The following is a 72,089-nucleotide window of genomic DNA, read 5'->3' on the forward strand; positions in this document are numbered from 1 at the left end:
ATGAAGCTTAAGTGCCTAGTGCCCCAAGTGTGACACCTCAAATGGTTCACACAACACCAAATACACTTGGAATAACTTGAGAGAATTCTACACTTCATGAAAATCGGCTAGCCCTTTCTTACTCTCACTAGTTGCCAATTTTGTCAAGAATAAGATCTTTATATAGTGTTACAATTAGGGTAAACCCTAATTGTCATGACTTTCCATTTCCTTGGATCCATGGGTTCAAATACACCATGGAGCATCCATGGACCATCCTATGGGTTTTAGCCCAACTTGATTATCCATGGAGCATTAGCCCACTATACAAGTATGGATGATTTACACAATCAACCCATATATTTAATTAGTCTTCTTTTGATCACTTAATTAATCCTAGATTAATTCTTGATCAATACTAATTAAATAATCTTATTATTCTTATTATTAATATACTAGAACTTATAATATATTAATAACCATAAGTGTCTTATTTCTCTCATTATAGTCTATCCAAGTGCATGATGCCATGCAACCCAAATGGACCATGTCGGGTCGGGTCAAGTCTTACCAATTATAGTTATGGACTTAGACATTAATCCAACATATATCACAGTTGGAGGCTGGGTAAGAAGATGATAGGAGTCCATAAGGTTTCATAAATATGAGCCAAAGTCTTAAAAATAGGGTTTTCATGCTTTCCACATACGCCTTACGTACGAAGTTTACACCGAGCATACTAAGGCACGCCTTTTTATGCTTAGTGTACACACACGTATGCACGATGTACTCATCCCATCCCAACTTTTACCAAAATTCCACTTTGGTCCCTTTTTCACTCTTTCTTAACTCACAGACTAAAAATGCAACATAAAAAATTATTGAGTCCAAAAAATTATAAAGTCCAAAATTAGAAGTATGTTAACATTTGATTGTTACAATGGTCTGACATCCAAGTGTCATGGGCTACCCTCATGGTCTATCATGTGGTTGCCATGGGCTACCTCCATGGTCTTTTGATACAAATCCCACGGTCTACCCCTGTGGTCTTCCATGCAAGTATCACGAAGAACAACTATCAAACTATACAATCCTGTGGGCCGACATTAGTTTCTATGACCCACAAGTATAATGTGAAGAATCACCTAATTTACTCCACAGAAACTCAACAGCTACCTCAGCAATGGAACAACCGTCTGAAGCTTCCTAAAGCCAAATCGAGACCAATCTTTAGTCTAATACTCAATTCTACACAAGTTTGACCAAAAGTAAAACTACTCAAAAAGTCAACTATCATCTTAGTTAAATTCAACGTCACGTCGTGACCATTCATTGGTCACATCATGAGGATGCAAGGACAAAAAATGCAATTATGGGCACCGTCACGTCGTGACACATCCTATGTCACGTCGTGACTTCTAGTCAAAAAGCCTAATCTTCATTAAGTGCTTAATCTCTACAGACCAAGGCCCATAATCCTAGATCTAGATCCTAAATAGCTTCATAATGGATAAAATTTTTGACTTTATCCATTTGGATGGTCCAAACAACCAAGATCTAGTGTTTAAATCTCAAAAGGGCCAAGAATGTATCTTTCTAAACTTAATCCATTAAATCTAAGTCTCCAACCTTGAGATCTGAATCAACATGATGTTTAGATGGATAAAGTTTCCAACTTTATCCATAATAGTGTCTCAACCTTTCAAGTTCTAAACTTTTATACACCAAAATGACCTAACCAAGATAACTTGCATGGCTAAAAGCGTAGGCGGAAGATCATAACTTTCGTAGTCCATGAGGTCCAAGAAGCATTCTAAACTGATTAAAATGTATTAGAGCCCAAATTTGAAACATACAATGTTATTGGGATGTTGGAGAGTAATAATGTTGCAAACTTTATTCTCAACTCTCACTCAAAACTCATTAAAATTAATAAAACACCAAATAAACTTCAATCCACAATGAAATGCAATAAAGCTTTGAAATTTATAACTTACAAAGGTCTAGAAAGCAGATGAAAGTTGAGATCTTCAATTGCCAAGTTCAAGCATCAACCTTCCATGAAAACATTGCTCCAAAACCACCAAACTCCAAAAATGGATAAAAGAGGAAAAGGGTGGCTCAAATCGTGAAAATGGAGGCTAGGTTTCTCCCAAAGAGTTCTAGATATGATGTAGGCTAAGAAAATACCTTAAAACATGAATCCTAACCCTTAAATACCTTGAAAGCCCTAAAAATTTGTAGGCTTGAGCTGCACAATTCTCATGTCATGAGAATATACTTCTCACCTCGTGAGAACAGGCTCCTCACATCGAAAGAATATACTTCTCACCTCGTCAGAACGAGTTTTCACCTAATTCCATTCCAACTTCAAACAATCATAACTTCTTTGTTTCTACTCAGTTTTCGGCGATCTGTATATGCACGAAAATGTACTGATGAGACCCACAATCCTATCTAATTACTTTTGACTTAGTACATGTCGAACTAAAACCATAATCCATGCAAGAAGACCATAATCTTACTTTTCCCATTTTACCCTTTTTCTTTAAAGCGCAATTGGAAGGATTTAATCACTTAACCCACATTATCAACATCAAATAAGATCTAAACCATATTCCTTTGAAGCACAAGGCCTTTACTCGGTCCATTTATTGTCCTTAATTCCGAAATAATAAACTTCTTGAAACAGGATGTTACATGTGGAGAAGATAACCAAAGATATGTCTAACATCGATCTTGAAATTGTTATTTATGAAGTTAACCTTGTGGAGTCTAATCCAAGGGAATGGTAGATTGCTACGGGAGCTACTCGTCCTGTTTTCTCAAATAGAGGATGGTTCATAAGCTTCAAGCTTGCGGAAAATTATGATAAGTTGTTTATGGGAAACTCGATAACTTCTGATATCCAAGGAGTTTGGAAGATTGTGTTGAAGATGACGTTGGGAAGAGAGGTGACTTTGAATGAAGTGTTGTATGTACCTGAAATTTGTAAGAATCTTGTGTCGGGTTGGTTGTTGAACAATCATGGTTTTCACTTGGTTTTTGAGTTGGATAAATTTGTGTTAAAAAAAATGATGTGTATGTGGGTAAGGGGTATGTTGATAGGTGTATGCTCAAAATTTATGTAATGGCTCTTAATCCAAATGATAATGAAATGAATAACTCTTCTACTTACTTGCTAGAGTTTTCAAATATTTGTTATGCTAGATTAGGACATGTTAATTTTGATACTCATCAATGTTTAATTGAACTTAAACGCATACCACACTTTCACATTGACTCAAAATACAAATGCAACGCTTGTGTTGAATCAAAATCAACAAGACAATCTTTCAAGTCCATTCAAAGGACAACTGAACCACTTATATTAATTCACAAATATGTGTGTGATATGAAACTGATTCCATCTAAGGGTGGAAATAAGTAATTTATCAATTTTATTGATGATTACACTAAATTATGCTATGCCTATTTACTTAAAAGTAAAGGTCAGGACATATAGAAGTTCAAAGTGTATAAAAGTGAAGCTGAGAATCAACTCAACAAGAAAATTAAAGAACTAAGAAGTGATTGTGGATGTGAATATATATCACCATTTGAGGAATTTTATGCAAATCATGGTATAATACATGAGCTTACTACACCTTATTCACCACAACAAAATGACATCACGGAAAGGAAAAATCATACCATAAAAGAAATGATGAATGCCATGTTGTTAAGTTCTAGGTTGACGCTCAATGTGGGGAGAAGTTGTACTTTCAACTAACTACCTTTTAAACAACGTACCACGAAATAAATCGGATAAAACATCATATAAGTTATGGTCGGGTATAAAACCATCCTAAAAATACCTTTGACTGTGGGGGTGTCTTGTAAAGGTTGTGGTACCTGTACCCAAGGTGGTTAAGATAAGACCCAAGACTACTGATTTCATATTAATTCGATATGCACAAAACAGTAGTGCCTACTAGTTTCTTGTGCATGACTGAAAAATACTAGAACACTACTAGAAAAACAGCCTTTTACGACGTGCAATGTGCGTCGTAAAACGCTCAGACGACGCACAAATGCGTGTCAAGGAATGTCGTGTCATAACGAGAGACGACACACTTTTGTCCATCGTCTACAAACGACACGCATTTACGACGCACATTTATGACATACATTTACTACGCACGTGTACGACGAGCATTGCGTATCAACGAAGGCCCTGTCATAAAGGAAGATGACACGCATTTGCGTGTCGTAACCTTACGACACGCGTGTTTATGACACGCAATACGTGTCAAGGAAGCCCATGTCATAAAGTAAGAAGACACGCATTTTTGCGTGTCATAATTTTAAATGTTTTTGAAATTATATATTTTTGATGGATTTACTAATTTTCAAACTAAATAACACATTAAAAGTCTCATAATACAAAATAAAATACCATTAAAAATAAAGATAATTCATTGCACCATTATGTCAAATACAAATAATCATTCCAATAGTAAGTAAATGTAACACATTGGTAATATTGCATAATATTTATTATAGAAAACAAAATATGTACAACCTTAAAAGAAACCCATGACTAAATTCTCCTTTAACTATTTCCTTTCTAAAGGAATAACCTGATGCAAGAACATTGAGAGGCTTCAGGGCATGGAAGGAGGTTGCTAGAGCTGTCAGAACCTACACATGGAAAATCGGTAACTTAACATGCAATACAATAAAGAAATATGTTTAAAAATTTTCTATTGTTTTGTACACCTACATGATCAGCAAGCCTTTTTATACTCGGTAACTTAACATGCAATACAATAAAGAAATGTTTAAAAAATGCGTATAAATATCAAAAAACAAGATATGAGCCAATCATTCTGACACTAGGAAAAATATCCCTAGAGAACTATGAAAAAAATATGAAACAAATGAATGAAAGTCCATTGCTATTTCTTTAATACTTAGTGCATAGAGTAAGACTTGGCCATCATCCATAGTTTTGAAGGACATTGATGTCTTGCTATGCTGCACATATTAAAAATAAAAAAGAACAAAACTGAGTAACATATGGACTTATCTAGCTTGCTGCAATAGACATACAAAAGATTTTGTTGTATTAGCTTGCTGAAATAGACATACAAAAGATATCAGGAAAAGACCAAAATGCCCTTGTGTGAAAGTAGTTGGATTACTCACGTCTTTCTTCTCTTAAGGAAAAAGAAAAGGATCCCTGACACTAAGTCCAGCAACAATTTTAAGAATATGATCAAAGCAACAAAAAAAGCACCCATTATCAGCATTTTCCCTAATTTCGGATCCAATGGAAGTATTTTGGACCTAGAACAAACTAAAGTTCTATCATTTAGAAATTTGAGTCATTCATTAAGATTCAAGTCATCAAGAACAATTAACACTTACAGCTAATGGCTCCGGAGGCTGCAAAGTAGCTAATAAAAGCTCTCCAACACTTCCAAATTCCCAACTTATTATTTGCGAACAATGGCTCTGGAGGCTACAAATTCCCAAATTCCCAGCTAATGGCTCTAGAGGCTGCAAAGTAGCTGATAAGAACAGTTAACACTTACAGCTAATGGCTTTGGTTTTATATATGCAAGTGGTTAGGGAGTTTCTAGATATATTCCTAGAAGATCTACCTGGTATGCCTACCATGAGGCAGGTAGAGTTCAGGATTGATCTGATCCCTGGTGGAGCCCTGATTGCTAAGGTGGCGTATCGCCTTGCACCGCCAGAGATGAAGGAGTTGTCTTCTCAACTTCAGAAACTGTTGGGCAAGAAATTTATGGGACTGAGGATTTCACCATGTGGAGCACTTATCTTGTTTATGAAGAAGAAAAAGGATGGGTATCATCGCATGTGCATAGACTATTGGGAGTTGAACAAGTTGACAGTTAAGAACCGTTACCCACTCCCCAAGATTGATGATATATGTGATCAGTCGTACGGTGAATCTTTATTCTCCAACATCGAATTGAGGTTAAATTACCACCTAATGAGAGTGATGGAGGAGGACATAGAGAAGACAACATTCTAGACTCTTTATGGACATTTCGAGTTCTAGTTGATACCATTTAGGCTCACCAACGTATCAACAACATTCATGGATCTAATGAACCAAGTATGCAGGTCGATGCTAGATTGGTCAGATATTGTTTTCATTGATCATATCCTGATTTACTCCAAGACTAGGGAGCAGCATGAGGAGCATCTCAAAGAGTTGCTAGGAGTATTGAGGTAGGAGAGACTTTATGCTAAATTCTCCAAGTGTGAGTTCTGGTTAAGGGAGGTTCAATTTTTGGGACATCTCGTTAATCAGAACAAAATTCTAGTCGATCTGGCCTAGATTGAGGCAATGATGCAGTGGGAGGTTTCTAAAACCCCGTCTGAGATTAGGAGTTTCATAGGGTTGGGTGGTTATTACCCAAGATTTATTCAGGATTTTCCAAGATTGTTGTTCCTCTGACCCGCCTGAAGAGGAAAGGTGTGGATTTCTATTGAGGGCCTGAGCATTAGGCTGGATTTGGGACTCTAAGGAGGAAGTTATATGAGACCTCGATATTGACCCTTCCTGAGGGTGTTGAGGATTTTGTGGTATTTTGTGATGTGTTGATCACATATTTGGGGGAATTTCTCATGCATATAGGTAGAGTCATCGCTTATGCATCCATTAAATTGAATGCTTATGATGTCAAGTATCAAACTCATGATTTGGAATTAGGGGCAATGATCTTTTGACCTCAAGATTTGGCGACATTATCTATATGGGGTCCAATGTACCATCTACATGGATCAAAGAGGTTGAGGTATCTTGTAACGCCCGGTAATGGTATGTATTTTAAATCAAATTTATTCATTTTTGTAAAGGAACTCGACAAGTTGGAGGCCCCAAACTCGTCGAGTAGGAATGGAATTTGGACGCAGAACTTAAAGTCTACTCGACGAGTTGAGGGACTCAACTCGACGAGTAGGGCTTCCAGAATGAAACCCTAATTTTTAGGGTTTAGCACCCTATTTAAACACCTTAAGCTCCAAAGGATGTCCTCATTTACAACCTCCATCATCCCAAACCCTAGCCACGAAACCCTAGTTAACTTTTGAGTGTTTTGATACATTTTTGTGCATTCTTTTTGAATTTGAAAAAGAAGATTCTTGAAGAAGGAGCAAGGACTTGAAGTAGAAGAGTAGATCTAGAGTTTAAGCTCCATTTCTGGTTCATTTGAGGTATAAAGCTCCTATCTTGTCTATTCACTATTTAGATCTAGTGTTACAATGATTTCTCCATGTTTTGGTCCAAGAATGTTGGTCTTTTGGACTTGGACGTCCAATATGGGAAAACCCTTATGATCTAGGGTCTTTAGGCGTTTCATAGCATAAAGGTGCCAACTTTATGGCCATGAAGGTCTCATGAAACTTATGGACCATCATTTTGGCTTTTTGGGCCAAGTAGTCCATGCATGCTAGTAAAGATAAGAACTTTAAGTGATATATCAGCCCTACGGGACCAGATATATGGCTTGGAAGCATTGAACTCGATTGGAAGTGACTGAATGGATTTAGACTAAGAAAACTCGACGAGCTGTTCATCCAACTCGACGAGTTGGACCATGGTCCCCCGACCTTTTGTATTTAGTGAGCAAACTCGTCGACTCTAAGAGATGACTCAGCGAGTTGGCCATGGTTTTTGGGTTTTGAAGACTGAAGAACCCGATGAGTTCAAGGAGGAACTCGAAGAGTTATGTTGTAAAGTCCCGAATCTGTTATAAGGAGGAACTCAACAAGTTCATGAAAGAACTCGACGATTTGGATCGTGATTTCAAGGTTTTATGATTCATGGAACTCGACAAGTTACTGGACCAACTCGGCGAGTTAAGTCAACCAGGATGTTGACTTTGACCAGAATGTTCACTTTGACCAGGATGTTGACTTTGAATTTGACTTTCACCAAATTTGACCCTTGAGGGGTCATGAGAACGGGAGGATAATTATAGGAAATGTTTATGTGCAGGAGTATGAAAGGAGTTGATTTCAGAGCAGGAGTCTTTGCAGCTATTCTCAGTTATCAAGGTGAGTTACCTTCCAGTAGGAGTGGGTTGAAGGCACTAATTCCGACCCACTAGTATTTGATTATAGTTGAGATGATTGTCTTTGTGATCATTGTGTGTTTTGTCACTATCTGTTATGCTTTATGTGCTAATATGTTATATATTTATGCGATAGTGGTAGGAAGAGTAAGATAGACCCTGTTACTAGTTGAATGAGGCCAAAGGGGAGGCCAACACCCAGATATGCTAGATAGTATGTGCATTATATGTATATTCTTGGGTATTATGTGCTAATGGTAGGGGTGAAATAGTCCTCGGTTACTGGTTGAAAGAGACTGAAGGGGTAGGCCAGCACCCAGATATGCTAGGCAAATATCGGTTAAAAGATACCGAAGGGGTAGGCGAACACGAAGATATGCTAGGTAGTTACCCGTTGAAAGAGACTGAAGGGGAGGCCAGCACACAGATATGCTAGGCATTATGTTATTGTATGGTATGTGGTATGATGGGGGAACTCACTAGGCTTTGTGCTTACAGTTTTTAGTTTTGGTTTCAGGTACTTGCACTTCGAAGGGAAAGGAGTAGGCATGATCGTAGAACATCACACTACATTTTCGGTACCAGGGATCTTTGGGATTTATACTCTAGTGATGTTTTATTATGACATGTCTTGAGTATCAATACATTGGCTTTGGATATGAGTAATACTACGATTGTTTTTAGACAAATGGTTTTATAATTTTTTAATTTAAAATGAAATTTTTGGTCTTAAATTTTGGGATGTTACATATCTTATGGGTCAGTCGAATCTGAACATAAGGCGTCGAGGAATTTGATTGTGATATTCTCTATCATCCGGGGAAGGCCAATGTGGTCGCCGACACTTTGAGCCACAAGACGGCTAGTATTCCATGTCGAGGGCACTGTTTGAGGGTGACCATTGACTCCCCACTTTTGGATTTGATTACAGAGGCTCATGTTGAAGGAGTCAAGAAGGAAAATTGGAAGAAGGAAAGGATCAGAGGTGAGATTGATAGATTTGATAACGATAGTTGTGGGCTTTTGACCCATTTTGGTCGAGTTTGGGTCCCACTTATTTTGTTGAGGTTCAACATATAGTATTGGAGGAGGATCATAAGCCCAAGTTCTCGATCCATCCTATAGCCACCAAGATGTATAAGGATTCGAGGCTTAGTTATTGTTGGCCCTACATGAAACAGGAGATAGCATGGTATATGGAGAGGTGTTTGACATGTCGGATGTTCAAGGCATAGCACCAGAGGCTGCATGGAAAGCTTCAGCCTTTAGAGGTGCCCATGTGGAAATGGGAGCAAATCACTATGGATTTCCTCACCAATTTTCCGAGGACAGCCAAGGGGTTTGATGCGATTTGGGTCATTGTTGACCAGTTGACCAAGAGTGCTCACTTTCTCGCCATTTGGTGGTGTTCTTTGTTTGAGAAGTTGGCCAACGTGTATGTTCACAAGATTTTTGCTTTCCACGGTATACCGGTCTCTATCATATCTATCCGGCATGTTAGATTTTTTATTGGTTTTGGCAAAAGTTTCATGAGGAGTTGGGTGCGAGACTTCATTTCAACACTATTTATCACCCTCATACCGATAAACACAATGAGTGGACCACACAAATTCCCATGGATATGATGAGCGCTTGTGTCATTGATTTTGGTGGGTGTTGGGATTCCTACCTTCCCCTAGCCAAGTTTTCTTACAACAACTATCATTCTAGTATTGGTGCACTACCTTTCGAGCTTCTCTATAGGAGGAGGTGTCGTACACCAGTTTGTTGGGGAGAGGTCGGCGCATGATTATGGGAAAAACTAAGATAGTCCGTCAGATAACAGAGCTCATCCAACAAATCAGGTAGAGATTGCAGATGGCTGAAAGCCGACAGAAGAGTTATGTTGATAGACAATGTTCCGAGTTAGAGTTTCAGGTTGAGGATATGGTTGTACTGAAGGTATCGACCTGGAAGGATATTATATGCTTTAGGAAGAGGGGCAAGTTGGGGCCTCGATTTATTGTACCATTCCGAGTTATGGCTAGGGTAGGTAAGGTATTCCATCGATTGGATATGCCTGAGGAGCTTTGTTAGATTGACAACACCTTCCATGTTTCTCAGCTTTGGAAGTATGTGGCTGATGCTACTGTTGTGGTCCCGATGGATGACATTTAGGTTGATGAGAGCCTGAATTTTGTGGAGAGGTCAGTGGCCATTTTGGATAGGAAAACGAAGGCCTTGTGCAACAAGGTTGTTCCTTTGGTCAACGTCCAACGGCAACATCAGAAGGGTTCCAAGTGGACATGGGAACCCGAGGCTGAGATGCGCGAGCACTACCTAGAGTTATTCACAGCATCCAAGTTTGAGGATGAAGTGTGATTCAAATGAGCGATAATTGTAACACCAGATCATTTCTGGTAAAATTTCATTTCTTAGTTAGTAAGTTAAATTCAAGACTTAAGTCTATGTGGGACGTAAATAGCCTCTATGTGCTGCATAGAAGGAAGATGGTGTGAGGTCTTAATGAACTATGTGGGGCATCGTTAAGAAGTATGTAGTGTGTAGCCCTAAAAAGTCTCATAAAAAACTAAGCTACCCTCCACACTGGGCGTAGAGTTGAAGTACACAGGGCGTACTCAGTCTGGTCATGACCATTTACTTTGACCGACGACCATTTACTTTGACCAAGTTTGACATTATTTCATTCAGAGCAATTTGGGTACTATTTGGGTTGGGGATTGAGGCATTGTCCTTCTTTTGGTGTATAGGTGACCTATAGAGTCGATATTCAAAGTTGCAGTATTTTTAGCTATCATCTTGGTTTTGAGGTGAGTTTTTTCACTATGCCTATGGGTCGAAGGCACCAAGGCCGACCCATTCGTTGTTTTATGTACTTGATATACTAAAATTATATGATTAATTGTTATTTGCATATTTCCGCAGATTCAGACGGATGGGTTGAGGCGGAAATCCAACAAACTTGGATAGTTGGTTTGAGGTACTGCTTCGTGTGGTGGACCAACAAACCCAGATGGTTTGGTTGAGACTCTATGTCAAGAAACCTGGGATGGTTGGGTTGAGGCCATGGGCCAACAAACTCTATATGGATGCACTATAATTGTATTTTGGATGTATTGGATATTTTAGGAAACTCACAGTTGTGGATATATTGTTTTAGGTACTTCAGATAATCGGCGAAAGGTGAAGGCTTGATCGTACAAATTTGCTATAGTTTGTGATTTCTGCCTGTTTTGGGATACTCTGATTTTGGGATGCTTGTATTGACACTTATGTTTTTTGACTTGGGTTTTATTAAAAAAATGGTTTTATCTAAATGAAAAATGAAAATTTTTATCATTTCTTTTGGGATGTTACAATGGTAAGTTGAAACTCATCAAGCTTTAGCTTTTAATGATTATCATAGAAATCACCTATATGAGAGAGAAGTGGGTTCGGTTCAAATGGAATTGAATAGGTAAATTCCTAAGAGCTCTTATAGAACCAGGAAAGTGTCCATGACTATAATGGACACATCTATGAAAACCTAACTAGGTCAGGGAGAATTGTGTGAGATATGTATTGATTATTTACATAAATGTAAGAACAATTCACGGACATCCAGTCTACCGGTCTACTAGTTAGATAAATATATATCTTAAGGGAAGGTTTAAAGGGTAGAACCTACCTATCATATGCACTATTCAATTGCTGGATTTTACCTAAGCAACTTGGAAATTTTGAAGCAATTTTCATTCATGTTGGGGATTGTTGGAAAATTGGTTTTACCAATTTCCAAAAATGGGTTTTTTTCCCATCTTTGAGCATGAATTTCGAACCTTAGAGATAATAAAAATGGAGAAATGATTAAATACTTGTGTTCTCCTCCAAAACATATTAAAGATGAATGAGAAATTACATATTAAAGTGAGGTGTTTGGAAGAGTATAAACAAGTGGTTCGTTGGGTTTAATTCATCCCAGATTGGTGGGAGTATGAAAAGGAAATGGGTTTATAACTACAAATCCTTGTTACCTGTGTAAAACTTATGGATCCAAGGCTCTCTCTTGCACAAGCACATAGGGGGTGCAAATGCGAGCCAGTTTGGCATCGGGCCAATGAACTTGTGTACGCACGCACGTCCTACAGATACGAACACACCACCAGTCGACCAAAATGTTCAAGGACCTTTTTTGCAATCATTTTCTTTTTATTTAAACACTTTTAAACCCGAAATTAAAGGCCGTTGATGACAAATTTTTGTTTTGATTTCTTGATTATTGGTGCCATTTAATTTTGACAGTTACGGTTTCATGTTAATCACATAAGTTATGTTTTTCAACCTTTATTATTTCGAGTATAAATAGAGACTTAAGGATACTGATGGGATACATCGAATGAAACAAAACACTACTCTTCCTCTCTTACGTCTTTGCTTCATCTTCCATATCTTGCTGAAACTAAGGTATATTCCGGGCCAAGTGAGGTTCAGTGACCTAGAAGAGTCACTTTCTGACTGTTGTATCCTAGGAAAAAAGCACTCTTATAGGCGAATTTGTTTTAAGGAAATTATGTTAAACACAGGTCTTAACTACTTTTTCTTTCTGTTTGTTCTTTAGTGTAGTTTCGGGTGATACCATTTTAACAAGAAATATCATGAATGTGCTTTACTTAATTTACAATAAACTAATAAAGTGGCAATAATTTATGAGACCTTTTTCAACATGCTCGATTTCTGTCAGCATCTCTCAAATGAACTGAAGGGTATTTTTGTAAATTAGCATGAATGGTAAAACTGTAATTTATGATTGAGTTTGTTAGACTTTTTGATTTCTATATATATGTAATAAGCTCTGTATAATGAAGGTTAATCAAATGAAGAGTTCGAAGTTTTTCTCTCTTATTTTCGATCATTGAAACTAACATGGTATCATATTAAGATCTGATTTCACCTTCCGCAATCATCTTTCTTATTCAATTTCAAGTGGTCTTTTATGATCCGTAGAAATGGCTAAATCAACAATCAATTTCAGCGATCCAATTGTTCTTCCTGTTTCCAGTCCATTTTATATCGGATCCTCTGATAACCCTAGCTCTATTTTGGTCACTAATATCTTTAATGGTGTTGGATTCATAGCATGGTGTCGATCTATGACCATCGCCTTATCAACCAAGAAGAAACCTAGTTTTTTCGATGGATCAAATTCACAACCTGCTCCTATTTCTTCTTCTTATTCCAACTGGTACCATGCTAATTCAATGGTAATAAACCGACTTCTTAATTCATTCCACAAGAACATTGCAGACAGTCTGCTCTTTCTTCAGACAACTTTTGAGATTTAGAAAGAAATCAATCAAAGATATGAGCAATCTAGTGGTGCAGTGACTTATGAAATTCAGCAACAACTCTGTTCAATTACACAAGGATCGGATGATTTCTCCACATACTATATGAAATTGATGAAGGTATCGGATGAGCTTCGATTTGTAGAAGATCTCCCAGCATGATCCTGTAGTACTGCAACAGCAATTCAAAAGTTTCTTGATGACCAGAAATTGATTCAACTTCTAATGGGGCTCAATGATTCATACAAGATAATTCGAGGACAAATACTCATGATGAAGCCTCTTCCTTCTATGTCAACTGCTTATGCCCTTATTGTTCAAGAAGAACATCAAAGAGAGGTTCATTATTCCACTGTTCTTAACAGTGATGCCATGGACATGCAAATTTCTTCTTCAAAATTTAATAATTCTTCCAAACGAACATTGAATTGCACTCACTATAAGAAGAATGGTCATACTAAAACTCATTGTTCTCCATTGGTTGAATTTCCCACAAAATTTTAAGTTCACCAAATGTAAAAAAGAAGATTCTTCATCTGGTGTTCATAATGTTGCTTCAATATCTACTGGGCAAGGTGTTTTAACATCTCCACACATGAACTTCACTGCTGAACAATATCATCAATTGTTGCAATTACTTAGCAAAAATAATATCAATTCTTCTCAAGTCAATTCTTCTATCTCTAAAGGGGCATGTAATTCAGATGGTAAAAAATTTCATTCAAACATTTTTGTGTTAATGTTTACAAATCATCCAATATTTGACATAAGCATAAATCATGGATTGTTGATTCGGGTGCCACTGACCATATTTGTTCTAATCAATCATTTTTTGTGTCCATGTCTAAAATTGCTCTTCCACAGCTAACTGGACTTCCTAATGGTAATGACACTTTAATCACTTGTGTTGGTGATGTTGAGATTCTCACACCCCCGAGCCAAACAGCAGAAACGTCCGGGGGCTTGTGTGACTAACAATTGAATTATCATCACAATGAATATACATGAAAGATAACACATTCATCACCAACATTCCATATAACAACTAGCATTTTTCACATCAAGTACATTGTTATAAGTTACATAGTTTCAAGTTTATAAAAGTACGATAAGTGATGTTACACAATATAAATCCATACATTCTTGCAAATACTTCCTTCTTAACGATTACCCGAGAATACAAGTTATTTTGAAAACGGTCAACATATATAATGTTGGTGAGTTCATAAGTATGGTTGAATAAAAGCCTTTGAATCTTTCGTAAAAACCCAGAAAATCCGATATTTTCTTTAAATTGTTTGAAAATGATGTGAAAATCAAGTTTAAATGCATGTGTGAATTTCATAGTTATAACTTGTACGAGTGTATTTTAGGTTAATTGCATTGTGAATAAGTGATAAATGTATATGAATAATTTCCCCATAAAATCCGATATTTTATGTTTTATAACAACGTCTAGGTTCTTGTTTCGTTAAATAAGTCATTTTGCATTGACACAATCGAAGAGTTTATCTTCGAAAGATTATATTTGGTATTGAATCCCTATATGAGCCATTATAACCATGCATGATAATGACTAGGTTGTCCGTTTTGGCATTTTTCCAAATGTTGGTATTGCTCAAGATTTTGTCGCCCTAGAATGGCCTAGTCTACTGTAGCGAACAACTAAGGCGTGGGGGGTCACCCCGTATAGATCTATACACAAACTCCTTTTTTCCCTTGAGGAAACTCTGATTATAACTACAGGCTACGATTATACACTTAGAGGTGCCAACTGACATGTCTCACTAGATTCTCAACCCCTTTTGTACTATGTTTAATGTTTACGTATATGTGGTATGTTTTCGTATTCGAAAGGTACATATATAAGTATACGAAGTATAATGATTACGTAGAGATATAGTTACGACCTACTAACTTGTGAATTTCATTCCAAGCCCAATTAGCATGTAAATGAACCACAAAGGCCCAATAACATGTAAGAGGTAATTTAGGCCCAATAGGCATGTAAATGGGCCACAAAAGCCCAATAAACATGTAACCCATAACTTAGGCCCAAATTAACATGTAAGTGGGTCATTAAGCCCAAATAAACATGTCATGGAAAACATTGGGCTCAATATACACTTTAATGGGCCATTAGGGCCCAATGACCAAGTAACGTGGATATTAGGCCCAATAAATAGTTATCAACGTATTTCATTCATTTGTTTTGTTTCGTTGTTTGTTTTAGCTCGAGGTTTACTAGATTGATGATAAAAAAAGCCTTCTTTTTGTAAAAATGACATTTTTGGTCAATAATCCTCCAGTTTTAAATTAAGGCCCAAAATCTTGTACAAATGACACTTTAATCCCTAATTTATAAAAATTTGCAATTTTGTCCCAAATGTTTAGAAATTCACAAATTTAATACAATATTTTAAATTTTGACATTGATGGCCTAGTTTTGCAGAAAATTACATTTTCAGCCTCTTGTTTGTAAAAGTTGTCACTTTCGGCCATATTTTTGATAAAAGTTACATTTTTGGTCCAATTTAGGAATAAATGTTATTTTTACCCCCAAATTTGGTTTATTTACATTTATAATTCAAAGTTTGGCCAATTTATCATTTTCCGCAATTTCGGGCCCAAAACCGTGAGACCTAAAAATTTGGCCCGTTAAGCTAAAATTTACATTTTGGCCCTTTGGAAAGTATGTTTATCATAAAAATCCCTTTTTATACAGGTAGGACCTGTTTGGTCCCTATAAAAACATAATTGCCCCTTTTTGTCCTTATCTTTTGTTTTCTTGACAATTTTTTACCTTTAAGAAGGTTTTTGTTGAAATCTTTTATATTTTAAACATGTAATCACTTTTAGCTTGATAATGTGATGTATATAATGTCATAGTTCATAGATCGTTGCTCATTATTACTTAAAATTTTGAGATTTGCTAAGATCTAACACGTTTTTACCAAACAAACTAAGAAATCACACAAGACATGCATATAACACATAGACCTACACATTTTACTTGCATTCTCCCCCAAAAATCATATGAAAACCGAAAACAAGGGGGTATGAACTCACCATTGCTTGATGTTTCGGTTTTTGAAGAAGAAGTGGAAGAGATTTTTGGTCTTACCACACCTTTGTTGTGGATCTCTAGTTTATGAAGCTTCTAAGGTGTGATCATGGAATAAAACCACGTAAGAAGGAGTTTTTCATGTTAAGATGAAAAAAGATACTTGTGTTTGACAATAACTTACCAAAGATTGGAATGACTTGATGAAGATCCTTAGAACTCTAGCAAATTTTCAAGATCTTGGCGGAAGGAGGAGAATGATGCTTGAGAGTGATTGAGGAAGTATTTGAAAGAGTGTGTGTGTGTGTGTGTGTGTGTGTGTTTGGTTCTCGGCCGAAATATCAAGAGGAGAGGGGAGAGAGTTGGTGAGGTGACTTGCATGGAAGTATGGGGGTCCTTGCATGGATATATGTTGAACATTATGGAGGTGGCACCTTCTAAGTCAACTCTTATTACATTTCCCTTTTGTTTTGTTTAATTGATGTTGGGCCGAGATTTTGGGCCAAGGAATGGGAAATCAATAGTTTGAGACCATTAACATTTATTTAGGATTTTTGGTACCATAACATAAAATTTTCGGTCCATTGGGCCGTTGGAAGCACTTGCGGCCCAAATAGAATAAAAGGATGGGTTTATTGGTCACTAAGGTTAATTGGATTAGAGATGGCCCGTTAAGGCCCATTAGGGTCAGAATGAACCGTTCTAGGCCCAAATGGTCCAAAATGTTATATATTTGTGAATTGGGACCATTTAGAATCCAAATACGGTTTCCATGTCTAAAATAATTGAATTGGATGCTTATTGGTCCATTAGGCCCAATAAGGAAATCCTAGTCCAATATGGACTCAAACCGGGATTCTTAGGGCTTTTAGATCCTTTGTCGAACATAAAAGGTGACTTTAAATGAGCATTGGGTGATATTTACTTAGAGTATAAGTGAGGGTACTTCTGCTTCATTTGGTCTTCACGTTCCCACGTGAATTCCGTTCCATGTTTTGCGCTCCATTGAACCTTCACAGTCGGAATGCGAATTTGCTTTGTATGCTTCACTTCCCTATCCATAATCTCGACTGGCTCTTCGACGAACAAGAGATTCTCGTTTATCTCAATCTCTTCGAAAGGTACGACAAGAGTTTCATCTAATAGACATTTTTCAGATTCGAGACGTGGAACACTAGGTGTACGTTGCTGAGCTCGGCAAGTAACTGCAGCTTGTAAGCCATTGGACCAATCCGGGCAAGAATCTCGAACGGTCCAATGTACTGCGGGTTCAATTTCCTCTTTTCCCAAATCGAATCATTCCCTTCCATGGAGAGACCTTTAATAGCACGCAATCCCTGACTTGAAATTCTAGTGGCTTTCACCGCTTGTCAGCATAGTTCTTTTGTTGGTCTCGCGATGCTTGAAGTCGAGCTTTGATTTGGACTATCTTTTCGGTTGTTTCATGAATGATTTTGGGTCCTGTAAGAGCACTGGCTGGCGATCTACATTTAGGACCATAGAGAGCCTCGAAGGGAGAAACCTTGATGCTCGTGTAATAACTGTTGTTGTAGTAGAATTCGATCAGAGGCAAGTGGGTATCCCATGACTTGCCTCTGAAATCGATCAGGCAAGCTTGGAGCATATCCTCTAGAGTCTGGATGGTGCGCTCACTCTGACCATCCATCTGTGGGTGGTAGGCAGTGCTCATACCCAGTTGTGTTCCCATTGCCTTCTAAAGAGATTGTCAAAATCTTGAACTAAAGCTGCTATCTTGATCTGAGATAATAGATACTGGCACTCCATGGAGTCTCACAACCTCCTTGATGTAAATTCGGGTCATCATTTCCATCTTGTAGGATTCTTTTATTGCCAGGAAATGAACGAATTTTTTTAGTCTATCTATAATTAGCTATATTGCATCCAACTCACCAGTTGTCTTCGGTAATTTTGTCACAAAGTCCATGGTAATCCTCTCCCATTTCCACTCGGGTATCACTGGTTGTTGCAGTAGTCCTGAGAGCTTTTGATATTCCATTTTCACTTTGGCGCATGTAAGACACTTGCCCAAGAAAGTGGCTATCTGCCTTCATATTAGGCCACCAATATTGTTGCTTGATATCCAAGTACATTTTATCTGACCCCGGATGAATAGAATATCGCGTCTTGTTGGCTTCATGCATGATTACTTCTTTGAATCCCCAAATTTTGGGAACCCATATTCTATTCATGAAGTAGTGAGTTCCGTCGTCTTTAACTTCGAGCTCCTTCTCCATTCCTCGTAGTGATTCACTAGTGATATTTTCTAGCTTCAAGGCGTCTGATTGGGCTTCCTTGATCTGTGAGGCTAGATGAGATTGGATGGTGATTGATAGGGTCTTCACACGACGACTTGAATACTCATTTCGGCTTAGGGCATCGGCTACCACGTTAGCCGTCCCTGGATGGTATTTGATCTCACACTCATAATCATTTAATAGTTTAACCCATCTTCGCTGCCTCATGTTTAGTTCCTTTTGATTTAGAATGTGCTGGAGGCTCTTGTGGTCTGTAAAGATGGTGCACTTGGTACCATAGATGTAGTGCCTCCAAATTTTTAAGGCGAAGACCACTGCCCCCAGTTCAAGATCATGTGTGGTACAATTTACTTCATGTGTTTTCAGTTGTCTGGATGCATAAGCAATTACCTTCCCACGTTGCATAAGGACACAACCTAAACCCTGATTCGAAGCATCACAGTAAACTATGAAGTCTTCGGTTCCCTCCGGTAAGGATAACACCGGAGCACTACAAAGGGATTGGTTCAAGGTTTGGAAAGCGATCTCTTGCTTCTTTGTCCAGTTGAAAGGTACTCCTTTCTGTGTCAATGTGGTGAGGGGTTTGGCTATCTTAGAAAAGTTCTGAATGAATCTTCGGTAATAGCCTGCTAGACCCAAGAGTTGACGAATCTCCATTGGCGTTCTCGGAATCGCCCAGCCTTCAATGGCCTTGACTTTGGAGGGATCTACATGGATTCCTTCTAGACTAACTACATGCCCCAAGAAATTTACATTGCGGAGCCAAAACTCACACTTGGAGAGCTTCGCATATAACTTTTCAGCTCGAAGGGTCTCTAAGATCTGTCGGAGATGTTAACTATGCTCTTCCTTGCTTTGAGAGTATATGAGAATATCAACGATGAAAACAATCACGAATTTGTCAAGGAATGGATGAAAAACTCGATTCATGAGGTCCATAAATGCAGCGGGGGCATTTGTTAGACCAAAGGGCATCACGACGAATTCGTAATGACCATAACGAGTTCGGAAGGCATTCTTGGGAATGTCCTCATCTCGGACTTTGAGTTGATGATAACCAGATCTCATATCTATCTTTGAAAAGTAACTAGCCCCTTGAAGTTGGTCAAATAGATCATCGATTCGCGGAAGTGGATACCGGTTTTTGATGGTGAGTTTATTTAGTTCCCTATAGTCAATGCACATCCTGAAGGATACGTCTTTCTTTTTAACGAAAATAACCGGAGCTCCCCATGGAGAGAAGCTTGGTCTAATGAATCCTTTATTCAAGAGTTCACTTAGTTGGCTTGAGAATTCTTGCATTTCCGTAGGAGCCAACCTATAGGGTAATTTGGCGATCAGAGTGGCTCCAGGTACTAGGTCGATTCGGAATTCGATTTGTCGTTCTGGGGGTATTCTAGGAAGTTCCTCTGGAAAACACATCCGGGAAGTCACATGCCACCGGGATGTTTTGAATTCTTACTTCCTCTTTGGTTTTGTCCACAACGTGAGCGAAAAATGTGTACTTCTTATTGTGCAAGCACTTTTGTGCCTTGATGCATGAGATAAGACGAAGATTTTCATCGGGTTTATCTCCATATATTATTAGGGTTTTGCGGTTTGGAAGATGAAGGCGAACAGCCTTCTCATGACACATAATATCGGCATGATGGGGGCTTAACCAATCCATGCCGATGATCACATCAAAACTCCTAATATTTACAGGCATTAAGTTTATTTGGAAGGTGTGATTGTTTAGAGTTAGTGTACACGCTACATAGATATCCTTAGTTAATTCAATCTTCCCATTAGCCATTTCCACCGTCAAGGCTTCACTAAGCTTTTGGGGTTGTTGTTTTAGTAAGTGTTTGAAATTATTACTCACAAAACTTCGCCCCGCTCCGCTATCAAATAAGATGCATGCATACGAGTTGTTAAGTAGGAACATATCGGTGACAACGGCTAGGTCCTGCACCGCTTCACCCTGACCCATTGTCAATTCTCTCCCGGCTTCTCCTGCCCCTTGATTTTTCGCGTTGGGGTAGTTTCGCTTGATATGTCCAGTTTTCCCACATATGTAACAGGTATAGCTAGCTCCAGCATTGGTGTTGTTGTTGTTGTTGTTGTTGTTGTTGTTGTTTGTCATTTGGTTTTGTTGAAGCTGAGTCCTATAATACTTCGTTGTGTGTCCCTTCCGGTTGCACCTTGTGCAACTCATCTCTCTGCACTTCCCGTGATGGTGGAAGTTGCATTTGTTGCACTTGGGGAGATTTCCCGAGTACCGCTTTGAATCATTTGGCATGGATGAGGCTGAAGCATGTGGTGTGGTGGTAGCTTGTGTTGCAGCGTGAATAGTCATAGTTTGTTGCTTCTTAGATGATTCTGAGTTCTGTTTTCTCTTTCTCTTGTTGTTTCTTACTTTCTTACTCTCTTCTTCCTTCTTACCCTCCACCTCCACTATTTTGGCACCCTTCTTATTGCCATGATCATACAGTTTCTTGGCCAGTCTCTTGGCACTATCAAATGTCTTCGGGTTTGCAACAATGACGTTCCCTTGAATAGGTGCAGTCAGTCCCCAGATAAACCTCTTAATCTATTTCCCTTCTGTGGTGATCATTCCAGGACACATAAGAGATAACTCACTAAACCTGGATATGTATGCGTCGATATTGGAGTTTCGAACCATGAGGTTCCACAACTCTTGTTCCATCTTCTGAATTTCACCTCTAGGACAATATTCCGCCAACATCATCTCATTTAGCTCTTCCCAGGGCATCGTGTTTGCCACCAAGAGTGTCATGGCCTCAATATGGCCATTCCACCAGGGGAGGGCTTGATCAATGAATGTGCAGGCTGCGAACTTGACCTTACAATCATCCCAACACCCGCATATTTCAAAAACAGATTTTGCTTTATCAATCCATCGCTTCAGGGCTATGACGCCTCCTGTCCCATTAAAGGTCTGAGGTTTGGCGTTGGTGAAGTCCTGTTAGGTGCATGGTCGTGTGGCTCCGTGATTTGTTCCTTGATTTGTACTTCCAGTTCGTTGTCCGTTGCCTTCTCTGTTGTTTCCATTGTGAATATGTGCAAGTGCTGCAGTGACCACAGCGGACACTGCTGCCTGGAATGCAACCGAGTTTATTTCTGGCGGGGTTGGTGTTGCGTTGTTTACACAGTTGGGTCTCTGCGGCATCTTTCTGTCATGGAACAAAAAGATGTTGAGTGCCTATGGTTTTTGCGATTTTGTGATCCTATAGACTAAGGGTATAGCATGTACTTAAATAATTTCACACATTGACATAAAACAAGGAAGTAAAACACATAGCAGATAACAACGTCATGATAAAACATAAAGCATTTTCCTTAATACTAACACTTTTTATACATGAAAATTTTCCAAAAGGCATACAGTACATATAAATATAAAATCCGGCAGCATGATGACCCTATGAGTAGTGTAGTCACTTAAACATAGAGTTGATTGTACATATCATAGATCACATAACAGAAACCTAATACTAATAGATATACTACTGATCCCGATCATACTGAGAAATTCCTAATGGCGGTAACGATAACATATCCCAAAATTATGTGCCAACAACTAAGCCATCTCGGTCATCTTTTCGATGACCTCATCTCGTTCCTGCTCAGCTTGCACGGCTCGTGCCTCCATAGCAAATAGTTGCTGTCGAAGTGTGGCAACCTCTGCTTCCAACGAACGATCCTCACCAACAGGATCCCTTGGTAGAGCTGGGTGGTCCTGGGGTGCCTCATCGGTAGGTGGTTCGACAGGGCCCTCATTCGCCTCCCTATCTTCCTCCATGTCTTCATCAGTCTCCTCAAACTCATAGTATGTATAAGTGTACTCTTCGGGCCCAATGTTAGGAGCTCCCCCTTTTCCATCTTCGGGATTCTCCTCTAGCATCCCATGAGCCACTAGGGCTTGATAAAAATGGACTCCTTGTTGAGCGTCGTCCATGGTGACTGCATGAGGGCGTATGAATAGGTCATGTTTTGATTATCCCTATAGTATACTTAATTATTTGTGTTTGGGTTCCCTAGAGTTATTGGAGAGTGGGGTAGGCTTTTGGATTCATTTCCCGCTATGATTACTCCCGAACACATGTTGGTTATATTCTGAATAAATATAGTTGATCAGGCTATATTTATCCCTAATATGACTACATAACTGCCCAGGTTTAATCATAGTGTTCAATTTCCTCCAGAAGCTTTTATTAAATATTGTTAGGTTATTATCCAAATATGCGCACATAAGTGTGAAATTTTTGTTTTGTTCAGAGTTATTTAGTCCCATTGTGTTTAAAGTTGCATATCATGTATGGTTAGATATGCTAGTTCACTATAAACATTGCTCTGATACCAACCTGTCACACCCCCGAACCAGACAGTGGAAACGTCCAGGGGCTCGTGTGACTAAGAATTGAATGATCATCACACTGAATATACATGAAACATAACACATTCATCACCAAAATTACATATAACAACTAGCATTGTTCACATCAAGTACATTGTTATAAGTTACATAGTTTCAAGTTTATAAAAGGACGATACGTGATGTTACACAAAACAAATTCATACATTCTTGCAAATCCTTCCTGCTTAACGATTACCTGAGAATACAAGTTAGTTTGAAAACGGTCAACATATATAATGTTGGTGAGTTCCTAAGTATGGTTGAATAAAAGCATTTGTATCTTTCGTAAGAACCCACAAAATCCGTTATTTTCTGTAAATTGTCGGAAAATGATGTGAAAATCAAGTATAAATGCATGTGTGAATTTCATAGTTATAACTTGTATGAGTGTAGTTTAGATTCATTGTATTGTGAATAAGTGATAAACGTATATGAATAATTTCCTCAGAAAATCTGATATTTTCTGTTTTATAACAACGTCTAGGTTCTTGTATCGTTAAATAAGTCGTTTTGTATTGACACAATCGAAGAGTTTATCTTCGAAAGGTTATATTTGGTATTGAATCCCTATATGAGCTATTATAACCATGCATGATAATGACTAGGTTGCCCATCTTGGCATTTTTCCAAATGTCAGTATTGCTCAAGATTTTGTCGCCCTATACTAGCCTAGTCTAGCTGTAGCGAACAGTTGAGGCGTCGGTGGTCACCCTGTATAGATCCATACACAAACTCCCGCTTTCCCTCTAGGAAACTCGGATTATAACTACAGGATACGAGTGTACACTCAGAGGTGCCAACTAACATGTCTCACTAGATTCTCAACCCCTTTTGTACTATGTTTAATGTTTACGTATATGTGGTATGTTTTTCATATTTTAAAGGTACATATATAAGTATACGAAGTTTAATGATTACGCAAAGATATAGTTACGACCTACTAGCTTGTGAATTTCATTCCAAGCCCAATTAGCATGTAAATGAACCAAAAAGGCCCAATAACATGTAAGAGGGTAATTTAGGCCCGATAGGCATGTAAACGGGCCACAAAAGCCCAATAAACACGTAACCCATAACTTAGGCCCAAATTAATATGTAAGTGGGTTGTTAAGACCAAATAAACATGTCATGGAATACATTGGGCTCAATATATACTTAAATGGGCCCTTAGGGCCCAATGGCCAAGTAACGTGAATATTAGGCCCAATAAATAGTTATCAACATATTTTGTTCATTTGTTTTGTTCTGTTTTTTGTTTTAGCACGAGGTTTACTAGATTGATGATAAAAACCCTTCTTTTTGTAAAAATGACATTTTTGGCCAATAATCCTCCAATTTTTAATTAAGGCCCAAAGTCTTGTAAAAATGCCAATTTAATTCATTATTTATAAAAAATTTCAATTTTGTCCCAAATGTTTAGAAATTCAAAAGTTTAATCCTGTTGGGTCGTGTTTTCTTATGTATTGCGTCGATTGGGCTCGCTAGTTAGTCCACTTTTGTAACTCCGGTTTGGGCCTGTCTAACCGTGAGCTTGATAGGGTTTATTATAAATATAGGTGCTTGCATGCATCTTAGGTTAACGACTGAAACAATAGTAACAAAAGAATAGATCGATCAGAGTAGTTTTCATTATCGTTCTTGTAACCCTAAATCCTCTACAGCGGAAGTTCTTAGTCAAGCTCTGCTGAGGATTGTTTGAATCAATCATTCGACATATTGTGATTCAACTTTGTCTTGTTTATTGTTTATGTTCTTCATACTACCTGTTACAAAGATCTAATCGATCTTCAAGTTTATTTTATAACTTATCAATTGGTATCAGAGCATGAGGCTGTGTAATTCATACACTTCTTTTCTGTGAAAAAGGTTGCGATTAGGGTTATTCCGCATTTACTGATATTTATTGAGCCGTCATCCCATAATTGATGTAACTCAACATTTATTTGTGTTGCCCTAATTTAATATATTACAAGTCTGATCTTTTAAACAGGTTATTCGATCAAGCATGGACGAGTCTCAATCCAATCCCATCAACATCTCAAACAGCATTGGATCTACGACAAAGATTCCCATCCTTTACACCCAAGATTACGAGGTCTGGGCACATCACTTTGAAGATTATGTCATCGGATCTGAGGACAATGGATATCTCATCTGGGAAGCAATCGTATCCGGACCATTCGCTCATTCAGCAACTTCAAGAATTATTAAAACTCAGAAGGAATATAATGATCTTTTGAAAGACGTTAAAGATATTGCTCAAGACGAAAAAGATAAATTTCAGTGCAATATTAAAGCATTGAGACTTATCAGATTCGCTCTTCAATCTGACACTTTTAGGCTAGTGAGTTCATGTAGCACTACCAAAGAAATATGGGATAGGCTGCGAGAGTTATATTCTACGGACGAAGATCTAGAGCATTCCATTCAAACCTTGTTGTTGTCCGAATTTGGTGAATTCCAGCAGAGTCCTGAAGAAACTGTGACTCAGACGTTCGATCGCTTCAATCATCTTCTTAGTAAGATGATTAAGCATGACATTGAAAGGAAGTTGATTGAATAAAAGGTTACATTTTTAAACGGTCTCAGATCTGAGTGGAGAGCGGTTGTGTCCACTGTTAAAGCGCATGAGCAATTCAAATCTTACTCTTTGGCGAAACTGGTAGGCATTCTGAAATCTCAAGAAAAGATCGTGTTGCAGGAGAAAAATGTGGTTTCAAGCTTGGGTTCATTGGCCCTTCTGTCCAAAAGCAAAGCTGTGATGGAAGATGAAGACCTCAACCTAGAGGATTATGGCCTTACCTCTGAAGACTATGCAATGATGGTCTCAAACCCAAAGAGGTTCATCAAGAAAAGGTTCCCTGCAAATAAGAACCGAAATTGGCAGGGAAGTTACAGCTCTGAAAAGGTTAGGGAAGAAACGAAAGCAGAAGAACCAAAGAAGGAACCGAAAGCTGAAGGAGATTCGGGTGTCAGCTGCTATTATTGTGGAGGAAAGAACCACTATGCCAAAGATTGTGTCCTCAAGAAAATGGCAGAAAAGGATGAGGAAAAAGACGAAGAAGTTGTGCTGTTGAAAAAGCTAGAAGAGATCAAAAGAAAGAAATCCACTGCTAACCCCTCTATGAATGATTTAATTGTGCAGGGTTCGGTAGCGGATGATGAGTTCGGTGGCGTGGAGGTCTGGTCAACTGATTCTGAAGACGATGAAGTCAGGAAGCCATCTCATGGGAAGGCCTATGTTGCAAAAGGTGAAGGAAGCGGTGGAAAGTGTTTAATGGTGTCAGACGTGTCTCAGATGAGGGGATACAACACAGATGGCGGGAATGAAGACACAAAGGAGCGAGAGGACTTGTGCTTCACAGCAAAACCTCTCAGCGTGCAGTTTAACGAGCTTGATGATTTAATCAAGAAGGTACAATCAGTTTTTGTTTCATTCAAAGTCCCACAAAGTTCATATGAAAAGGAATTAAAAAATATCAATTCAAGAATCTCTCATCTAGACAGCAGTTTAACTCAAACACGCGTCAACAATTCTAACCTAACTGACCAAATAAGCAGGGTATCTTGAAAGAGTGAGGAACGAAGGATGTGGATCGAGCTAAAGGAGTCGGAGTTAATCAAATCCAAGGATGAAAACATTTATTTACAAAGAGACAATTTAAAACTTTTAAAACAGAGAAATGTCTTTTGTTTAATTGCTAAGCGTCTTTACACTAATATCACTCAACTTCATTTGAACTGTGAAATAGGGCAGAAAATTCATCGCATGATTTTGCCCTTCCTTGAGTTTAAGGAGGATGAAATTGACGCTGAAGCATATAACTGTGAAAGTATTGTTTCGTCTGAGGATGTTAATCCGACATATATGTATGGTCTAGACAAAATCGAATCTTTCATAAAGTCCAAGGACCATAAAGACATGCTGAAAAATCTGTTGGATGAAAATGATAAACTAAAACTAAGAACCGAAACTATACAAAAGTTTGACTCATTGAATGCCAACCTGAGCTCAGAAAATAAAATTGATGTTGAAAATGCATCTGAGCTCAATGAGGACGATGATATGAGTGAAATTTATGTTGAAGACAAAGTTGACTGTTCAGAGTTTATCAAGAGCGAACCCGAAAACCACAAAAATCTTATTTTAGAAAATTCTGTGGAGTTTGCTCGACTGTCCCAACAAAAGTCCCCGATCCTTGAAGAAAAGGCTGTTGTATACCAAAAAGTGAGAACAACTCCAAATCAGGTGTATAAAGTCACAGGCATAACAGAACATCAGACAGCCGAACTCACAGCTATTGTAAACGAAGACAATGTTGATGGTTGTGATGAGTTCTTCTGGTCTGCTCCTATCGACAATGCTGACGAAACAGTTGGTTTGTCAGAAAGGACTTCATGGAAAACCAAAGGCAGATATGTGCCAGAGCCTTTGAACAAGCCTGATAGCTTCAACGTGCCAAGTACTAGTGGTACAAAAGATGTTCCTGAAGAAAAAGGAGTTCCTGCAAAAGAAGTCACTCCTTCAAGAGAAACTTCGTCAGTTCAAAGTGAATCAGCTGACAGAAAGCAAAAACAAAAAGCGAATATCCATAGTCAGCCGAAGCAGGTGAGAAATCAGAAACAGCAAAGGAATCAGAGATACAAGAAGAATCTCTCTGAAAGAAAATAGTTCTGGCAATCTCAAAATGCCCATTTCTCTTATCATGACAGAAATTTAAAGTCAGAGAAAAACACTGCTAGGTCACAAGAAAGTCATAACAACTGAAGAGAGAGGTTTGGTTATGAAGGTCAAAACAACCGAAAGGATACGTTCCGTTCTGAAAAATTTGACAACCGAAAGCAGAGGTTCGGTTCCGAGAGCAAAAGAGACCAAAGATTTAGGTTCGGTCCCACTAATGATAAAAAACAAAAGGGTCACTTAGAATCTCAAGCCAAAAGCTCATCTCAGTCTAACTTCTCTCGTTCCTCTTCTTCTAATTCTTCTAATGCCTCTCAACCTCATTCTAAATCCAATTCTGTTAATGCTCAAAATCCAAAATCTTCAACAGATTTGAAAGGAAAATCGAAGGTTTCCTCAGTCAAAACCGATCAAAAGCATTCCAATGTCCCAGTGCCTAAACCTGAATCCAAACCGAAAGTAACAAATCCCAATAAAATTAAGGTTTTCACCATTAAAAAGAATGATGAAACAACTTTAATAAAAAGAACATATCTTGTTGACATCTCTCTTACTATTCCTGTTCCTATGAAAGGCTCACGTGGACCCAAGAAACTTTGGGTTCCTAAATCTGCTTAATTTTTGCAGGTTATCAGTGACGAGCAGTTTGACAAATAATGGTATATTGACAGTGGCTGCTCACGTCACATGACAGGAAGGAAGGAGGAACTGAGGGAGTTTCGGTCTCTTTCAAACGGTGGAAATGTCAAGTTCGGGAACAACTCCTTCGGCACACTAAAAGGTTATGGAATGATTACTAATGGTGATTTTACGATTCAGAAGGTTGCATACGTTGAAGGACTACAGCACAACCTCATCAGTGTATCTCAGCTTGTTGGAGGTATCGGTCTCAAGGTTTCATTCGACGATGAGGGTTCGGAAATAATTGAGAGGAAAACTAAAAGAGTCATTCTCAAATCGGAGCGCAAAGGCGAAATGTTTCCCCTGAACCTCAAACCCATCAAAGGGAATCCAGCTATCTGCTTGTTATCTAAAGCACAATCTAACGAAAGCTGGCTGTGGCACCGAAGGCTCTCTCATCTCAACTTCAAGGATATCAACAAACTTGTCACAGGTGGTCATGTTCGAGGTCTTCCATTGCTCAAATTCGATCGAGAACATTTATGTGTTGCGTGTGAAATGGGGAAGCAGAGTCGTCAAAGTCACCCATCGATTGTGAACACTAAAGTTGTTGAACCATTAGAGTTAATTCAAATTGACTTGTGTGGTCCATCATGTATCGAAAGCATCGGCGGTACCAAGTATATTCTTGTCATCGTTGATGATTTCTCGCGTTTTACATGGGTGTTCTTTCTGAAGCACAAATCTGAAGCGACTCTCAAGCTAAAGACGTTTATCAAGCAGATTGAAGTACAACTAAAGAAAGTCGTTCGCAACATCAGGAGCGATAATGGTCTAGAGTTCAAAAATAAAGAATTCGAAGAATTCTTAGCCGACAAAGGAACCAGTCATAACTTCTCAGCTCCTTACACTCCTCAACAAAACGGGATTGTCGAAAGACGAAACCGATCTTTGTGTGAAGCGGCCCGAAGCATGCTAAGTTTTGCTTCTTTACCTTTATATTTTTGGGCTGATGCTATTGCTGCTGCTTGTTTTACGCAGAACAGGTCATATCTCAATAAGCGATTCACTCTCACTCCCTATGAGATCATCAACAACAGGAAGCCAAATGTCAAATTTTTCCATGTGTTCGGTTCTCGGTGCTTCATCTTCAATTCTAAAGAACATCGTAACAAGTTCGATGTCAAAGCCGATGAAGGGATATTTCTGGGCTATTCTCTCACTTCTAAAGCGTACAGGGTATTAAACAAGCGCTCGAGGAAAATAGAAGAGACTTATTACGTGACTTTTGATGATAGCTATGTCAAAAAGCTAAAGGCCAACGAAGACACAGCTGGAGAAATCTTTCCTCAAACTGGCCAAGTCACAGCCTCAATCGCAAACCTCTTTGAGAAATTTGTCGAGTTATTTGATGAACCAGAGAAGGCCACTCTCTCAGAAGCCAGTGCAGCAGACAACAGAGTAGATCATCTGAAGCAACTTGTCGAAGATGCTGCAAAGCGAATAAATGATGGAGTATCATGTTCCAACGAACCTCCACAGCACAATGCTTCAGTTGAGGGGGAGGATTCATCTTCGTCATCACAACCGAGCTCACATATTGAGGGGGAGAACAGTTCTCAAGCTGCTCCCGAACGCACTTCACCAACCGAAAGTGCCACACCAACCGAAAGTGCCACACCAACCGAAAGTGCCTCACCACCCGAAGGTGCACCAACATCCGAAAGCTTAGCACCACCAGAAACTTTTGTAGCTCAAGATACTCAAGAAATACCTGAAATCTTATCTGTCGAGGGGGAGAATGCTGATATGCTTTATGACGATGAAAGTCAATCCGAACTAGAAGAGATGGTAAACGCTGAATTGGATCCATCTTATGATCCAAATTACCCTCCTCTCGTCAAATGGACCAAAGATCATCCTGTTTCTCAGGTTATCGGTAATGTCTCTGAAACGGTCCTGACCCGATCACAACTAAAGGCAAAACAAACTTCCTTATTTTCAAAAGTCGAATTCTGCATGTTTAACTCCTTCGTCTCAAAAGTTGAACCAAAGACAGTTAACACTGCTCTTGATCACTCCGATTGGGTTCAAGCTATGCAAGATGAACTAAATGAACTCAAAAGGAATAAAGTTTGGCGTCTCATTCCAACTCCTCAAGATGCCTCAGTTGTTCGTCTCAAATGGGTCTTCAGAAATAAGATGGTCAAGGAAGGCAACGTGATACGAAACAAAGCCCGTCTGGTAGTGTGGATACTGTCAGGAGGAAGGAATCGACTATGAAGAAACTTTCGCTCCTGTTGCTAGGCTGGAATCCGTCAGAATATTTCTTGCCTATGCTGCACACAAAAACTTTAAGGTCTACCAAATGGATGTCAAGTGTGCATTTCTAAATGGAGAACTTGAAGAAACCGTGTACGTGGAGCAACCTCCTGGATTTGTCAATGAAACGTACCCCAATCACTATTACATTTTGGACAAAGCCGTATATGGACTGAAACAAGCTCCGAGGGCCTGGTATGAAACGCTAACCAAATTTTTAAAGATGTCCAAATTCAAACAAGGTTCGGTTGACCCAACCTTCTTTCGTAAGAAGGAAGGTAACCACCTTATGATTGTTCAAATTTATGTCGATGACATCATCTTTGGCTCAACGAAACTTAGCTTAACGGCTGAATTCAGAAAGCTGATGGAGACTAAATTTGAAATGAGCTCAATGGGTCCGATTAACTTTTTCCTTGGTTTAAATATTAGACAGGGACCCGAAGGCATCTTTATTAATCAGGAAGCTTACACGAAGACTCTCCTTGCAAAATTTGGCATGATGGGAGATTCAAAGGTTAAAGTTCCAATGGCGTTCGGCACCAAGCTTACTCCATCATTGGATAAGCCAGCAGTTGATATTACGCTATATCGCCAGGTGATCGGTTCACTGATGTATCTTACTGCTAGCATGCCTGATATCATGTTCTCTGTTTGTTACTGTGCTAGATTTCAGGCGAATCTGCGAGAACCTCATATGCTTGCAGTGAAGAACATAATCCGTTATCTCAAGCGAACTACCTCTTTAGGTTTGTGGTATCCATCCAACTCAGAATTCTTCGTTCAAGCCTACTTAGATGCAGACCTTGGAGGTTGTGGACTACACAGGAAAAGCACCATGGGAGGCTACCAATTCCTAGACGGGAAGTTAGTTAGTTGGCAATCAAAGAAACAAACATGTGTGTCTTTATTTACAGCTGAAGCGGAATACATTGCAGCTGCCTCCTGTACTTCTCAAGTGATTTGGATCCAAAGTCAACTCAGGGATTATGGACTCAATATGAAAAAGATCCCACTATATTGCGACTCAGAAAGTGCAATTAGGATCTGTCATAACCCAGTGCAACACTCGAAGACTAAGCATATAGCACTGAGCTATCACTTCATCAAAGATCATGTGGAAGATGGGAACGTCGAAATTCATTTTGTTCGAACCACTGATCAACTGGCTGACATCTTCACCAAAGCTCTTCCTGAAGCATCGTTCAACAAAATTTTACAAGGGCTAGGTATGATGGAATCGGAGTCAGTACCAAAGATTACTTCTCAATCTCAACAGTAAGAAGCGAAATAGACCGAACGTTCGGGTTCGGGTCTTGTACTAATGTACTGAAATGAACCAAACGCTCGGGTTCGGTTGAATAATCTGCTTTTCGCTCATCAATTAAAGGTAGTTTTCTTGGTTGTAGATCTTATGTATAATTGTTCCAATTGCATTTATTTTATTATCAAAGTTATTCTCTTTTTGAAAATCTATTTTCTTTGGTAACCGAAATAGACCGAACGTTCGGGTTCGGTTTCAAAAAATTTCTCACCCGAAATAGACCGAACGCTCGGGTTTGGTTCCAAAGTTTTTCAGACCCGAAATAAACCGAACGCTCGGGTTCGGTTCCAAAGTTTTTTTAACTTTTTATTTTCTTTCTCAGTCTTAATTTTTTTTATTTTATTTTATTTATTTTTTTCTTTTCCCTATTATTTATCAAAAATTCCAAAAATATTTTTCTTAATATATAATTTCAAAAACTCCAAAAATATTTTGTTCTTTATTTCCTTTTTGGCTTTAATTTTATTTGTGTGTTTGTTTATGGGGAAATTGTTAAATTAGTTAAGTGTCTCTAGAAGCATGCTGATGTATGTGTCCAAAGCCTCATCTGATTCTGAATAATAGCGTTAATGACTTGGTATACACAAACCTTGTCTTCCCAATTAGGCTATCACCTTTATTCTAATCATGAGCTACCTAACTCTCTTCTCACAAGAGATAAGAGTTTTCTGCTTTGTCCTATCGTTCTCAGCAGAGGTACTTTGCTTTCTTACACCATCTACATTACATTTCTCCATCCCACTTAGTTCACAAACGTAACCCTTGAGACTCTCAGAAATTACCACTGAGCTTTATGGTTACCCAATAACTGCGTTCATGATCTTAGTTTCGTGCCACTACGAGCTGAGTGAAACCCAAAATTCAATACCCAATCTGAATTGACAGTGAACAATTAATTTGCTCTAGTTTTCACTAATGAATTGATGTACGTACCTACTTGATATCTCAAATTTTCTTTTGTGTGATTCCTATGAAATTGTTAACACCCATAACATTTCTTCCCTTGGGATCCAGTTTTAAATTTTTGTTGAGATTTATTTTATATTCCCAGCTAGCTTAAATTATTCCCAACCTACTTGTTCAACAGACTACATCGGTCTCACAAGTACTTCGTTCACTTTCTATCTTATATCAAGATTAGGAATGTTGAATCGAAGCGAAAGCCACCCTAATAAGCCTAATTAAAAGAAGTCTTTCAACACTTCTTAACAAGTGTTTGATCGTCATTCAACGGGAAACCACACCAACACTTTAAGGTCTCTCTTGACTTTGAAGCAAGAGATTCGTGCCCGGAATCATTTGTTTCGTGTCTTTATTGACATCACATTTTTCCCAAAAGATTATTGCTTTATTTCTTTTCTTTTACACCCTTAGCACGAAAATCTTTGATTTTCCAAAATTCAGGTTCTATTAATTACAAGGCATTTTACTTGGATTGGCAGTTGATTAAAGGCTGTGGTTGATTTTAATCCACGTGGCGATATTTTTCAAAAGATGCCGTTACAATTTAAAGGGATAAGATGAAGACATGCTGACTCAGGCGGGAATCTAATCGATTTGATTTCAAACGGCGCTAAAAGGGCATGCGTGAGAATCGGAAAAGTTTAATCTCCAAACGACGCAAGAAAGGCGCGTGTGAATCTGAAACGGTTCATATCCAAACGACGCTTGATGGGAGGCATGTTCTTTGGGATCTGACACTCTCTCTCATGTGTGATCATCGGCTACCCTAACTGTCACGCATCAGTCAACTCCGGAAAACTCTTCATTTTTCGATAGAAGATTTGGGAAGATCTTTCTCTCTCCTTACCCCACAGTATAAAAGGCAACATCCTCTACCGATTACCTTTTTACTGCAATTAAAATTTCCAGAGCGCAAGAAATCCCTGAACTTTCACTGTTCATCATCTTCTCTACTCTCTTCAAGCAATGGCGGATTCATCTTCAGTTCACGCAACATCCCACATTCTGCCTATTCGCCCACAACAAAGCCTGATAATCGATTTATCCCCTCACGTTTACGATGCCTTCATGTTCCCCATTATCGAGTGTTTGAAGTATTCGCCGATTACTCCTGCACTTACAAGAGCAGAATCAGTTCCAATGGAGTTCTTGTCGCAGATCTTTGCGACGGCTCACTACGACAAGGTCGTTGATCAAATCTTCTTCGACATCTTTCAGCATAAAGCCTCGATTTCAAAGCAAAGATTTTGCTCGCTGTTAGGGTTTGAACCTGATTCCTCGAGGATTAACCCATAATCGATTCCCATGGGGCATTTGTTCAACATGTTTTACAACATGGGTTACACGGAGGTGCTTTCTTCAGTCGCCAAGTTCAAGAAGTCGTGTCTACCGCCACAGTGGAACGGGATGTTCACTGTTTTATTCAAAGGGCTCTCTGAAAGAAGCGCTGGATCTGATGGTGCTAGCAGGTTGTTTTTGTCGATAATGTATGGTGTCTACAATGGCATCAACATGGATTATGGGTCTATTCTGTGGCAACAACTCATCCAGAGTCTCTCCTCTACCTCCAGACACTCTGAAATTTCCTACGCCAGGTTCTGGACTTTGGTCACGAAATGGGTGATGGACAAGTACCACGTCCCCATTATTGCTGGTGCTCCAATGTCTTCGATTGGTACATTCCATACCACGAAGATCATTATCTCGGACGCTTCCAAGCTTCCCTTCAACGGTTCAATTTCGGAAACTATGTATGGAGATGTTCCTGCTGACAGCCTGATTATACAGACGTACAAAGGATTCAAGCGTTCTGGTCCGAGGGATCTCACCCCAGAGATGTTGAAGTCTATTCACGATGTTGACAAGCCTGCTCCAAGAGGCAAGAAGGCTGAAAAAAGGAAACAGGTGGCGAAAGGGGCTAAAGGCCCTTCTCCAAAGAAGAGGAAACCAACCAAGGCTGCTCAGTCTCCACAGCCAAAACGCCGAAAAACTCAGCCGAAGCAAAAGCTTATCATCGCTTCCTCCTCAAGCGAGTTTGAGGGTGAGAGTTCGGATTCTGACGATTCTCCAAGAGGCAACACTCCACCCAGATCTCCTACCCCAGAGGCTCATGTCTCTCCTACTCCCATTAATTCCCCACCTAGAACCGTTCCTATTTCCATTCCCCCATAACTTCCACTACTTCAATACCATCCACTTCAATCCCCATACCTACACCCATATTCACCGAAGCAACTACAACATCCACTGCAGATGTTCGAGCCAACGTATCTGATACGAGGGTTCATACTGATGCACCCGAAACCACCCCAGCACCCGAAACCACAAACACATCCGAACCTACACCTATACCCGAAACAACCCAACCTGAACCTACCCATACTTCAGCTCCACCAGCTTCACCACCACCACCTTCTCCTGGTCATGTTTCAGAAGGTGACGAACCTTTCCTTGGCGGGGAAAATATGACGTTTGACTCGGTCTACTATAGTCCGTTTCAAATTCAGAGTGATGATGATGACGATGCTCCCGCTACAAAACGACATCTCAAGGAGCTACATGACAAAGTTGATTTGCTCATTGCCTCATCTTCCACTTCTCAGTCATCTCTTTCTGACGATGCAGTTCAGAAGATTGTTGACGCTTTCTCTAAGGCTCAGCAAGATTCCATTGCTTCTGCAACCTCCGCCATCGACGCCTCAACAAAAGCCTGCCAGGCTGCGACCGAAAAAGTCGATAAACTATTTTCTGATGCCTCTATCCCGTTAAAGTCTTTACAGGAGAGTGAAAATGCGGCAAAGACTATGTTGGAACCAATTGTTCAACAATTGACAACGTCTGTCTCTACTGAGTTGAAGTCCTTCGCTTCATTTCAACAAACACTTTCTGACGACAACTCAGCCTTTCGCACCACCATAGACGAGCGTCTCTCGAAGCTTCAAGAAGATTTGGCCGCTGAGAACTCTCTTATGGATGTTCTTGCAAAGAAGACCAGTGCTCTGAAGGTCAAGAGTGTTCAACTCTCCCAGTCTCAACAGGAGATTGAATCTCTTCAGTCCGAAAGGGAAGTGATAAAGATGTGTGTTTCGGATGTCCACTTAGCCATCTCCAACATCCTCGAAGCACATGATCCGATCATTAACTATTCTGTGAGGCGTACCCTTGCAGAGAAGCTTGCTCCCGCCCTTGCCCTGTTAAGCAAAATCGAAGGGCTACTTGATTTCGTGTCCATTCCGAAACAAGGGGGAGAGAAGGAGTCTGGATCTCAACCACCTCATTCCTCAAAGGCAACTCACACTAACGAACCTCCTCCAGTAGGCCAAGCCTCCGGTTCGGGTGTGAAAGACAAAGGCAAACATATTGCTGAGGAAGAAGAGGAAGAAGACAAAGAAACCATTGCCGACTTGTTAAAGCGCAGAAGTCGACGCAATGAGGCTGATGTCAATGCTCGTGTGGCAAAAGAGGCTGAAGAAGCTGAACGAAAACAGAAGGAAGCCCACAACCTTCTTGAGAGTAGGAAAACTCTTTTTCCTGCTTGGACTCTCGAGAAGATGATCAAAGAAGCCATTGACACACCGAGTATCTTGTGGCTGGAACCCGTTATTTCATTTGATTGTTCCAATACTGTCGATTCTCAGTTCGACATGCCACTGACCCGAAAGGCGTTCATCTTTCACGCCTTCTCCAACATTTCAGAGTTCCCTCATCCTCATCCACAGGTTGATCGGGACTTAATTGATTTCTATCTGAAGGCTGCTCAACCTTAGTATCAGACTTGGAGCGCTCAGAAGATTATCAACGTTCGGGTCTTGGAGCCGTAATCTGAAGGGAACTTCATTAACGTTCGGTTCAAGGTACTTCGGGGGTCTGCCAAAACCGAACATGCTATTTCTTTAGCAGATCTTCCGAATCTCAATCCCCATGATTGGATAATATTGCACAACATCCTTCTCACCAACGAAGCTGAATATGGTCCGATCATCGACCATCTCAAGAGGATGCTGGTGTGCTACATCATGGAAGTTGCACTGATGGATCAGGAGATAGCAAGCGTACTTAAGAAGAAACCAAAAATCTCTCCTGTTGGCTCGGCCAGTGATCTGAACCAAATGCAGATGGGCAGAATTGATTCAAGAAGGAATTCTGTCATGTTCACTAGAAACGAAGGACAGAAATGTCTCTTTGTCTTGGCTGACAAACATCTGTACACTACTACCTGCTTAGAGCATGTTTTGGGGATCATCCACAGATGCAAGCAAAACTCAACGGATGATGTCAAGTACTTCGACGACATGATACATTGGTACATTCGGTTCAGACAGGCTATTCTCGCTCTTATCACACGTCTGTTTGATACTGTAAAGAAGACACCCGCTGCTGGCCCAAGCAAGAAGAAGAAGTAGTCTCGCTCCAATTTGACGCAAAGGGGGAGATTGTTGGGTCGTGTTTTGTTATGTATTGCATCAATTGGGCTCGCTAGTTAGTCCAGTTTTGTAACTCCGGTTTAGGCCTGTCCAACCGTGAGCTTGATAGGGTTTATTATAAATATAGGTGCTTGCATGCATCTTAGGTTAACGACTGAAACAATAGTAACAAAATAATAGATCGATCAGAGTAGTTTTCATTATCGTTCTTGTAACCCTAAATCCTCTACAGCGGAAGTTCTTAGTCGAGCTCTGCTGAGGATTGTTTGAATCAATCATTCGACATATTGTGATTCAACTTTGTCTTGTTTATTGTTTATGTTCTTCATACTACCTGTTACAAAGATCTAATCGATCTTCAAGTTTATTTTATAACTTATCAAATCCAAAATTTTATATTTTGACATTTATGGCCTAGTTTTGCAGAAAATTACATTTTCAGCCTCTTGTTTGTAAAAGTTGTAACTTTCGACCCAATTTTTTATAAAAGTTACATTTTTGGTCCAATTTAGGAATAAATGTTATTTTTACCCCAAAATTTGGTTTATTTACAATTATGATTCAAACTTTGGCCAATTTACATTTTTAATCCCCAAAAACCTCATTTTTCGCAATTTTGGGCCCAAAACCGTAAGTCCCAAAATTTGGCCCATTAAGCTAAAATTTACATTTTTGGCCCTTTGGAAAGTATGTTTATCATAAAAATCCCTTTTTATACAGGTAGGACCTGTTTGGTCCCTATAAAAACATAATTGCTCCTTTTTGCCCTTATCTTGTGTTTTCTTGACAATTTTTGACCTTTAACAAGGTTTTTGTTGAAATCTTTTATATGTTAAACATGTAATCACTTTTGGCTTAATAATGTGATGTATATAATGTCATAGTTCATAGATCTTTGCTCATTATTACTTAAAATTTTGAGATTTGCTAAGATCTAGCACATTTTTACCAAACAAACTAAGAAATCACACAAGACATGCATATAACACATAGATCTACAAATTTTACTTGCATTCTCCCCCCAAAATCATATGAAAACCGAAAACAAGGCGGTATAAACTCACCTTTTCTTGATGTTTTGGTTTTTGAAGAAGTGGAAGAGATTTTTGGTCTTAGCACACCTTTGTTGTGGATATCGAGTTTATGAAGCTTCTAAGGTGTGATCATGGAATAAAACCATGTAAGAAGGAGTTTTTCATGTTAAGATGAAAGAAGATTCTTGTGTTTGACAATAACTTACCAATTATTGGAATGACTTGATGAAGATCCTTAGAACTCTAGCAAATTTTTGAGATCTTGGAGGAAGGAGGAGAATGATGCTTGAGAGTGATTGAGGAAGTGTTTGAAAGAGTGTGTGTGTGTGTGTGTGTGTTTGGTTCTCAGCCGAAATATCAAGAGGAGAGGGGAGAGAGTTGGTGAGGTTACTTGCATGGAAGTATGGGGGTCCTTGCATGGATATATGTTGAACATTATGGAGGTGGCAGCTCCTAAGTCAACTCTTATTACATTTCCCCTTTTTTTTGTTTAATTGATGTTGGGCCGAGATTTTTAGGCCAAGGAGTGGGAATGGAATAGTTTGAGCCCATTAACATTTAGTTAGGATTTTTGGAACCTAAACACAAAATTTTCGGCCTGTTGGGCACTTGGAAGCACTTGCGGCCCAAATAGAATAAAAGGATGGATTTATTGGTCACTAAGGTTAATTGGATTAAAGATGGCCCATTAAGGCCCATTAGGGTCAGAATAAACAATTCTATGCCCAAATGGTCCAAAATGTTATATATTTGTGAATTGGGTCCATTTAGAATCCAAATAGGGTTTCCATGTCCAAAATAATTGAATTGGATGCTTATTGGTCCATTAGGCCCAATAAGGAAATTCTAGTCTAATATGGACTCAAACCGGGATTCTTAAGGTTTTCAGATCCTTTGTTGAACGTAAAATGTAAGTTTAAATGAGCATTCGGTGATATTTACTTAGAGTATATGTTTTACAATAGTTGAATGATTACACGGGAATATAATTTCCTAGCTACAATGCTAGTTGTGACAGAGATTCATGAATCAATAATTCTTCATGGTGTCTTGTACGTTCTTGGTTTTAAATATAATCTTGTTTCGATTCCAAAACTCACATCACATCTCAAAACATTTACAATTTTCACTGATGAAAATTGACTTTTGGAGGACCCTCCCTTGAAGAATAAATTTGCTCTTCAACTTCTTGGAAAAAGGGTTAATGATTTGTATGTTTTGATCATTATGATCTAAAGACTTCACTAAAATTTAATTTGTCTATTTTTACATCTTCATTGTCTTGTCAAACTTCTGGGTTTACTCCTTGTAGAAGTTAAAACACAATGTTATCGCATAATAGACTTGGTCATATTCCTGTTGCAAAACTCAAAACATTGTCTCTTGTAACATCTAGTTGTCATGATTCGAATGTTCATTCTTGTATCATTTGCTCCAAAGCTAAACAACATCGGTTATCATTTCATGTTAGTTCATCTTTTTCTAAATCACCTTTTGACTTGATACATGTGGATGTTTGGGGACCATATAAACACATAACACATGATGGTTTCAAATACTTCATTACTATTGTAGATGACTACAACAGACATACTTGGGTTCATCTTCTTTCTCATAAGAGTTATTCTTTGTCATTGACCAAAGCTTTTTTTAAGATGGTTAAAATTCAATTCCGAACAATGGTAAAGATTATTCGAACAGATAATGCAAGGGATTTGGGATCAAGTGTTCATGGTACTTCTTTTTTTCAAGACAATCATATAATCCATCAAAAGTCCACATCTTATACCCCTCAGCAAAATGGGATAGTAGAACGCAAACACAAACACATCCTCGAAATTGCTAGATTCCTTTATTTTCAATCGGGAATTGGTGTACAATATTAGGGAGAATGTGTCAAAACTTCTTTTCATCTGATAAACAGAATACCATCCACAATTCTCAATAATAAAATTCCTTTCAAACTTCTTTACAAGGAGAAACCTTCTTTACAACAATTGAAGAGTTTTGGATGTCTATGCTATGTTTCAACTACATCCAATGGCAGAGACAAGTTTATGCCACGTGCAAGATCGTGCATTTTTATTGGGTATCCACAAGGACAAAAAGCATACAAATTGTTGGATTTAACAACAAAACACATTAATATTTCAAGAGATGTCAAATTCTTCGAAAACATATTCCCTTTACATTCCATTCAACATTCTTCTACATTGGAATCTTTTCTACCCAACTCCTGCATTGATGATTTCTATTTAGAAAATCAATTCAATTCAACTCCTACTGATACTACAACTCCTTCACCCATTTTACCAAATTTGCAACCTATTAATCAACCTTTAAGGAGAACCACATGTACTGGTAGACCTTCAACACATTTAAAATATATATTAATTATGTCAACATGTGACCTCTCAAGGTTGTACTGATGTTTGTTCTCATACCCTCACAAATCTCTGTATTAACATTCCTTCTCAAGATCCCACAAGCTATTCTATGAGTGTCTCTACACTTGATAAAGTACATTTGGATTGTCATAAAGAGCATGCATTTTATCATGAATCCAAAGGAATGCCACACTAGGAAGAAGCAATGAAGAAGGAATTAAATGCATTAATTTCGAACAACACATGGACAGTTGTTTATCTTCCTAAATGAAAGAAACCTATTGCGTGTAGGTGGGTATAAAAAATAAAATACAGAGCTGATGGTAGTTGTGAGAGACACAAAGCAAGATTAATTGCTAAAGGTTTCACTCAAAAAGAGGGTGTAGATTATCACGAAACCTTTTCACCTGTGATAAAGTTTAACACAATCTGATGTATTGTTTCAATTGTTGTTAAACGGGGCTGGAATATTCATTAATTTGATGTTAATAACACATTCCTTCATGGTGATTTGCATGAAGAGGTTTATATTCATGCTGCACCTAAATTCATTGTTTCATCTCCTTCACAAGTTTGCATACTCAACAAATCGTTGTACGGATTAAAATAGGCTTCTAGACAATGGTATGCCAAATTGTCTTCAGCCTTATGTTCAAGAGGGTATAAAAGGTCATGCAATGATTATTCACTCTTTATCAAGAAAACTCAAGATAATATTGTAATTGTAGCAGTCTATGTGGATGACATTCTGGTAACATGTGATGATTCTATTGAAATTGACACTCTCAAAGCTTCCTTACATGCACAATTTCAAATCAAAGATTTATGACATATAAACTATTTTTTAGGTCTTGAATTCAACAAAGGAAATGGAGGAATGGTAGTTCATCAATCGAAGTACATCAAAAAATTACTTTCTAATTACTCTATGGTTGATTCATCAACAGTTACTACTCCCTTACCTCCTAAACTTCATTTGTTTCCTAAAATGGATGATCCTTTGACTGATCGTACTGTGTATAGACAGTTAATTGGCAAGTTGAATTTTCTTATTCACACAAGACCAGATTTGGCTTTCTTTGTACAACACTTAAGCAAATATAATCAGACACCTTCTCAAAGTCATTATTAAGCATCCCTACATGTGTTGAAGTATCTAAAAGGATCACTTTATCAAGTATTGTTCTTTAATGATAAACCATTATTCAATCTTGAAGCATTCTACGATTCTGATTGGGCATCATGTCCTATTACAAGGAGAAGTGTTAGTAGCTTCTTTATTTTGTTTGGAAAAAGTGTAATTTCATGGAAATCAAAAAAGTAGGTCACAGTTTCATTATCTTCTGCAGAAGCCGAGTACATGTCGATGAGGCGCGTATGTATAGATTTGGCATGGTTTAGTAGAATCTTAAGTGAATTACAAGTCTCCAACATCACTCTAATTCCATTGAAATGTGATAATCAGGCTGCCATCTACAATGCAACTAGTCCCATATTTAACGAACGGACAAAACACATTGAATTGGATTGCCATTTTGTCCGAGAAAAGTTGTAAACAGGTCTTATTTTTGTGTCCCATGTTAATACCAATGAATAGGTGGCGGATGTGTTTACAAAATCACTTTGTGGACCTCAACATAGACATATTGTTTCCAAGCTTGGATTCCTTCCTTATCCTCTAGCTTGAGGGGGGGGGGGGGGGGGGGAGGGGTCAACATCTCAAATGAACTAAAGGGTATTTTTGTAAATCAGCATGAATGGTAAAACTGTAGTTTATGATTGAGTTAGTCAGACGTTTTGATTTCTGTATATATGTAATAAGCTCTGTATAGAGAAGGTTAATCAAGTGAAGAGTTTGAAGTTTTTCTCTCATTTTCGATCATGGAAAACTAACAATTTCAAGTTGAATATACGTTCTTTTTTATGCTTGGCTATATAATAAAACTAAAAATGCAGGATTAAACCGTATTAATAGTTTAAGATCATCGTCGGAATTCTAAGATATAAATTTTGTTTCATATAAACCCTAGCGTGATTGATATCGTTAAGAACAACATTTTTTTATTTAATTATAAATTCATAATATTAGTTATTAAAAATTAATTTTAATATTACATTGTTTTTAAATAGAAAAATAAAGTCATAATACCTTTTCATAAAATCTACAATGTACAAAAAGTGTATAGATAAATCTACGTTCTTTCTCTTTAAAAAAAGGTTTTGTCCTTTTCCAAAAAGTACGAAGTTTGAACTAGAAAATCTTAAAAAGAAAAAAGAAAAAAAGAACTGTATAATTAAATCATACACAATTTCACTATGTATCCACTTTGTGTCATCAACATACATGATACTTTCACTCAATAGTGTTCAATGGTATGTTTCTTAAAAACAGGTGGTAGTTATATGTTAGTAGTTTTTATTTGTATATAAATAAAGTGGTCGTAATCTTTAAAGGTTGAAAAATATACATAAAATTAAAAAACAAAATATTTCAAAAGTAATTTGAAATAGTTTTTGATTTAGGAGGATTTTTATTCTAAAATAAAAGTTTTATGTATGTAAAATTAAATGAAATGAAACTTCCCTTTAATTCGAATTTTTTACAAAAAAAAAAAACTAAAAAATTAAAAACTTTTAAAAGCTTTCAAAATTTTATTATGTAGAATGACTAGAATCCGAATTCAATAACTCAAATACTATTCTAAAATGTTTCAACTACTTAAACAAACTTAAATTCTATAAAATAAATAAAGACCTATATATACTTTATATGTATTTTACTACTTAAACAGACTTATATTCTATAAAATAAACAAAGATCTAAACTTTATATGTATCACAAAACATTTTAAATATTAAAATAACAATCAAATACTCATGAAGTGCATACCTTTAATGCAAACAAGAATCAGAAGATTGGCACAAAGTGCAACAAATCCTGTGGCACTGCTCTTACCTACATCCCCTCTCTGTCTTAAGTATTGATTCTTCCAATCGAAAATTATCCATCTATAATTTTATTCACCATAATATATATATATATATATATATATATATATATATATATATATATATATATCATTTAGATAAGAGGATAACAATGTTACAGGTAAGATTCAAGATCTTGCTAAACGCCATTAAAAACAAATGAAAATTATGCCAACCTAAAGTATGCAAAGTTGATATATTAATAGTGCAAGTGTTTGAATTCTCTCAATAAATACCCAAAAAAAAAAAAAAAAACAAAAAACAAAATTACAAGTGCCCACAAAAAGCACTTTGTGACAAGCACGAGCACTCACCACACCATTATTACCATCATATTCAAAACCCAAATGGAAACAAGTCCGGGGTTCCCAATTCTCCTCTCATAAACTCAAAACCATTTTAGTTTTTTTTTTCCTAAAGAAACCAAAGTCATGTTGCGGGTATTGGCGATGATGAGGCGAAATATGAAGAAGAGCACAAAAGTAGCCGATGAGAGCATGTTTGGAGAAGGGAATGGAATCGAGATTCCGGTTATACCTCACCATACAAGACAAGGGTGGAATGGTCTTTCTCTTATTTACAGCATTGTAAGAGCACCACTCTCGCTTCTATCATGTCTATCTTCTCACCCGCATGGTGGAGCTGATGGAATCTGGGTTTCCGGGGAGTTTTCACGGGTATCAGAGATTAATCATCTTATGGTCAATGATAGCATGCGATATGCAATCTTGATGTGAAGATTTTGATATGTTTCCTTATATTGGTGTAATTTTTATATTTCAAAATCTATCTAAAAATACCATGTAGTAGATTAGATAGAGATGACAATACCGGTTGTTTACTATTTCTATCAATATATTCGGTAACGTAAGTATGAAATAATTCATGTAGTTTTGCAAATATATATGGCACCTTGTTGTTGATTTTAATGGTGGTAAATTAGACAAATTTGAAGCATCTTGACGTAGAAGAAGACTCAAAGTTGCAATCAAGCATATAAAAAGAGAAAATATCGATTCAAGTGGCATGCAATCATTCATTAAAAAGTGGAAAAGAACAAAGGCGAATTGTTGGTGAAAGTGAAAGAAAGATAATTGGTTATATAAGATGGAACACAATGAGTGGACTCGTCGACATTTTTAGCATCCAAGACTTATGGTTTCATCAAAACTCAAAGAAACCCATGCATCGAATTTTGTATTGTTTCGTTTTGTCGGTTAAAATCTTTATGTTCATATCCTACATCAAAAGTTCAAACTTGTGTCGCATTGAGTCTCAACAAATGCAGTGTAGGAGTTTCGATCTTTATGTTAATGTATCACATCAAAAGTTCAAACTTGTGTCGCATTGAGTCTCAACAAATGCAGTGTAGGAGTTTCGATCTTTATGTTAATGTATGACATCAAAAGTTTAAACTTGTGTGGCATTGAGTCTTAGCAAATGCAGTGTAGGAGTTCAGGAGGTGTTTCGAGTGCTTTTTAACATCAAAAATACTTTTGAAAAAAAGTTTTTATTGACTTCTTGAAAAAACCAAGTTTCACCAACTTTATAAAAACTCCTTATTTTGCCTTGCCAAAAAATTAATTGAAAAACACTTTTGAAGAAGCCCAAACATATTTTTAACTTATTGGTTTTTTTATAATTAATAAGTTATTTTAAAAAACATTTTGAAACACCCACTCAGTTCCAATCTGGATTTAGCTTATAGGCACTAATTTTTTATGTAAGCCATCCAAGAGGTCATAATGTGCCTGATTTACATCTCACATTATGTTCCTTTGATAGCGTAGTGCGCAATCAGTTTCTAGAAAAGCAACCATTTTGTGCCTAAAAAGGTCCGATGATTGTAATCTTTTTTGGTGATTTGAGTTCAAAACCGTACATAAGTGGGGATGTAGGGTAGACTACATGCGAACCTAACCTTGTAATTTCCAAATAAACTTTTCTTTAACTAAAATAACAAGATTCTCACTATGCATCTCTTTATATTTTTGAATATATCATACAAAAAAGCAAGGAACGTTATATTTGTATGGCCAATCTCTAAGCATGCTCTCAAATGATAATTACATAAAAAAAAGGGTAAAATTAACAATCATGAATTGTCTTGATCTTTTTGGGTTTTCAAATAAAAGTATAATATGAAAGAACCCCACTAATCATCAATAAAGGAAAAGTAAAAAAATTTCCCTTTTTAAAGTCCTATCATTATCACAAAACCACTAGAAATCAAGTCCGAAGTCGATCTGATTCTTCCACTTAATTTCATGTTCATAAGTTGGAGTTTATAGTGCTTTGATACAAAAATGTGCAGTAAAGATTATTCAATTACTACAGTATGACTGACAACGTGTATAACAATTAAATTTCATATGATTTTAATATTGTATCACTTTAACTTTCTTATAGTTATGCCTAACTATAGTGGAAGACCAAAAGGTTGAAGTGGAGCATTGTATGTCCTATTCATAAACAAATTCTTTTCAAGATTATTTACCTTAAAGAATATATGCTTTTTAAGTCCATTGATTTCGAATGAGCAATAGCATAAAGGTAGACACACTCATTCATTCTAAAGGGGAAGGAACCTAAACAAAACAACAAATTTAACCAAATAAATCTCCTAAAGCAAAGTATATTTAAAGACTTCCACTTTCGAGTAGAAGACTCTTTCTGTATTTAACTATTTACAATTTTTAAACATGCCGCCTAAATATTTAGGATTCGAACCCTGAGCAATTTAATTTCCACTACTTATCTATTGTGATTGTAATAATTTATTATATAGTAGTTAGTGGGTGTTTGAGATTACTTTTTAAGCTTATTGACTTTTTCAATAAGGTAATAAATTAAATAGGTATTTGGCTTCTTGAAAACTCATTTTAAAATGCTTTTTTTGGCAAATGAGAAAATAGAGGTTTTGAAGAAGTTATAAAAAATTGGTTTTTGAAAAATTCATAAGTTAATAAATCACTTTTGGTCATTTTATATATAAAAGTTAACCAAATATTTTTTGACTTATTAACTTATTGATTTTCTGGCTGTAAAAAGTTAATTCAAACATTTTTTTTATAAACTCTTTTTAAAAAAGTTATAATTCAATAAGTCATTTTGGAAAAAAAAAATCTTTTTAAAGTTTAAAAAACAATCTCAAACACCCCTTAACTTTTGGTGAAATGATATTTTGGCCCTACAATGTTTTCGGAATTTGTATAATTAGTCCCTAAACTACTTTTGTTGTTTTATGGAGGAATAAGGTGGATTTTTCAGGCCTATAAGGTCACCTTAGATAAAACGAAGGGTAAATCAGTTACCTCTTACGAAATACATGAGCAAAAGTAAAAAACCATCACATATTGTTTGTACATTCAACAACTCATCTCCAATACCACCCTATCCCCACAGTGACCACCTCGACAACTCGCCAATAACACCTTTATCCTCCACAAACCACCAAATCACCACCATCGCCACCTTCACTCTTGCACCAAGTTAGAACCGACTATTATCCTTATCCCATCAACCACCACTACAACCACTACCATCTTCGGTCACCACAAATGTCACCTCCTACACCACCGTGAAAAAAAACCAAAACCACCCCACCACCATCACCATATCCACATCTAGGTCTAACAGCCTCTACGTACCTGACTTCAAGTTCGAGAATGGAGCCTAAGAAAAAGAACGGAGCCCTAATATAGGCCCACTATCACCATTATCATCATTTCCGATGATTTACACTCAAAACCCTTGACAAACAGTTTTACAGGGATGAAGGTGGGAGTGGAACTACGCCGAAACAAGGTGGAGTTCATCCTCCTCGAAGCAACAACAAAGGCAACATCTTCGTCTACTAATAGGACGCCGATGAAGCCCATTGAGGCGGTAGTGAAAGAATCTGGTGGATATGAGTCTGGAGAACAGGAGGACCGATCTTTTGAACGTCACCCAACTTCATCCATTTGAAGTTTGTCCGTCGTTGACCACCACCATTGTCGTCCAAGAATTCAATTGGTTGGGTGGTGGTGTGTGTTGCTGGAAGAGGGAAAGGGAAAGAGTGTGGAATCCATTTCCTTTTTCGTAAAAAGAAAAATAAAAAACAAAAAACAAAAACCAAAAAAACAAACAAAAATGATAAAGTACCTAGGTGGCTTATGAAACATATTATAACATCCACCTTATGTACTAATAATACAGATTCCAAAAACATTGTAGAGGTAAAATATTATTTACCCTTAACTTTTCTCTCAGGAACGCTACAGTTTTTCTCAAGTTTTGTAGTTTTCCATTATATTTTTATATCTTAGTTCTCGGTAATTAATTTATGATTGGGAATCTTTGTGACAATTTCCCCAACATTCTAAAAGAAGCTATAATATATATCGATTGAATTAAAAAAATGTGGATTACATATAAGTACAAATATTAACAAATTTGATTGCAACTCTCAAGCAATACTGGTTTGCCTTGTTCTTAATCTATCCAGCACATACTTCTTGCCTGTGAGACATTCCACTAATCCTTTCAAGTGACACGAATTTAAGTTAGAAAAATCAAGAAAATATAACTATTAATCATAAGAAAATTAAAAGATCACGATTCCTAGTGGAGAATCTAAAAATTTAATTAACAATGAGATTGTAATCTTAAATTCTTAATACCATTTGTGTAATGTCGACAATCATGTCGACCAATAATAAGATCAGTATCCCAATTACTATTAAACTTGTGTATTGCATCAACAACATCAACTTTACAAGATCCAACTTTCCAGCATTTAGTCTTGGGCAATTTCTTCATCATCCTCGTTTGCAAAACTCCTGAATCAGGAAAAAGACACAGATATTGTACTTCTCTAAGGCATTTCATCGAACATCTTGAAGACAGAATTGAAGTAATTGGATCATACCTGGTATTTTTCTTCCTGATATAGCTGCAAGTGCTGCATATATACTTTCAGGATCTTGAGGTTGAAAATCAAAAACCATTACCTATCAAACAAGAGAAAATTAACAGAATCAAATTACCAGCGAATATACATCGTTAATAATTTGATATAACAAATCAATTTGTAATTACAAATTCCCCAATTCATGAAAATTTACGCTAACATCTCTTTATTTATAAGCTGTTGAACCTGAGAAGGAAGATCAGCGGAGGAAGTGAGGACCATGAAGTGCTGTAAATCCCAAGAAAGAGAGAAAGAGTAGGCGGTCGACATAAGTAACTGCGGCGCACCCTTGGTGGCTGTTAATGGCACTGCCGCCACGAACACATCAATCCCTCTCGCCGGTGCTGGTGGCTTTAGGGACGAATTAACCACCGGCATCCCAATGCCACCCATTTTTTCTGTGCTTTTTTGTTTTTTATTTTTCAATTAAAAACTTAAAGATAACCAGTGGTCGACGTATTTCGTATCAATATCGTGTTTTACTTAAAAATATATATTGTTTCACTTAAAAAAGTGCTCGAATCAATTTCTTTTAGCGAGTAATGATTATAGTTAATGTAGGGAAATTGAGTAATTTAATCATACCTTTGTTTTATTAAAAAAAAAATGAATTGTGCGACTTGAGTATGTTAAGCATGACACCCATATAACATGTCAAGACGCGTCTTATCGCGTTATGGGGTGAGTTTTTTTCAAGACGCGGTTTTTTTTATTTTTGTTTTTCTTTTTTTATCGGGCCTAAAATAAATGAGTTTTTTATTAACTTTTTTCTATTAGATATTAATATAACACTTCTAAAAACTTCATATTTTTGATAAAATTCAATAGTTATATGATTTATATATCCTTTAATGTATATAATATAGTCACGTCTTGAAAAACGCCATGACTCGTCAAGGCTTGTCATGACTTAACTTTTACATTTTCTTCAAGTCACGCCTTATGTTATGTAGAACATTGGTATATACCATAACAAAAGTTATTCTGGAATGCATACCGGAATATACCATAACAAATGTTATTCTGGAAAGCATATCAGAATATATAATAACAAAAGTTATTCTAGAATGCATATTGGAATATTGTTATATTTTCGGACAATATGGACAAAGAAGATATATGACACCTATTCCAATGAGTTAGAAGTTTTACATATTAGTCATTCATTCATTTACTTCTCATTGCTTAAAATTCTAATTATATTCGTAAATAAGTGGGCTCGGAACACAATGGAATTGTCCGGAACACAAAAGAACATGTACGAAATATTACTTTTGAACTTTGAATCTGCCAAAATTATGCAGTTTATAGTGTTAGTAAGGATCAGAGTATTAGAGAATTAGTTTTTTAGTGTCTTACATTATTCCATATTGAAAATTATAGTCCGGAGCATACATAATGCATCCTGGAACACACACAAAACATATTTGGAATGCGACGGACTACTACGAAATACAAAGAACAAGTCTGGAATGTAGCATCGGGTTCCTAGTATGTAATTTAAACTAAGTATTTTTGCATTTTTAGCTGGAACTCGGCGAGTTGTAGGCCCGACTCACCGAGTAGGGTTGGGATTTCGAGCACGTTTAAGTTGGCGACTCGACGAGTCCATATCCTGGACTCGGCGAGTCCGCCAGTCTGGAAGAAACCCTAATTTCAAAAGGTTGCACCCTATTTAAACATCGTTTTGTGCCTCATAACAGCCCCCATTGCGTCCAGAACACTCCCTCTCGAAGCCCTAACCCATCTTTTGGTAATTTGAGTGCTTTTGGTGCAATTCCTTGAAGTTTTGGAGAGAAGAAGAAGGTAGATCAAGAGGAGAGGAAGAACATCCAGAATCTTTTTGTGCCATTTCAGAGCTTCTAGAGGTATTAGACTCTAAACCTTCTATGCTCCTTCATTATTATCTCATTAAGAGCTTATGATAGTCATTTTAAGGCCTCTTCTAGTCTTGATCTTTGAGTAATGAGCTTATAGTGTTAAGGGACTTCAGATCTAGGCATGATTGGGCTCTAGGAGCTCGGATCTACTACCTTTATGGAGCCATATTGCATGGAAGCCCTAGATGTACTCTTTTAGTGCATTTTAAACCCTAAAACCTTCATTCGTGTTTATTTATACGTAAAGCTGGAAACTTTACGTTATAATCAAGCCCTAAGAACCCAGATCCATGAATGGAATGCACTGGATTCAAGCAGAATCGAGTATATAGTAATTGCATGCATGTGACTCGGCGAATCGTTCTTCGGACTCGGTGAGTCGAGTCGCGAGTCCCCAATTTTTCCCCTTTTGAGTTATGCCGAGCGGGATCAGTGAGCTATAAGTGGGCTTAGTGAATCGGAAGCTGGACTCAGTAATGGAGGGACTCGGCGAGTTAATGCCCTAAATCGGCGAGTCCAAGGCAACCTTCTTGCCTCAAGAATAGACTCGACAAGTTCTTCATACAACTTGGCGAGTCACCGACAAGAGTGTTCATCGGATGAAGATGGGCTCAACGAGTTGTTCATACAACTCGGCGAGTCGAATGAAGGACTATTCAATATCTGTATGTAAGGAGAACTCGTCGAGTCATGCCTAACTCGACGAATAGGGTCGGGAGTGAGGACAATCGACTGGATAGGGACTCAACGAGTTAGCGAGCCAACTCGGCGAGTCGGGTTAACTAGAAGTTGACTTTGACTTTGACTTTTGACTTGGTTAGGGGTAAAATGGTCATTTTACCCTAAGGACGGTTAGCAGTGTTTGATTGAGTGTTTCATGGGAATTGCAGCCGGAGGATTTTCGGAGCAGCAGCAGTAGACACACAATTCCCGCGCAGATCAGTAGCTACTTCGAGGTGAGTTACCTTCCAGTAGTGGTGGGTCTACGGCCACAATGCCGGCCCACAAGTAGGGCTCGTATGTTAGGTGATTGTCTTTGTGATATCATTTGGGTTTGCTACTACCTGATATGTTATATGCTAGCATGATATGTTGTATGGACCGAAGGGTAGTCAGACACCCCAGATACGTCTGACAGTATGTGATGATATGTTTGTATGCTGGCTTGTATGTTATATGCGATAGAGGTAGTAGGAGGGGACCAGTCCCCGAGGTTCAGTTGTTAGGACCGAAGGGTAGTCAGCACCCCAAAATGGCTCGACACGGGTATTGGCACCCCAGAATGGTCGTACGGGTAGGTCGGCACCCCAGAATGGTCGTACCGGGTAGGTCGGGCACCCCAGAAATGCCTGGCAGTATGTATGTGATATGATTGTATGGTATGTGGTACGATGGGGGAAATCACTAAGCTTCGTGCTTACAGTTTTCAGTTTTGTTTCAGGTACCTCTTCAGCAAAGGGAAAGGAGCCGGCGCGGTAGCGGGACATCATATACACACACTTTGGTTTTCCGTATTATGATATATTCTGGGATTGTACTATGACACTATTACTATTTTAATGTGTTGGGTATTTAGACACGAGATATGTTTATTGAAATGATATGATCGTATGACGTTTTACTACAAATGTTTTACAAACTACTTAATTTAAATGAAATTTTTGGGTGTGAAATTTGGGTCGTTACAAGTTGGTATCAGAGCCCTGGTTTGAGGGATTCAGACACACCCTCAGGGGTGTCTGAACTCAAATCGAGGGACTAAAAGATTTTAAAAAGGGAAAATGTTTTCTACAAGTTAAGTTAAGAGTTTTGAAGAAGAGCGAAGTGTGTGATGTGCGCGACCGGCCGAGCTCAAGTAAGTATTCCCCAAAGTACCCATACAAAGTTATATTATGTTTATCAGATTCAGTAGCACAACATGCTAGAATAGGACTAAGGATCTTGGAGTGATGCCTTATGTGCCTGCTTTATATGCTTCAGCTTATGAGAGTTGTATGCTAGATTTGAGTAGACAAAAGTAGGATAGCCTGTTTAGGTTATGCCTGATAGTATGAGCTTATCATTGTATGCTAGTGCAGTTCCTGTTATGAGGATAGAGTTGCTTGAAATTGTTTCCTTTTGTCTGAATGTTGTTTGCTTTGTGCTTTGTGGGCCTTGAGTGATGGGAGTTAGCTGTTAGGTGAATACGTTAAAGTCACATGTGATCGATCAGGGTTGAATAATCTCAGAGTGTTGGATTTGACCCTATGGCGTAGCTCTTGTTTGAGTCCTAACCGTTGTGGGGATGAGTCCCTTACTCGAAGGATTATCCGAGCCTCCTTGCATGTGATTGCATTCAGGTAATGGCTAATTGGCATTACAAAGAGACCTTCAGCAGCTGAGGACCGGTTTGGGTGGAGTCAGAGGTTTCCTAGGGTAAGCCTAGGATAAGAGTAGCAGAGATCAACAGTGGTAAAATGGATCTGGTGGAGTCAAGGCAGTCCTTAAGGAAGGTACGGATAGATGTGGAAGGTAGTATGGGCCCGTACTACTGGAAGCAGAGGATCCGTACCCGACTTAGGGAAGGCTAAGACAAGACCGAGGAACTTGTAATAGATGTGATCCCTTTAAAGATATCAGGATCACTAATCGTTGTCTGTATGTATTGCAGAATGGTGGTACTACGTCAGAGGCCAATAGTTGGCAGTTCTGGAGAGGGATCGGGTTCCGAGCCAGCAGATGAGAGGCTACGTGAGTTCATCGCGTCAGAGATCACCATAGGCATCCTTGAGTCGACCCCCATCATTTTTGGGTCGATCAAGGAAGGGATAGTTGAGCTGATGGAGGATCGCCTCAGAGCATTCAGGAGTGACATGGCATCTGGCTAGTCAGAATCTCGCACACTGTCCTTTAAGGACTTCAGGGGCAGTAGTGCATTGGATTTCCATGGGGCGAAGGACCCCATAGCTGCCAGGCGGTGGATTGCAGACATCGAGTCCGCACAGTTGACTAGCTTCTGCCTCGAGGGGTCGAAGGTGAGATATGCAGCAAGATGTTTACGATACCGAGCTAGAGATTGGTGGGAGTCCGTCGGTGACTCATTGGGAGCCTCATCTGTTGAGGCTATGACCTGGTCGGACTTTGTGACTAGGTTCAGGGCAGAGTTTGCGCCGGCTGTCGAGCTTCAGCAACTGGCTAGGGAGTTTTTGGATATGAGGCAAACGACAGAGACTGTGGCAGAGATCACCGCCAAGTTCCGGGACATGGCGTTGTTGGTGCCCCAGTACGCGGGTGATGAGGATATGAGGAGGACCCGCTATCATGACATGCTACGAGTTGATATTCGGGAGCATGTCAGTTTTTCAACTTGCCCTACTCTAGAATCTATGATTGCCAAGGAAAGGGAAAGGGAGATAGATCTGGAGCACATCCGGAAGAGGAAGGCAGAGGACGGGAAGGTTACGGGAGGGGCTTCGGGGAAGAAGCCCAAGGGATCAGATGGTAGGCTGAAAGGCCAGTCGGGACCGAGCCGCTGCAGGAAATGCGGCAGGCCACATGAGGGGGCATGCAGATTGGGATCTTCGGGCTGCTATAAGTGCGGCAAGGCGGGGAACTTTAGTAGGGATTGTACTGCCCCTGTCTCGGTTATTCAGACGTCTGAGTTGTTATGTTTCCACTACAACCAGAGGGGCCACAAGAAGGCCAACTGCCCCCAGTTGGCAGCAGTATCAGCGCCAGTGAAGGCGCCAGCCCCAACGACCTTGTGGATCACTGATGGCCGGTAGGGCAAGGCAGAGGCTCTAGTGGTGAGGAGCCGAGCATTTCAGCTGACTACCGAGGAGGCACACACCGCACCCGATGTGGTGACGGGTATGATTCTTTCCCTCTATTTTATTTTTATGATGTTATGATATTGATATGTGCTCTGTGTATATGTGTTAGGCTCGTTCCATGTGAAGGGTATCCCAGTTCAGGTGTTGTTTAACTCGGGTGCCACCCGATCGTTTGTTTCTCTTGCGCTTAGCAAGAGGTTTACTGAGTCTTCGGGCATGTTGGATTGCCCTTTGGAGGTAGAGATTGCCAACGATCGATCGGTGCGAGCATCATCAGTGTTTAGAGATTGTGTCCTAAGCTTTTTTGAGGAGCGCTACTTGGTGGATTTGGTTCCCATTTCGTTGCGTGGGAACAAGGTGATTATAGGAATGGATTGGTAGAGCCCTAATGGGGCAGTGATAGATTGCGCACAACAGCTGATGTGGACCAGGACCCCGAGTGGGGGACAGTTGGTGATTCACGGCGAGAGGCCACAACGTGGACCCACAGTATGTTCAGCAGCGAGAGCTAGGCGCTACCTTCAGCAGGGTTGCGCGGGATATGTCGCGTATGTTATGGATACCCGGAAGTCGGGTAAGGCGACGGTGAGCAAGGTTCCTGTGGTACGAGACTACGCTGATGTGTTCCCAGAGGATCTTCCTGGAATACCTCCGAAGCGACAGGTAGAGTTCAGGATCGACCTAGTCCCTGGTGCGACTCCGATAGCCATGGCACCATATCGATTGGCTCCTCCCGAGATGCAGGAGTTGTCTACACAGCTGCAGGAGCTGTTAGACAAGGGATTCATTAGACTGAGCAGTTCACCCTGGGGAGCCCTGATTCTGTTTGTGAAGAAGAAGGACGGGTCGCATTGGATGTGCATAGATTATCGGGAGCTAAACAAGGTAATGGTGAAGAACAATTACCCACTCTCGAAGATTGATGATCTCTTTGACCAGTTACAGGGAGCATCTTGGTTCAACAAGATCGATTTGCATTCGGGTTATCATCAGATGAGGTTCAGAGAGGAGGATGTGCAGAAGACCGCGTTTCGGACGCGCTATGGCCATTATGAGTTCGTGGTGATGCCGTTTGGGCTCACCAATGCCCCTGCCGCATTCATGGACCTCGTGAACCGCGTGTGCAGACCGATGCTGGATCGATCTGTGATAGTTTTCATTGACGACATCTTGGTTTATTCCAAGACGCAGGAGGAGCACGAGGGGCATCTGCGAGAGGTGTTGGAGACCCTGAGGAGGGAGAGCTTATACGCTAAGTTCTCCAAGTGTGAGTTCTGGTTGCGCGAGGTGCAGTTTCTCGGATACCTTGTCGACCCGGACGGGATTTCGGTGGATTCGGCCAAGGTGGAGGCCGTGATGAGGTGGGAGGTTCCGAAGTCTCCATCCGAGATTCCGAGTTTCCTAGGATTAGTGGGCTAGTATCGTAGATTCATTCAAGACTTCTCCAAGATAGCCGTACCCCTGACACGGTTGACCAAGAAAGTCGTGATCTTTCGATGGGGGCCTGAGCAGCAGCCAGCGTTTGAGGTTCTGAGGCAGAGATTGTGCGAGGCGTCAATCATAGCCCTGCCAGAGGGCGTAGAGGATTTTGTGGTATACTGTGACGCGTCTATTTTAGGTTTAGGCGCTGTATTGATGCAGAGAGGGCATGTCATTGCTTATGCCTCGAGGCAGCTGAAGCCTCATGAGGCGAATTACCTGACGTACAATTTAGAGTTGGGGGTGGTGGTCTTCGCCTTCGCCCTCAAGATTTGGTGGCATTACCTCTATGGGGTTCAGTGTACCATTTACACGGACCACAAGAGCCTGAGGTATCTCATGGACCAACCAAATATGAACATGAGGCAGCGTCGGTGGCTTGACGTGGTAAAGGATTATGATTGTGAGATCCTTTACCACCCGGGGAAGGCCAATGTGGTGGCTGATGCGCTTAGCCGCAAGGCAGCGCCGATCAGGGATATTTGCGTGCGGATGACAGTCGTGACTCCGCTATTGGAGTGGATTCGGGAAGCCCAGCAGGAGGCCATGAAGGAGGAACACCGAAAGAGTGAGCGCATAGTAGGTCAGGTTTCCTCCTTCGATTATGACAGCCGAGGATTATTAACACTACACCGTAGGGTGTGGGTGCCGTATCATGGAGGCGTGCCCCAGGTCTTGATGGAGGAGGCGCACAAATCCCGATTCTCCATTCATTCCAGGGCAACGAAGATGTATAGGGATCTTCGTTTAAACTATTGGTGGCCCTGCATGAAGCGGGATGTGGCTTGGTATGTGGAGCGGTGTTTGACCTGCAGGAAGGTCAAGGCCGAGCATCAGAGACCACACGGCAAGATGCAGCCGTTGGATATCCCGTTGTGGAAATGGGAAGATATTACAATGGATTTTATCATGAAGCTTCCCAGGACCGTGCGAGGAGTGGATTTGATATGGTTCATCGTGGATCGATTGACCAAGAGCGCCCATTTTATTCCGATTCAGGAGAGCATATCGGCCGAAAAGTTGGCTGACATCTATATCAGGGAGATAGTGGCACGGCACGGGGTGCCGTTATGAGTGATTTCAGATAGGCATGTGCGTTTCACTTCCAGGTTTTGGAAGAGGTTTCATGACGAGTTGGGCACTCGTCTGCATTTTAGCACCGCCTTTCACCTGCAGACAGATGGTCAGAGTGAGCGGACCATCCAAACTCTTGAGGATATGTTGTGGGCATGCGTGCTAGACTTCGGTGGTAGTTGGGATACCTATCTTCCTCTAGCTGAGTTCTCATACAACAACTATCGCGCGAGTATTGACCGTCCTCCCTTCGAGATGTTGTACGGGAGAAGGTGCAGGACCTCTATATGTTGGGGCGAAGTTGGCCAGAGGGTCATGGGGAGCACCGAAGTGGTACTCAAGACGACCGAGAGGATTCAGCAGGTGCGGAGTAGGCTTCAGACCGCTCAGAGTTGGCTGAAAAGTTACGCCGATAAGCGTCGATCAGACCTAGAATTCCAGGTCGGGGATATGGTTCTCCTGAAGGTGTCGCCATGGAAGGGCGTCATCCGATTCAGGAAGCGGGGCAAGTTGGGCCCAAGGTATATCGGACCGTTCAGGATTGTAGCCCTGGTGGGCAAGGTGACGTACCGGCTAGATCTGTCAGCCGAACTCAGTCAGATCCACATCACTTTCCTCGTCTCTCAGCTGTGGAAGTGCCTAGTGGACGACTCAGCAGTGGTGCCTTTAGAGGATATTCAGGTTGATGATAGCCTGAATTACATTGAGCGGCCAGTAGCGATCCTCGACTGGAAGTAAAGGTGCAATGGCAACACCGGAAGGGTTCGAAGTGGACTTAGGAACCAGTAGAAGAGATGAAGGAGCACTGTCCCGAGCTTTTCCAGGAGGGAGCGACAGACTTCGAGGACGAAGTCAAAAATAAGTGGGGGAGATTTTTAGCACCTGGTTCCTGGTATGTAATTTAAACTAAGTATTTTTGCATTTTTAGCTGGAACTTGGCGAGTTGTAGGCCCGACTCGCCGAGTACGGTCGGGATAATGAGCACGTTTAAGTTGGCGACTCGCCGAGTCCATATCCTAGACTTGGTGAGTCCACTAGTCTAGAAGAAACCCAAATTTCAAAGGGTTGCACCCTATTTAAACATCGTTTTGTGCCTCATAACGGCCCCCATTGCGTCTAGAACACTCCCTCTCGAAGCCCTAACCCCTCTTTTGGTAATTTGAGTGCTTTTTGGTGCAATTCCTTGAAGTTTTGGAGAGAAGAAGAAGGTAGATCAAGAGGAGAGGAAGAACATCCAGAATCTATGTGCCATTTCAGAGCTTCTAGAGGTATTAGACTCGAAACCCTCTATGTTCCTTCATTATTATCTCATTAAGAGCTTATGATAGTCATTTTAAGGCCTCTTCTAGTCTTGATCTTTGAGTAATGAGCTTATAGTGTTAAGGGACTTCTGATCTAGGCATGATTGTGCTCTAGGAGCTCGGATCTATTGCCTTTATGGATCCATATTGCATGGAAGCCCTAGATATACTCTTTTAGTGCATTTTGAGCCCTAAATCCTTCATTGGTGTTTATTTATACGTAAAGTTGGAAACTTTACGTTATAATCAAGCCCTAACAACCCAGATCCATGAATGGAATGCACTGGATTCAAGCAGAATCGAGTATATAGTAATTTCATGCATGCGACTCGGGGAGTCGTTCTTCGGACTCGACGAGTCGAGTCGCGAGTCGAGTCGCGAGTATATAGTTATGCCGAGTGGGATTAGTGAGCTATAAGTGGGCTCAGTGAATCAGAAGCCAGACTCAGTAATGGAGGGACTCGGCAAGTCAATGCCCTGACTCGGCGAGTCCAAGGCAACCTTCTTGCCTCAAGAACATACTCGACAAGTTCTTCATACAACTTGGTGAGTCACCGACAAGAGTGTTCATCGGATGAAGATGGGCTCGACGAGTTGTTCATACAACTCGGCGAGTCGAATGAAGGACTATTCGATATCTGTATCTAAGGAGAACTTGTCGAGTCATGCCTAACTTGACGAATAGGGTCGGGAGTGAGGACAATCGACTGGATAGGGACTCGACGAGTTAGCGAGCCAACTCGGCGAGTCGGATCAACTGGAAGTTGACTTTGACTTTTACTTTTGACTTGGTTAGGGGTAAAATGGTCCTTTTACCCTAAGGACGGTTAGCAGTGTTTGATTGAGTGTTTCTTGGGAATTGCAGCCGGAGGATTTCCGGAGCAGTAGCAGCAGACAGAGAATTCCCACACAAATCAACAGCTACTTCGAGGTGAGTTACCTTCCAGTAGCGGTGGGTCTACGGCCACAATGCCGGCCCACCAGTAGGGTTCGTATGTTAGGTGATTGTCTTTGTGATATCATCTGGGTTTGCTACTACCTGATATGTTATATGCTAGCATGATATGTTGTATGGACTGAAGGGTAGTCAGACACCCCAGATACGTCTGACAGTATGTGATGATATGTTTGTATGCTGGCTTGTATGTTATATGCGATAGAGGTAGTAGGAGGGGACCAGTCCCCGAGGTTCAGTTGTTAGGACAGAAGGGTAGTCAGCACCCGAGAATGGCTCGACACGGGTATTGGCACCCCAGAATGGCCGTACGGGTAGGTCGGCACCCCAGAATGGTCGTATCAGGTAGGTCGGGCACCCCAGAAATGCCTGGCAGTATTTATGTGATATGATTGTATGGTATGTGGTATGATGGGGGAACTCACTATGCTTCGTGCTTACAGTTTTCAGTTTTGTTTCAGGTACCTCTTCAACAAAGGGGAAGGAGCCGACGCAGTAGCGGCACATCATACACACACACTTTGGTTTTCCGCATTATGATATATTCTGGGATTGTACTCTGACACTATTACTATTTTAATGTGTTGGGTATTTAGACACGAGATATGTTTATTGAAATGATATGATCGTATGACGTTTTACTAGAAATGTTTTACAAACTACTTAATTTAAATGAAATTTTTGAGCATGAAATTTGGGTCGTTACATGGAATGTTCAACATAATGTGTTCCAGAAGACATGTTTCTTTTTGGAAGTGTTTTGAAATTGTTATTATTTTTTTCTATAGCAAGACGTCATTTTGATGCTCCCCTTACAACATCTTGCAAACTTGTTGTAACGACCCAGATTTGTATATAACTATTCCGTGTGATTTATCAGAGTTTTATCTATGCAATGTAGAATTCTACTATAATTAAAAGCTTTAGACCCCTAGCAACAATCATGTGTTTACAACAAAATTCACATACAAATTGGAACAATAAAGGAAATTACATAAATAGCAACCTATTATCTATTTCTTTCTTGTGCTCCTATCTTCTCTTCTGGTACAACGGCTACTACAACCTAAAGCTGAAAAACATAAACATTTGCAGCATTAGACACAAAGTGTCTGGTGATTCATTCTTCTATCTTATTTTTCTATTTCTTTCCTTATCTTTCTCATACTTTATTGTCTTATCTCTTTTTTTTTCATAGCATACACTGCTATCATTTATTTCTTTCATCTATCTTTTTCTTTTCTATATTCTTTCTCTACTTTACTCTTACTTTTAAGCCTCTTAGCAGGCTCGGTATCTTTCTCTATTTATTCTCTTGCTTAGCCTCTTAACAGGCTCTTCTCATACTCTCCCCTTTCTCCAACCATGTCTTTTTCCCTACCTCTTCTCTTTCTTTGCTCTTAGCCTTTGAAAAGGCTCTTCTCATGCTCTATACATACTCTAACTCTTTCTCTATCTACATCTTTAGTGCCTCAACACTTTGTGCTCATCTAGAACCAAAGGTCACAACTCACACTCTAAGGTATAATAACATCCCATTTTCATTACCGGGCACGCTAACCCATTATTAACCCTCTCTCTTATGATCTTACGTAGATCCATAATCTTTCTTCTTACTCATGAACCCCTCATGGATTCCTTATACTTAACCCCATATGGGTCACATCTAAGTTCTTACAAATATTTTTGTTGTCCCGTTCCTCTCAAGGAACCTTACTCTATCTTTTCTAGCCATACCCATTCTATATTCTCGCAAGAATCATCTATCTATATTCCTAGAGGAAATCATCTGTCTTTTTCCCGGTAGGGACATAATCTTATTCCCGATGGAGTCATACTCTTTGTCCCCAGAGGAACCTCTACTCTATTCCCAAAGGAGTCTCTATCTCTTGTCCCCAAATGAACCATACTCTTGTCCCCGAAGGAACCATACTCTTATTCCCGTAGGAACCATACTCTTGTCCCCGAAGGAACCTTACTCTTGTTCTCGTAGGAACCATACTCTTATCACCATAAGAAACATACTCTTGTCCCCATGGGACCCTTCTATCTATGTATATTTATTCTTGTTATGTGACTCATCACATAACACTTTTCCCTTGCATATTCTATTTATTTATCCCATTAAGAGATCTTCTATTTGTAACATCCGAGATTTATAAAGTATTACACACACACACACACACACACACACACACACATATATATATATATATATATATATATATATATATATATAAAGTGTTAATGAATTGATTTGGCTTGGGTTTGGACCATTGGGCCTAAGAGTGCATACGCGGGGCGTACCACTCTAAATACGCTTTGCGTACTCACGAGTGATGGACACAAATGTCATGTGTGTACGCACTATGTTCCAAAGGGAACACACAACATACATATGCAGTCCCCAAAACCCTAAATTTTGGGGTTAACTCCTATATAAAGAACATTATGCCCTAAATTCCAGCCACCCTTTCACTCTTAAGCAGATCCCATGAAACCTTAAACCCTTGTTTGTGTGTTTTGATCTTAGAAGACCCTTTTGGGGTGCATTTTGGTGTTTTGAAGAAAGGTGGCCATTGTTGAAGCATCATCAAAGGAGCAAAGGCTTATAGATCCATAACCTTGTCAACATTTGGCCTTCATATAAGGTATAAAGCTTTGAAGTTGGTGTTTATTTGCTTAAATCTATTGAAGTATGGGTTTATGGACCTTTTTGGTCCCAATGGTGGAGTCCCTTGAGTCCATGTCGTTTTTGGAAATTAGAGTTGCTACTCTTAGTGCTACTTTGGACCTAGAACTAGAAAGTTGCCATCTTTGGGGATGAAATCCACCCATGCATGAGTTAAGGTCATTTTCATGAAAGTCTATTGCTATTTCTTGAGATTGGAACTTTTGGGGGCATGCAAAGTCACCAAATCTGTGACTTTATAGTTCTAGATGTCCTAAATGGCGTGTATCAACATTTTAGGTGGTATGGCTTAAGCATTAAGTGCTTAATGGTGTCTTTTTGAACTATGGCCGCGAACACACTGCGTAAGGTCTAGGAACGCCCTGCATTCTGAGTAAAACCTGTGATTTGTAGTAATGAGGAACACCCAACGTTCCACAAGGGAACGCCCTGCGTTCGATCCGATAATGGGCTTCCTTGGGCCATTTTCTTGGACTTTACTACTATAGGCCTTAGTGGATCATCATTTTGGTCTTTATTGGACTATGTCCTAATTTGGGTCTAGGGTAAGGCCTATTAGAGGGGTTGGGCCCAATTTAGAAAATTGGGCCAATGGTGGGCCATTTGTGGGATTGGAAGTCTACCTAGCATTAGGCCTTTCATGTTATGGTTCTGGGCTTTAGGCATTGACCAAATTAGATTAGGGGTAAAATGCTCATTTTACCGTTAGAAGGATTATTGGGTTTTGACTAAGTGTTATTTTGTACTGATAGCTCGGGGAGTCGTTGGAGCGGCCGTTAGAGATTTCTTATTGTGAGATTCAACATTCAGGTGAGTTAACTTCCTGTATGAGTGGGTCGAAGGCACCAATGTCGGCCCAATAGTAGTTGTTTATAGTAGAGATGATTTTCTTTATGATAATTTTCTGGTATACCACTATCTGTTATGATTTATGTGCTTATTGCTATGTTATTATGTGGTAGTGGTAGGGGTGAAATAGACCCCATAACCGGTTGGAATACACCAGAGGGTAGGTGAGGGGTGAAATAGACCCCATAACCGGTTGGAATACACCAGAGGGTAGGTGTAACACCCATAAAATTTGAGCCAAATTAAAACATTTTATCTCATTCAAAAACCATTAAGTTCATACATCTTGTTTTCAAAATAGTTTAAACATCAGAGTATTCCCCAGAACCATATCACATAAATCACAAAACATGAGGAGCGGTACGATCACGCCTTCGCCTTGACACGATCTCTAGAAGTATCTGAAACAATACATTGAACTGTAAGCCCGAAAGCTTAGTGAGTTACCCCCAAAATACCAACCACACATAAACATACTCCTAACATATCACAAATAGAACAACCATGCACATCGGGTCTACTGTATGACTGGTCCGCCCGCACCGGACCTTCAGTCCACCCGGTCCACCCTCCGATTCTATCCATGTACATCGAGTCTACAGTGTGATTGGTCCGCCCGCACCGGGCCTTCAGTCCACCTGGTCCACTCTCTGAGTCTACAGTATGACTGGTCCGCCCACACCGGGCCTTCATTCGGCCTGGTCTACTCTCCGAGCCTCGGCACGTCTGGTCCGCCCTCTTGGGGCCTTCAGCCTTTCCGGACCGCTCACTAGGCCTTCGGAATATCCGGTCCGCCCTGGGTATGTTGGCCTACAACACAAAGCAAGACCCACCTCAACCCAACCCCCGTCAAACAACCATGTGCACATACAACAATTAACCACATAACAAATCCTTAACTAGACAAACAGTCAAACAGATCACATAGCATATCAACATCCTAACCAGGATTCCGACTTATCCGGTCACTAGCAAAACATTACCCTATATATCGGGTACCGACCTTAACCAGGTCACTAACATAGCATTACCCTAAATACCGGGTACCGACCTTAACCAGGTCACTGACATAAAACTATCCTAAATACCAGGAAGCAGATCTAGCAAAGCAATAACATAACAAACAATACCCGGATTTCCATCCGATAAAGGGCCGACGTTGGTGTCGTAGACCCTGTCGATATACTGAGGATAACTCACCTGCAATTGCCGATTGAGGAGATAATACCAAGCTGCTCCGACCACCGAGATGAACTTCACCACAGAGCACTACCAAAGAACCAATTCCATAAATACCAGAATTACCAAAATACCCTCGGAAGTCAAACTGGTCAGCTCATGGTCAAAGTCAAAGTCCTCAGTCAAAGTCAACCTTCCTGGTTGACTTCTACTCACCGAGTCAACCCGTCGACTTGCCGAGTTCCCATACCCAAAAACTCTCATATCACAACTTACCTCGCCAAGTCGCCCCAAGACTCGCCGAGTCCAACGATCTCTGAGTCCCTTCCTGCCAACTCACCGAGTCGCCAACCGACTCACTAATCCAAATCTTTAACCGTAAAGAGATTGGGTTCTGCAACCAGACTCGCCGAGTCCAAGGCAATCTTCAACAGACTTGCCGATTTGTTCTTCCAAGTCGTTGTGTCTGTGCACATGTTCATACAACTCATCGAGTACACCCATGTGACTCGCCGAGTCTCTCTAGTTCTCAATCCATTCAGAGGCTTTTCGATCAATGCAGGGGCCCCAATCCATAGATCCACCCTTCTACAATCTAACCCTCACATAAAGTTGCAAACTTTACGTGAAACCAAGGATATATAGGCTCAAAACACACTAGGTCTTGGGTTTTAGACAAAGGGGCTTCACCAACAACTCAATGACTGAAACTTAATGACATTATGGACCATCACAAGCCTAGATCTGAAGTAGCAACCTCAGATCTAAGCCTCTAACTCGAAATAGCTCTTATTCATACCAAAAATGACCCAAATCTCAAATGATAATAGATCTAGATACAAAAGAGCCCAAGCAACAGATTATTACCTCCAATATATGCTCCAACTGAAATAGATCCTGGATCTACACCACTCCTTTGTAGCAAGCCTTTAATTCCCCGAGCTCTTTCCCACCAATTTCCCCTTCCAAGCTCCAATCTCCTCAATAATCAAGTCTTACATGAAGGTTAGGGTTTTTGGAACTCTGAGGGGGATTAGGAGGCTGGGAGAAGGACATAAAGTCCTTTAACTAGGGTGCAAACCCTAAGATTAGGGTTTTCCCATTCCAGCACCAACGCGTCGAGTCCAACTTCCGACTCGGCGAGTTGGTCACTTAATTTGCGATCCAAACCCACTCCGACTCGACGAGTAAGCGTACCTACTCGTCGAATCCCTTCCTTTATTTACACTTAGCACCCTTCACTTCTTGTTCCGAACTTGGGATGTTACAGTAGGTCGGGCACCCAGATATTTCTGACAATATGTTTATGCTATGTTATTATATGGTAGTGGCAGGGTGAAATAGACCCCGTAACTAGTTGAAATATATAAGAGGATAGGTTGGGCAGCCAGATATGCTTGGCAGGGTAGGTGGAGCAACCAAATATGCTTGACAGGGTATGTCGGGCACCCAGATATGCCTAGCAGTATGTGATTATGCGGTATGATGGGGGAACTCACTAAGATTTGTGCTTATGGTTTTTAGTTTTGGTTTCAGGTACTTCTTCTTTGAAAGGAAAGGAGCCGACATGATTGCAACGCATCACACCATGATTTCCGCACATGAGATCTTTCAGAGTTATACTCTGATGTTGTTTTATTATGACATGTTTTGATTATTGACATATTGGTTTTGACATGGGATGACACTATGGATGTTTTTAGACTATTGGTTTTATAATTACTTAATTAAAAATGAAATTTTTGGTCTTCAATTTTGGGATGTTACACTATTACTCATATAGTACTTAATACATTAAGTACTTAATCTATATCTATGTCTAGTATCATATAACATCCTACACAACACTAGTGATAGCTAGACATACTTCACACTCTTATGATTATATTACATATAATCATCTTCTATTTCTCTCTTACATTCTCTTAGGTATCTTAACAATACCTTTGTCATCTCTAATCGTACATAGAATTGTATTACATATAATCTTATTCTTTCTTCATCTATTCTTATGGATATTACTCATAATACCCATATATTTCCTTTTTCATTTATATATACTTTAGTTATACATACATGCACAGATATATGTCTTACATGTATAACCACTTTCACATAATCTTATATATTGTTATAATCTATATAACCCTATCTTTCCTTCCTCTTTGTCATGCTCAGATGCATTACTCCATCGTACATAAACATACATATATAAAATAACTTAAAGAGAGAGCGAGAGTGAGAGAGATATAACTCACCTTATCAGTTAGTGAATACTAACTGTCCCACTTTGGTTTTTTTCCTCAATTAATGCATCTTGATCCATCTTCATTACTCTTAGACCTAATCATACATACGTACAAGTTCTTGGTACTTTTATTAGCCTATTAAGATCTTTTGACTCTTAAAAGTCACCATACCCACTTAATGGATCCTTAATCTATCTTTTCATTCTCTATCTATTAATCTCAATCAATTAAAGAATTAAGCATCCCATAATACCTAGTTCATCATAATCTACTCTAATGCATCATTTCTTAACAACATTAGTTAGGGTTTCCAACCCTAACTTCACATACATTGATTCCATCATGGGAATCACTTTATAAGCTTGATTAAATCATATTAGCACTATAATTAGCATCTTAATTAAACTATAGGTTGATCGATTCAACCAATCTACTATACTCATCAAAATACCATTAGACCATAACTAGCTTAATTAAGGAGAAGATGAATACCTCATGCTTTTGCCACCTTTAATGCAGGCCATATGCACTCTAGACTACCTCTTTGCCCTTATTTCTTCTCTAAATCATTGGAGCATCATATGGGAGGGTTTAGGGGTGCAAAATGACCAAAATGAAGGCTTAACAACTTCTTGTTCTATCTTGTTCCGCGCTGTGGATACATGCTTACGCGTCATGGAGACAACTTGAACTGAAGTCAGTGACCACTTAAATGCTTTTCTGTGCCATGAAATACACTTTCCATGCTGCGGAAACTACTTGAAAACAGTCCCTTGGCTGATTCCGTTCCAACTATGGGACATTTTTGTCCGAACTTCTAGGCTTCGTATCTTCTTCGTTTCTTACTCGTTTTCGAAGTTTTGTATATTCATGCGAAGGTAGGAAAATACTCTACACATCTATTAAGTCAATTCTCACTGAATTAATATGGTTTTTAATCTATTAAGTCACAAACTTGGCCCAAAAAATATAAATTTTCCATTTTACCTTTTTGGCCATAAATGCATCTTCCCATGCATTATTTTTCTTAATCTTACTCATCTAACATCTTATATGTGAATTAGACTCTTCTTGGACATTTTCATGAAGTTACAACTTCAATTTCTCATCTCTTTCTCATAAATGACCATGTTGCCCTTTTTGTCAATATTTGACTAATAGGCAACCTTCTCAAAATTTCTTGTTCTTGCATTCTCCACTCCTTTAAGGGATTTTGTCATCATAATGTTTTCTTGCTCTCTTTGTCATTTTCTGACTAAATGATCCATTTCTAAGGTTATGATTTTTTTAACCTCTTAAGTCGAAATAGCAATCTACTTTCTTATTCTTTGTATTTTCAATACAATGGCCAATCTTTCTCTTCTTTCTATTCACAATGGTTGTTATGGGACATCTACTACTTTACATACTCTTATGTAACTACATTGCATATTTATCATCATCTTTTATCTTTGTGTCCTATTTTTCACAACCATATGCATAACTTACCATCTTTTATTCTTTTCTCACAAGTGTACTTATACACTTATTAAAAAGCTTCTCTTAGGTAACTTACCATTTCTCATGAACTCTTATTGTGCCATCCTCATCTTTACAAGTGGTTACACTACCACTTTTCTAACTATTTTTTCAACTCTTGGTGAAGTATTATATCCATTTACTTCACTTTCTTTCTAACGTGTTGTAACATCCCAAAATACTCATAAAAATTTTGATTTTCAAGACATCAAATTCGTACATCATTTGTTCCAAAATAAAAAATAATATAATTGTATCTCAAATATCAGAGTATAACAAAAGTCATCAATACAGAAAATCATGGGGGGAACATTATGCAGTCAAGTCAGGACCTTCCCTTTAGATTTGGAAGTACTTGAATGTGTAAACCACAAAACCTTAAGCACAAGCCTAGATCTGAAGTAGCAACCTCAGATCTAAGCCTCTAACTCGAAATAGCTCTTATTCATACCAAAAATGCCCCAAATCTCAAATGATAATAGATCTAGATACAAAAGAGCCCAAGCAACAGATTATTACCTCCAATATATGCTCCAACTGAAATAGATCCTGGATCTACACCACTCCTTTGTAGCAAGCCTTTAATTCCCCAAGCTCTTTCCCACCAATTTCCCCTTCCAAGCTCCAATCTCCTCAACAATCAAGTCTTACATGAAGGTTAGGGTTTTTGGAACTCTGAGGGGGATTAGGAGGCTGGGAGAAGGACATAAAGTCCTTTAACTAGGGTGCAAACCCTAAGATTAGGGTTTTCCCATTCCAGCACCAACGCGTCGAGTCCAACTTCCGACTCGGCGAGTTGGTCACTTAATTTGCGATCCAAACCCACTCCGACTCGACGAGTAAGCGTACCTACTCGTCGAGTCCCTTCCTTTATTTACACTTAGCACCCTTCACTTCTTGTTCCGAACTTGGGATGTTACAGTAGGTCGGGCACCCAGATATTTCTGACAATATGTTTATGCTATGTTATTATATGGTAGTGGTAGGGTGAAATAGACCCCGTAACTAGTTGAAATATACAAGAGGATAGGTTGGGCAGCCAGATATGCTTGGCAGGGTAGGTGGAGCAACCAAATATGCTTGACAGGGTATGTCGGGCACCCAGATATGCCTAGCAGTATGTGATTATGCAGTATGATGGGTGAACTCACTAAGATTTGTGCTTATGGTTTTTAGTTTTGGTTTCAGGTACTTCTTCTTTGAAAGGAAAGGAGCCGACATGATTGCAACGCATCACACCATGATTTCCGCACATGAGATCTTTCAGAGTTATACTCTGATGTTGTTTTATTATGACATGTTTTGATTATTGACATATTGGTTTTGACATGGGATGACACTATGGATGTTTTTAGACTATTGGTTTTATAATTACTTAATTAAAAATGAAATTTTTGGTCTTCAATTTTGGGATGTTACACTATTACTCATATAGTACTTAATACATTAAGTACTTAATCTATATCTATGTCTAGTATCATATAACATCCTACACAACACTAGTGATAGCTAGACATACTTCACACTCTTATGATTATATTACATATAATCATCTTCTATTTCTCTCTTACATTCTCTTAGGTATCTTAACAATACCTTTGTCATCTCTAATCGTACATAGAATTGTATTACATATAATCTTATTCTTTCTTCATCTATTCTTATGGATATTACTCATAATACCCATATATTTCCTTTTTCATTTATATATACTTTAGTTATACATACATGCACAGATATATGTCTTACATGTATAACCACTTTCACATAATCTTATATATTGTTATAATCTATATAACCCTATCTTTCCTTCCTCTTTGTCATGCTCAGATGCATGACTCCATCGTACATAAACATACATATATAAAATAACTTAAAGAGAGAGCGAGAGTGAGAGAGATATAACTCACCTTATCAGTTAGTGAATACTAACTGTCCCACTTTGGTTTTTTTCCTCAATTAATGCATCTTGATCCATCTTCATTACTCTTAGACCTAATCATACATACGTACAAGTTCTTGGTACTTTTATTAGCCTATTAAGATCTTTTGACTCTTAAAAGTCACCATACCCACTTAATGGATCCTTAATCTATCTTTTCATTCTCTATCTATTAATCTCAATCAATTAAAGAATTAAGCATCCCATAATACCTAGTTCATCATAATCTACTCTAATGCATCATTTCTTAACAACATTAGTTAGGGTTTCCAACCCTAACTTCACATACATTGATTCCATCATGGGAATCACTTTATAAGCTTGATTAAATCATATTAGCACTATAATTAGCATCTTAATTAAACTATAGGTTGATCGATTCAACCAATCTACTATACTCATCAAAATACCATTAGACCATAACTAGCTTAATTAAGGAGAAGATGAATACCTCATGCTTTTGCCACCTTTAATGCAGGCCATATGCACTCTAGACTACCTCTTTGCCCTTATTTCTTCTCTAAATCATTGGAGCATCATATGGGAGGGTTTAGGGGTGCAAAATGACCAAAATGAAGGCTTAACAACTTCTTGTTCTATCTTGTTCCGCGCTGTGGATACATGCTTACGCGTCATGGAGACAACTTGAACTGAAGTCAGTGACCACTTAAATGCTTTTCTGTGCCATGAAATACACTTTCCATGCTGCGGAAACTACTTGAAAACAGTCCCTTGGCTGATTCCGTTCCAACTATGGGACATTTTTGTCCGAACTTCTAGGCTTCGTATCTTCTTCGTTTCTTACTCGTTTTCGAAGTTTTGTATATTCATGCGAAGGTAGGAAAATACTCTACACATCTATTAAGTCAATTCTCACTGAATTAATATGGTTTTTAATCTATTAAGTCACAAACTTGGCCCAAAAAATATAAATTTTCCATTTTACCCTTTTGGCCATAAATGCATCTTCCCATGCATTATTTTTCTTAATCTTACTCATCTAACATCTTATATGTGAATTAGACTCTTCTTGGACATTTTCATGAAGTTACAACTTCAATTTCTCATCTCTTTCTCATAAATGACCATGTTGCCCTTTTTGTCAATATTTGACTAATAGGCAACCTTCTCAAAATTTCTTGTTCTTGCATTCTCCACTCCTTTAAGGGATTTTTGTCATCATAATGTTTTCTTGCTCTCTTTGTCATTTTCTGACTAAATGATCCATTTCTAAGGTTATGATTTTTTTAACCTCTTAAGTCGAAATAGCAATCTACTTTCTTATTCTTTGTATTTTCAATACAATGGCCAATCTTTCTCTTCTTTCTATTCACAATGGTTGTTATGGGACATCTACTACTTTACATACTCTTATGTAACTACATTGCATATTTATCATCATCTTTTATCTTTGTGTCCTATTTTTCACAACCATATGCATAACTTACCATCTTTTATTCTTTTCTCACAAGTGTACTTATACACTTATTAAAAAGCTTCTCTTAGGTAACTTACCATTTCTCATGAACTCTTATTGTGCCATCCTCATCTTTACAAGTGGTTACACTACCACTTTTCTAACTATTTTTTCAACTCTTGGTGAAGTATTATATCCATTTACTTCACTTTCTTTCTAACGTGTTGTAACATCCCAAAATACTCATAAAAATTTTGATTTTCAAGACATCAAATTCGTACATCATTTGTTCCAAAATAAAAAAATAATATAATTGTATCTCAAATATCAGAGTATAACAAAAGTCATCAATACAGAAAATCATGGGGGGAACATTATGCAGTCAAGTCAGGACCTTCCCTTTAGATTTGGAAGTACTTGAATGTGTAAACCACAAAACCTTAAGCACAAAGGTTAGTGAGTTCCCCAAAATACCACATACCATATATACATTTCCATAGGCTACCCCATGGTCTTGCGTACAATTTCCATGGGCTACCCCCATGGTCTTTCATATAATTTCCATGGGCTACCCCTATGGTCTTTCCACGCATTGCCTTTGGCTGCCGCAAGGTGTTTAATATAAGTACCATGTGCTTCCCCCATTTTCTTTCATACAAATGCCACAGGGTGCCCCCGGGGTCGTCTATGCAATTATCACACGGACAAGTAGCATAATACACTATATAGTGAGAAGACTCGCCTCAATCTTAAGACATAAAAATCTCACACCCAAGCTGTTGTTACTAGAACTCCCCACACTAATCATATACACAATGAGACCCCAATCAGAAATTAAGTTAATAATACTTACTCGAGCGACTTGGTTCATAATTTCTCTACTTGGGG

General features: G+C 39.0%; 2 protein-coding genes across 3 annotated transcripts; one reads left to right on the top strand and one right to left on the bottom strand.

The window, feature by feature from the left end:
- Positions 1-44,192: 44,192 nt before the first annotated feature.
- Positions 44,193-44,800, top strand: LOC145077187 (uncharacterized). Its single transcript, XM_079022946.1, has one exon. It carries the CDS (start codon positions 44,332-44,334, stop codon positions 44,635-44,637), a length of 306 nt encoding a protein of 101 aa, XP_078879072.1. The 5' UTR covers positions 44,193-44,331; the 3' UTR covers positions 44,638-44,800.
- Positions 44,801-48,261: 3,461 nt separating this feature from the next.
- On the bottom strand, positions 48,262-49,328 carry LOC145077107 (PTB domain engulfment adapter). 2 transcript variants are annotated; one of them, XM_079022887.1, is made up of 4 exons: positions 49,041-49,328; positions 48,813-48,894; positions 48,565-48,723; positions 48,262-48,418 (listed from the first exon to the last, which is right to left on the bottom strand). In XM_079022887.1, the coding sequence occupies exons 1-4, from the start codon at positions 49,245-49,247 to the stop codon at positions 48,351-48,353; spliced, it is 516 nt and encodes a 171-aa protein (XP_078879013.1). In that variant the 5' UTR covers positions 49,248-49,328; the 3' UTR covers positions 48,262-48,350. The 2 variants fall into 2 exon arrangements, with proteins under 2 accessions (XP_078879013.1, XP_078879012.1); XM_079022886.1 differs by having other exon boundaries at positions 48,262-48,424; positions 49,041-49,325.
- Between the last annotated feature and the right edge of the window lie 22,761 nt (positions 49,329-72,089).

This window comes from Lactuca serriola, chromosome 9 (genome assembly GCF_051521515.1).
Source record: "Lactuca serriola cultivar US96UC23 chromosome 9, Lser_US96UC23_V15, whole genome shotgun sequence".
NCBI lineage: Eukaryota > Viridiplantae > Streptophyta > Magnoliopsida > Asterales > Asteraceae > Lactuca > Lactuca serriola.

Bases quoted from the DNA above. Each gene is read 5' to 3' on its own strand.
- LOC145077187 (XM_079022946.1), top strand. From the start codon at position 44,332: ATGTTGCGGGTATTGGCGATGATGAGGCGAAATATGAAGAAGAGCACA.
- LOC145077107 (XM_079022886.1), bottom strand. From the start codon at position 49,247: ATGGGTGGCATTGGGATGCCGGTGGTTAATTCGTCCCTAAAGCCACCA. The intron at 48,724-48,812 runs GTATGATCCAAT...TTCCTGATTCAG, and splicing joins ATCAGGAAGAAAAATACCAG to GAGTTTTGCAAACGAGGATG. The intron at 48,425-48,564 runs GTATTAAGAATT...GTCACTTGAAAG, and splicing joins TTGTCGACATTACACAAATG to GATTAGTGGAATGTCTCACA.